The 72,089-nt window shown below is 29.7% G+C and overlaps 1 protein-coding gene and 1 long non-coding RNA gene across 7 annotated transcripts in view; both read left to right on the forward strand.

Moving 5' to 3' along the window:
• Positions 1–23,070: 23,070 nt before the first annotated feature.
• LOC136090666 (uncharacterized) lies at positions 23,071–40,593 on the forward strand. 6 transcript variants are annotated; one of them, XR_010643616.1, is made up of 7 exons: positions 23,071–23,140; positions 30,955–30,978; positions 31,132–31,152; positions 32,516–32,663; positions 34,276–34,360; positions 37,232–37,288; positions 37,371–40,593. It is a non-coding gene; the product is annotated as an uncharacterized LOC136090666 (long non-coding RNA). The 6 variants fall into 6 exon arrangements; XR_010643615.1 differs by having other exon boundaries at positions 32,516–32,624; XR_010643618.1 differs by lacking the exon at positions 23,071–23,140 and adding an exon at positions 24,957–25,003 and having other exon boundaries at positions 32,516–32,624.
• A 12,508-nt stretch (positions 40,594–53,101) lies between these two features.
• The window catches only part of LOC100208356 (mucolipin-3), a 54,678-nt gene continuing 35,690 nt past the window's right edge, over positions 53,102–72,089 (forward strand). The window contains exons 1-5 of the mRNA XM_065818213.1: positions 53,102–54,006; positions 64,977–65,138; positions 65,230–65,383; positions 67,654–67,720; positions 68,985–69,081. Coding sequence (XP_065674285.1) covers positions 53,338–54,006; positions 64,977–65,138; positions 65,230–65,383; positions 67,654–67,720; positions 68,985–69,081 — 1,149 coding nt within the window. The 5' untranslated portion in view covers positions 53,102–53,337. The remainder of the gene's footprint in view (positions 54,007–64,976; positions 65,139–65,229; positions 65,384–67,653; positions 67,721–68,984; positions 69,082–72,089) is intronic.

Raw genomic sequence — 72,089 nt, forward strand, 5'->3', positions numbered from 1 at the left:
AAAATTCGATGTCCTTATCACCTTCAAAAATCGCTGTCCTTATCACCTACAAAAATACGCTGTCATAATCATCTTTAAAAATTAGTTATCCTAATTACCTTCAAAAATTCGCTGTCCTAAACAACTTCGAAAATTCGCTGTCCTTATCACCTTTAAAACTTCGCTACCCTAATCACCTTTAAAAATTCACTGTCCTTATCAACTTCAAAAATTCGCTGTCCTTATCACCTTCAAAAGTCACTCTCCTTATAACCTTCAAAAATTCGCTGTCCTAATGACCTTTAATAATTCGCTGTCCTAATTAACTTTAAAAATTCGCTGCCCTTATCACCTTCAAATATCGCTGTCCTAATCACTTTAAAAAAATCGCTGCCAAAATCACCTTCAAAAACAAATTGTCCTAAACACCTTCAAAAATTCGCTGTCATAATCACCTTCAAAAATTCACTGTCATAAACCCATTCAAAAACTCGCTTTCATTATCAACTTCAAAAAATCGCTGTCATAATCACCTTTAAAAATTCGCTATCATAATTCACCTTCAAAAATTCGCTCTCCTAATCACCTTTTAAAATTCGCTGTCATAATCACATTCAAAAGTTCGCTGTTATAATCACCTTCAAAAATTCAATGTCATAATCAACTTCAAAAATTCGCTGTCCTAATTACCTTCAAAAATTTGCTGTCCTAATCAACTTAAAAATTTCGCTGTCCTTATCACCTTCACAAATTCGCTGTCCCAATCACCTTTAAAAACTCGCTGTCATACTCTTCTCCTAAAATTCACTGTCCTAATTACCTTCAAAAATTCGCTGTCCTCATCACCTTCAATAATTCGTTGTCCTAATCATCTTCAAAAGTTCGCTGTTAAAATCACCTTTAAAAATTCGCTGTCCAATCAACTTCAAAAAATCGCTGTCTTAATCACCTTTAAAAATTCGCTGTCATAATCACCTTCGATAATTCGCTGTCATTATGACCTACAAAATCTCACTGTCATAATCCCTTTCAAAAAATTGCTGTCATAATCAACTTTATTATTTGGCTGTCGTAATCACCGTCAAAAATTTCCTGTCATAATCACCCTCAAAAATTCGCTGTCATAAACACCTTAAAAAACTCGCTGTCATATTCACCTTTTAAAATGCGCTGTACTAATCACCTTCAAAAAGTAGCTGTCATAATCACCATTAAAAGTTCGCTGTCCTAATCACCTTTAAAATTCGCTGTGATAATCACCTTCAAAAATTCAGTGTCCTAAACACTTTTAAAAATTCGCTGTCTAAATCACCATCAAAGATTCGCTGTCAAAATCAACTTCAAAAATTCGCTGTCCTAATCAATTTCCAAAATTCGCAATCAAAATCACCTTTAAAAATTCTCTGTCATGATCCCCTTCAAAAATTTGCTGTCATATTCACCTTTAAAACTTCCCTGTCCTAATCACCTTTAAAAATTCGCTGTCCTAATCACCTACAAAAATTCGCTCTTCTAATCACCTTTAAAAAACTCGCTGTCATACTCACCTCCTAAAATTCACTGTCCTAATCACCTTTAAAAATTCGCTGTCCTTATCACCTTCAATAATTCGCTTTCATAATCATCTTCGAAAGTTCGCTGTTAAAATCACCTTTAAAACTTCGCTGTCCAATCACCTTCAAAAATTCGCTGTCCTAATCAACTTCAAAATTTTGCTGTCCTAATCAACTTCGAAAATTCGCTGTGCTTATCACCTTCAATAATTGCTGTCCTAGTCACCTTTAAAATTCGCTGTCCTAATCACCTTTGAAAATTCGCTGTCCTAATCACCTTCAAAAATTCGCTGTCCTAATCAACTTTAAAAATTCGCTGTCCTTATCAGCTTTATAAATCGCTGTCTTTATCACCTTCAAAAATTCGCTGTCCTAATCACCTTCAAAAATTCGCTGTCCTAATCAACTTCAAAAGTTCGCTGTCCTTATTACCTTCAAAAATTCGCTGTCCTAATCAACTTCAAAAATTCGCTTTTCTAATCAACCTCAAAAAATCGCTATCCTAATCAACTTTATAAATTCGCTGTCCTAATCAACTTAGAAATTCGATGTCCTTATCACCTTCAAAATATCGTTGTCCTAATCACCTTCGAAAATTCGTTGTCAAAAATACCTTTAAAACTTCGCTGTCACAATCACCTTCATAAATTCGCTGTCATAATCACCTGTAAACATTCGCTGTAACAATAACCTTAAAAAATTTGCTATCATTATCACCTTTAAAAATTCACTGTCATAATTCCCTTCAAAAATTCGCTGTCATAATCAACTTCTAAAACTCGCTGTCCTAATCATTTACAAAATTTAGCTGTTCTTATCACCTTTAATAATCGCTGTCCTTATCAACTTCCAAAATTCGATGTCCTAATCACCTTCAAAATTTCGCTGTCCTAATCAACTTCAAAAATTCTCTGTCTTTATCACCTTCAAAAATCGCTGTCCTTATCACCTTCAAAAATTCGCTGTCATATTCATCTGCAAAAATTCGCTGTTCTAATTACCTTCCAAAATTCGCTGTCCTTATCAATTTTAAAAATTCGCTGTCCTTATCACCTCCGAAAATTGCATTCCTTATCACCTTCAAAAATTCGCTGTCATAATCATCTTCAAAAATTCGCTGTCTTAATTACCTTCAAAACATCGATGTCCTAATCAGCTTAAAAACTCGCTGTCTTTATCACCCTCGAAAATTTGCAGTCCTATTCACCTTCTAAACTTCGCATTTTCTAATCAACTTCAAAAATTCGCTGTCCTTATCACCTTCAAAAATTCGCTGTCCTTATCACCTTTAATATTTCGCTGTCATAAATAACTTCAAAAATTCGCTGTCCTAATTACCTTAAAAAATTTACTGTCCTAATCAACTTCAAAATTTCGTTATCCTTATCACCTTCAAAAATTCGCTGTCCTAATCACCTTCAAAAATTCGCTGTCATAATCACATTCAAAAGTTCGCTGTTATAATCACCTTCAAAACTTCGCTGTCCTTATCAACTTCAAAACTTCGCTGTCGTAATAAACTTAAAAAAATTGCTGTCCTAATCAACTTCAAAAATTCATTGTCCATATCACCTTTAAAAATATGCTGTCCTAATCATCTTCAAAAATTCGCTGTCATAATCATCTTCAAAACTTCGCTGTCCTAATCACCTTCAAACATTCGCTGTCCTTATCAACTTTAAAAATTCGCTGTCCTTATCACCTTTAAAAATTCGCTGTCCAATTAACTTAAAAAATTCGCTTTCCTAATCAATTTTGAATTTTTGCTGTCCTAATGAACTTTAAAAATTCGCTGTCCTTATCACCTTCAAAAATCGCTGTCCTTATCACCTTCAAAAATTCGCTATCCTAATCACCTTCAAAAACTCGCTGTCATAATCATCTTAAAAAATTCGCTTTCCTATTCACCTTCTAAAATTTGCTGTTCTAATCAACTTCAAAAATTCGGTGTCTTTATCACCTTCAAAAATTCGCCGTCCTTATCACCTTCAATAATTTGCTGTCATAATTAACTCCAAAAATTCGTTGTCCTAATTACCTTAAAAAATTTACTGTTCTATTTAACTTCAAAATTTCGTTGTCCTTATCACCTTTAAAAATTCGCTATCCTAATCGCCTTCAAAAATTCGCTGTCATAATCACCTTCAAAATTTCGCTGTTATAATCACCTTCAAAACTTCGCTGTCCTTATCAACTTCAAAAATTCGCTGTCCTAATAAACTTAAAAACATTGCTGTCCTAATCAACTTCAAAAATTCGTTGTCCATATCACCTTCAAAAATTTGCTGTCCTAATAACCTTCAAAAATTCGCTGTCATAATCATCTTCAAAAATTCGCTACCCTATTCACCTTCAAACAATCGCTGTCCTAATTTACTTCAAAAATTCGCTGTCCTTATCACCTTTAAAATTTCGCTGTCCAATTAACTTAAAAAATTCGCTGTCCTAATCACTTTTGAAATTTCGCTATTCTAATCAACTTCAAAAATTCGCTGTCCTTATCACCTTTATAAATCGCTGTCCTTATCATCTTCAAAATTCGATATCCTTATCACCTTCAAAAATTCGCTGTCATAATCATCTTTAAAATTTCGCTGTCCTAATTACCTTTAAAAAATTTACTGTCCTAATCAACTTCAAAAATTCGATGTCCTTATCACCTTCAAAACCTTGCAGTCCTATTCACCTTCTAAAATTCGCTGTTCTAATCACTATCAAAAATTCGCTGTCTTAATTAACTTCAAACTTTCGCTGTCATAATCACCTTCAAAAATTCAATGTCATAATCCCCTTCAAAATTTCCCTGTCATAACCAACTTCAAAAATTCGCTGTCCTAATCAAATTCAAAAATTCGCTGTCCTTATCACCTTCAAAAGTTCGCTGTCCTAATCAACTTCAAAAACTTGCTGTCATAATCAACTACAAAAAGTCGCTGTCCTAATCACCTTCAAAAATTCGTTGTCCTAATCACTTTCAAAAATTCGCTGTCATAATTACCTTCAAAAATTTGCTGTTCTAATCACTTTCGAAAATTCGCTGTCCTAATCACTTTCAAAAATTCGCTGACATAATCACCTTTAAAAATTCACTATTATAATCCCCTTCAATATATCGCTGTCATAATCAACTTTACAAACTCAATATTGTAATCACTTTCAAAAAATCGCTGTCCTAATATACTTCAAAAATTCGCTGTCATAATTCTCTTAAAAATTTCGCTGTCAAAACCAACTTCAAAAATTCGCTCTCCTAATCAAATTCGAAAATTTGCTGTCCTTATCACTTTCAAAAGTTCGCTCTCCTAATCACCTTCAAAAACTCGCTGTCATACTCACCTTTAAAAATTCACTGTCCTAATCATCTTCAAAAATTCGCTGTCATGATCACCTTTAAAAATTCACTGTCATAATCCCTTTAAAAAAGACGCTGTCTTAATCAGCTTAAAAAATTCGCTGTCCTATTCAACTTTAAAAATTCGCTGCCCTAATCACATTCGAAAATTCGTTGTAATAATCACCTTCAAAAATTCGCTCTCATAATCACCTCCAAAAAATCGCTCTCATAATCACCTTCAAATATTCGCAATCATAATCACCTTTAAAAATTCGCTGTCATAATCAACTTCAAAAAGTCGCTGTCTTAATCACCTTCAAAAAGTCGCTATCATATTTACCTTTAAAAATTCGCTGTCATAATCACCTTCAATAATTCGCAGTCAGAATCAACATCAAAAATTCGCTGACATAATCACCTTCAAAAATTCGCTGTCCTAATCACCTTCAAAAATTCGCAGTCATAATCAACTTCAAATACTAACTATCCTAATCACCTTTAAAATTTCGCTGTCATAATCAATTTACAAAATTCGCTGTTATAATCACCTTCAAAAATTCGCTGTCATAATCACCTTCAAAAACTCGCTGTTATATTAACCTTCAAAAATTTACTGTCATTATCCCCTTCAAAAATTCGCTGTCCTAATCACCTTTAAAAATTCGCTGTCATATTCACCTTTGATAATTCGCTGTCATTATGACCTACAAAAATTCACTGTAATAATCCCTCTCAAAAATTTGCTGTCATAATCAACTTTGAAAACTGGCTGTCCTAATCACCGTCAAAAATTTGCTGTCATAAACACCTTAAAATACTCGCTGTCATATTCACCTTTAAAAATTCGCTGTCCTAATCACCTTCAAAAAGTAGCTGTCATAATCACCTTCAAAAATTCGCTGTCCTAATCACCTTTAAAATTCGCTGTGATAATCACCTTTTAAAAATCGCTGTCCTTAACACTTTTAAAAATTCGCTGTCTAAATCACCTTCAAAGATTCGCTGTCAAAATCAACTTCATAAATTCGCTGTCCTAATCAGTTTCAAAAATTCGCTATCCTAATCACCTTTAAAAATTCGCTGTCATAATTCCCTTCAAAAATTTGCTGTCATAATCTCCTTTAAAACTTCCCTGTCCTAATCACCTTTAAAAATTCGCTGTCATAATCACCTTCAAAAACTCGCTGTTATAATGACCTTCAAAAATTCGCTGTGATTATCACCTTCCAAAATACGCTGTCCTAAACACTTTTAAAAATTCGCTGTCCTAACAACTTCAAAAATTCGTTGTCCTAATTACCATCAGAAATTATCTGTCATAATCACCTTCAAAAATTCGCTGTCCTAATCACCTTCAAAAATTCGCTGTCATAAACACCTTCAAAAATTTGATGTCATAATCACATTCGAAAATTCACTGTCTTAATTCCCCTCAATATTTCGCTGTCATAATCAACTTCACAAATTCAATGTCGTAATAACCTTCTAAATATCGCTGTCCTAATTACCTTCAATAATTCGCTGTTATAATCACCTTTAAAAATTCGCTGTCGTAATCACCTTCAAAAATTTACTGTCATAATCCCCTTCAAAAATTCGCTGTCATAATCAATCTTAAAAATTCGCCGTCCTAATGAACTTCAAAAAATCGCTGTCAAAATCACCTCCAAAAATTCACTGTCCTAATCACCTTCAAAAAATCGCTGTCATAATCACCTTCAAAAACTCGCTGTCCTTATCACCTTCAAAAGTTCGTTGTCCTAATCACCATCAAAAGATCGCTGTCATATTCACCTTCAAAAGTTTGCTGTTAGAATCACCTTAAAAAAATTCGCTGTCCTAATAAACTTCAAAAATTTGCTGTCCTAATCAACTTCAAAATATTGGTGTCCTAATCAACTTCAAAAATTCGTTGTCTATATCAACTTCAAAAATTCGCTGTCCTAATCACCTTTAAAATATCGCAGTCCTAATCAGTTTCAAAAATTTGCTGGTCTTATCACCTTCAAAACATTGCTATCCTAATCACCATTAAAAATTCACTGTCCTAATCAACTTAAAAAATTCGATGTCCTTATCACCTTCAAAAATCGCTGTCCTTATCACCTACAAAAATACGCTGTCCTAATCACCTTCAAAAAATCGCTGTCATAATCATCTTCAAAAACACGTTGTCCTAATTACCTTTAAAAATTCGCTCTCCTAAACAACTTCAAAAATTCGCTGTCCTTATCACCTTTAAAACTTCGCTATCCTAATCACCTTTAAAAATTCACTGTCCTTATCAACTTCGAAAATTCGCTGTCCTTTTCACCTTCAAAAGCCACTGTCCTTATCATCTTCAAAAATTCGCTGTCCTAATGACCTTTAATAATTCGCTGTCCTAATCAACTTTAAAAATTCGCTGTCCTTATCACCTTCAAATATCGCTGTCCTAATTACTTTAAAAAAATCGTTGTCATAATCACCTTCAAAAACTCAATGTCCTAAACACCTTCAAAAATTCGCTGTCATAATTACTTTCAAAAATTCACTGTCATAAACCCATTCAAAAACTCGCTGTTATTATCAACTTCAAAAAATCGCTGTCATAATCACCTTTAAAAATTCGCTGTCACAATTCACCTTTAAAAATTCGCTCTCCTAATCACCTTTAAAAATTCGCTGTCATAATCACATTCAAAATTTCGCTGTTATAATCACCTTTACAAATTCGCTGTCCTAATCACCTTCAAAAATTCGATGTCATAATCAACTTCAAAAATTCGCTGTCTAAATTACCTTCAAAAATTTGCTTTCCTAATCAACTTAAAAATTTCGCTGTCCTTATCACCTTCACAAATTCGCTGTCCCAATTACCTTCAATAATTCGCCGTCATAATCACCTTCAAAAGTTCGTTGTTATAATCACCTTTAAAAATGCGCTATCCAATCAACTTTAAAAATTAGCTGTCCTAATCAACTTCAAGATTTCGCAGTCCTAATCACTTACATAATTTCGCTGTCATTATCTCCTTTAGAAATCGCTCTCCTTATCACCTTCAAAATTCGCTGTCCTTATCTCCTTCAAAAATTCCCTGTCCTAATCACCTTAAAGAATTCGCTGTCTTAATCACATTGAAAATTTCGCTGTCCTAATCATCATTAAAAATTCGCTGTCCTAATCACCTTTAAAAATTCGCTCTCATAATCACCTTCAAAAGTTCGTTGTCATAATCACCATCAAAAATTCGCTGTCATAATCACCTTAAAAATTCGCTCTATTCGCCTTCAAAAATTCGCTGTAATAATCACCTTCAAAAATTCGCTGTCATAATCATCTTCTAAAAATCGCTGTCCTAATCAACTTCAAAAATTCGCTGTCCTTATCACCTTCAAAAATTGCTGTCCTAATCAAATGCAAAAATTCGCTTTCCTAATCACCTTCAAAAATTCGCTGTCATAATCATCTTCAAAAATTCGCTGTCGTAATCGCATTGAAAAATTCGCTGTCCTGATCAACTTCAAAAATTTGCTGTCATTATCACCTTCAAAAATTTGCTATCCTATTCACCTGCTAAAATTCGCTATCCTAATCGACTTCAAAAAGTCGCTGTACTTATCACCGTCAATAAATCGCTGTCCTAACAAACTTTAAAAATTCATTGTCCTTATCACCTTTAAAAATCGCTGTCGTTATCACCTTCAAATAGTCGCTGTCCTAATCACCTTCAAAAATTCAATGTCATAATTTTCTTCAAAAGTTCGTTGTCATAATCACCTTCAAAAATTTGCTGTCCTATTCACCTTCTAAAACTCGCTGTCCTATTCAACTTTAAAAATTCGATGTCCTAATCATCTTCAAAAGTTCGCTGTTAAAATCACCTTTAAAAATTCGCTGTCCAATCAACTTCAATAATTCGCTGTCCTAATCAACTTCAAAATTTTGCTGTCCTAATCAACTTCGAAAATTCGCTGTTCTTATCACCTTTAAAAATCGCTGTCTTTATCATCTTCAAAAATACGCTGTCCTAATCACCTTCAAAAATTTGCTGTCCTACTCAACTTCAAAAATTCGCTGTTCTTATTACCTTCAAAACCCGCTGTCCTTATCACCTTCAAAAATTCGCTGTCCTAATCACCTTCAATAATTCGCTGTCATAATCACCTTTCAAAAATCGCTGTTATATTCATCTTTAAAAATTCCCTGTCCAATCGACTTTAAAAATTCGCAGTCCTAATCAACTTCAAAATTTCGCTGTCTTAATCAACTTCAAACATTTGCTGTCCTTATCACCTTCAAAAATCGCTATCATTATCACCTTCAAAAATCGCTGTCCTTATCACCTTCAAAACTTCGCTGTCCTAATCACCTTTAAAAATTCGCTTTCCTAATCACCATTAAAAATTCGCTGTCCTAATCAACTTCAAAAAATCGCTTTTGTAATCAACTTCAAAAACTCGCTATCCTAATCAACTTTATAAATTCGCTGTCCTAATCAACTTAAAAATTCGTTGTCCTAATCACCTTCAAAATATCACTGTCCTAATCACCTTTAAAAATTCGTTGTCCTAATTACCTTTAAAACTTCGCTGTCATAATCACCTTTATAAATTCGCTGTCATAATCACCTGTAAACATTCGCTGTCACAATAACCTTTAAAAATTTGCTGTCATTATCACCTTCAAAACTTCACTGTCATAATTCCCTTCAAAAATTCGCTGTCATAATCAACTTCTAAAGTTCGCTGTCATAATCATTTACAAAATTCAGCTGTCCTTATCACCTTTAAAAATCGCTGTCTTTATCAACTTTCAAAATTCGCTGTCCTAATCTCCTTCAAAAATTCGCTGTCCTAATCAACTTCAAAAATTCGCCGTCTTTATCACCTTCAATATTTTGTTGTCCTAATCACCTTCAAAAATTTGCTGTCATATTCATCTGCAAAAATTCGCTGTTCTAATTACCTTCCAAAATTCGCTGTCCTAATCAATTTTAAAAATTCGCTGTCCTTATCACCTCCAAAATACGCATTCCTTATCACCTTCAAAAATTCGCTGTCCTAATCACCTTCAAAAATTCGTTCTCCTAATTAACTTTAAAAAAATGCGCTGTCCTTATCACCTTTAAAAATTTTCTTTCCCCTTCACCTTTTAAAATTCGTTGTCCTAATCAACTTCAAAATTTCGCTGTCTTTATCACCTTCAAAAATTCGCTGTCCTAATCACCTTCAACATTTGCTGTCCTAATCACCTTTACAAATTTCGCTGTCCTAATCAAATTTAAAAATTCACTGTCCTTTGTACCTTCAAAAATCGCTGTCCTTAACACCTTCAAAAATCGCTGTCCCTATCACCTTCAAAATTTGCTGTCCTAAACTTCTATAAAAAATCGCTGTCCTAATCAACTTCAAAAATTCGCTGTCCTTATCACCTTCAAAAATCGCTGTCCTTATCACCTTCAAAATTTGCTGTTCTAAACTTCTATAAAAAATCGCTGTCCTAATCAACTTCAAAAATTCGCTGTCCTAATCACCTTCAAAAATTTGCTGTCATAATCACCTTCAAAAATTCACTGTCCTTATCACCTTTAAAAATTCGCTGTCCAATCAACTTCAAAAATTCGCTGTCCTAATCAATTCTAAAAGTTTGCTGTCCTAATCAACTTCAAAAATTCGCAGTCCTTATCAACTTCAAAAATCGCTGTCCTTATCACCTTCAAAAATTCGCTGTCCTAATTACCCTCAAAATTTTGCTGTCATAATCATCTTCAAAAATTCGCTGTCCTAATCACCTTCAAAAATTCGTTCTCCTAATTAACTTCAAAAATTCGCTGTCCTTATCACCTTTAAAAATTTGCTTTCCTCTTCACCTTCTAAAATTCGTTGTCCTAATCAACTTCAAAAATTCGCTGTCCTAATCACCTTCAAAAATTCGCTGTCATAATCAACTTTAAAAATTTGCTGTCCTAATTACCTTCAAAAGTTTGCAGTCCTAATCAACTTCAAAATTTTGCTGTCCTTATCTATTTCAAAAATTCGCTGTCCTAATCACCTTCAATAATTCGCTGTCATAATCACCTTTAAAAGTTTGTTGTTATAATCACCTTTAAAATTTCGTTGTTCAATCAACTTCAAAAATTTGCTGTCCTAATTAACTTCAAATTTTTGCTGTCTTAATCAATTTCAAAAATTCGCTGTCCTTATCACCTTTAAAAATCGCTATCCTTATCACCTTAAAAAATCGCTGTCATTATCACCCTTAAAAATTCGCTGTCCTAATCACCTTTAAAAATTTGCTCTCCTAATCACTTTTAAAAATCTGCTGTCCTAATTACCTTCAAAAATTCGCTGTCCTTATCACCTTTAAAAATCGCTTTCCTTATCAACTTTCAAAATTCGCTGTCCTAATCACCTTCAAAAATTCGCTGTCCTAATCAACTTCAAAAATTCGCCGTCTTTATTACCTTCAAAATTCGCTGTCCTAATCACCATAAAAAATTTGCTGTCATATTCATCTGCAAAAATTCGCTGTTCTAATTACCTTCCAAAATTCGCTGTCCTAATCAATTTTAAAAATTCGCTGTCCTTATCACCTCCAAAAATCGCATTCCTTATCACCTTCAAAAATTCGCTGTCCTAATCACCTTCAAAATTTCGCTGTCCTAGTCAACTTTAAAAATTCGCTGTCCTTATCACCTTTAAAAATCGCTGTCCTTATTACCTTCAAAATTTGCTGTCCTAATCACCTTTAAAATTTCGCTGTCCTAATCAACTTTAAAAATTCGCTGTCCTTATTACCTTCAAAAATCGCTGTCCTTATCACCTTTAAAATTTGCTGTCCTAAACTTCTATAAAAAATCGCTGTTCTAATCAACTTCAAAAATTCGCTGTCCTTATCACCTTTAAAAATCGCTGTCCCTATCACCTTTTAAAAATTCGTTGTCCTAATTACCTTCAAAAATTCGCTGTCATAATCATCTTCAAAAATTCGCTGTCCTAATCACTTTTAAAAATTTGCTGTCCTAATCAATTTTAAAAATTCGCTGTCCCTATCACCTTCAAAAGTCGCTGTCCTAATCAATTCTAAAAGTTTGCTGTCCTAATCAACTTCAAAAATTCGCAGTCCTCATCACCCTTAAAAATCGCTGTCCTTATCACCTTCAAAAATTCGCTGTCCTAATTACCCTCAAAATTTCGCTGTCATAATCATCTTCAAAAATTCGTTGTCCTAATCACCTTCAAAAATTCGTTCTCCTAATTAACTTCAAAAATTCGCTGTCCTTATCACCTTTAAAAATTTTCTTTCCTCTTCACCTTCTAAAATTCGTTGTCCTAATCAACTTCAAAATTTCGCTGTCTTTATCACCTTCAAAAATTCGCTGTCCTAATCACCTTCAAAAATTCGCTGTCATAATCAACTTTAAAAATTTGCTGTCCTAATTACCTTCAAAAATTTGCTGTCCTAATCAACTTCAAAATTTTGCTGTCCTTATCATTTTCAAAAATTCGCTGTCCTAATCACCTTCAATAATTCGCTGTCATAATCACCTTTAAAAGTTTGTTGTTATAATCACCTTTAAAATTTCGCTGTTCAATCAACTTCAAAAATTTGCTGTCCTAATTAACTTCAAAATTTTGCTGTCTTAATCAATTTCAAAAATTCGCTGTCCTTATCACCTTTAAAAATCGCTATCCTTATCACCTTCAAAAATCGCTGTCTTTATCATTCTTAAAAATTCGCTGTCCTAATCACCTTCAAAAATTTGCTCTCCTAATCACTTTTAAAAATCTGCTGTTCTAATCACCTTTAATAATTCGCTGTCCTTATCACCTTCAAAAATTCGCTGTTGTAATCATCTTGAAAAATTCGCTGTCCTAATCAACTTCCAAAATTCGTTGTCCTAATTACCTTCAAAATATCGCTGTCATAATCACCTTCAAAAATTCGCTTTCATAATCTCCTTCAAAAATTTGCTGTCCTTATCACCTTCAAAATTTCTCTGTCATAATCACCTTCAAAAGTTCGCTGTTATAATCACCTTCGAAAATTCGCTGTCATAATCACCTTCAAAAATTCGCTGTCCTAATCAACTTTAAATATTCGCCGTCCTTATCACGTTCAATAATTCGCTGTCATTATCACCTTTAAAAATTCGCTGTCATAATCACCTTCAAAAATTCGCTGTCATAATCATCTTTAAAATTTCGCTGTCCTAATCACCTTCAAAATTTCGCCGTCCTAATCACCTTCAAAAATTCGCTTTCCTAATCATTTTCAAAAAGATATTTGAGCATAATTAAAGCGATTTTAAGAAGTTGATATTATTGACAAAGTTTAAGGAACACAAGAATGGATAAGTAATTTTTAATTGTTCCAAAAGGAAATAAGTCAGTAAGATTATGCCTTGATGCTTGAACCAAAAACACAGCAACTAAGCGCAAAAGATTCCCAATTGCTACATTGAATTCGGTAATAGATAAAGTAGGTTAACTCTTATGGTTTAAAATTTTGCCAAACAAAAAGAAAAGGAACCTATACTCAAAATAAGTTGGATGTCGAATCAAGAAAAATTAAAACACTTTCTTGTTTCGACATCCGAATCAAAAAAAACTACGCAAAAGATTAGTGTATGGGATCAACAAATCAATCAACAAATTTTTAATAAATTTTGGAGCAAAGCAATGGTAAGAGTTAAACTTATCTGTGAAAATATTATAATACGCGTATCAAGATTTGTTAAGAAATTTAAATCTGAAATTAAATTTAAAAAAGTGTATTTTTGCTCAAGAAAAGTTAATTGTTTTTTTTTTTATTGAATTATCTAAAAATGGTATTAATCACCATCTGATCAAAGTTGAAGCAATCAAAAATGCAAGATCACTAACAACGATGTGAGCTTCGAAGTTTTCTTGGTTTATGAACATATTTTTTAAAAATTCAAAATTTTAGTGGGAAAAAGAACATTATGACGCTTTCAACAAAGAAGTACAGTTAATTACTAATGCTAGTAATCATTCTATAGTCGGAATACTTTGCATAAAGAAGAAAAATGGATTAAACCAATTAGCTACATAAGCAGATCATTAACCGCAGGTCAATTTAAAATTGAGCTTTACAGAAAAGGAAGCTCTTACTTTTTTGAAATTATAGATTGCACCCATGCTCTAACTGGCAAACCACCAGTCACGTTGTTATTTAATAGAAATATCAAAAATAAGTTTTCGTCAACAATAGTTGAAAAATCACCGTATGATAAAGATGTGAGAGAAAGATAAAAAGTATTACAAAGTAAAAAAATATTTTGATATGAAACATTATGCAAAGAAGAAAAATTACATTAAGGTAGGAGATTAGGTGCTTGTAAAATGTTATAAACCAGAAGCAAAATTTAATCATTGTAGTAGATCAAGAACGAAACGAGTTGGCACGTAATATACAGTTAATAAAAAAAATTATATATTCAGAAGCTGAAAATATACAACATGAAATACCAACAAATGATAACGAAAGAACAATCGTTGATAAAAAGTCGTATCCCAAGCGAATTAATTATACCAATAAAGTTTTACAATTAATTATCCAGATTTATTATTCAAGTGATAACAGAAGCCCAAACAAGGAACTCTGTTAAGAGTTGGTAACAGCGAAGTACGTAATATAATGGCATTCGATTTATAAGAGAGCGTTCATGTGGAACGCATAATTCGTAAATTAGAAAGACAGGTTTAGAGTTCATTATGATTGATTATGTTGATATTTGTTGGAATGTATATATATATATATATATATATATATATATATATATATATATATATATATATATATATATATATATATATATATATATATATATATATATATATATATATATATATATATATATATATATATATATATATATATATATATATATATATATATATATATAGTAATAATAAATCTCAAAATAAATAAGATTTGTTAGCCGCAGTCTCCTTAATGTCTCTAAATATTTCTAAAATATTCGAAGGTGTGGAGAGATTTCTTGCATATGTTAACTTCAACAAAAACACAAGAGAAAACATTACAAACTTAATTCTTGAAACACGACAAAAGTCTAATATTCTTAAAGTGATTGCTCTGCACTACATTAAGATAATGGAGCCAACATTAATGTATTATAAAATAATAGCGCTCAAGCTCAAATACTGAAAATTAATCCAGAGCAATAAATTCTCCTTGTGCAAGTAATAATTTTACCAACTGCATGGAAGATGCGACTGTAAAGCTATAGATGCTAATCAAACCAAGTAGGCTTTGGAGACTAAGCTAATCATTTGGTTGCACTATATACAGTTGTTTTGTTTAAAAATATAGTACATACTATCCTCTGCCATAATTAGAATTTTGTTTTTTAAAACTGCACAATACAAAAACAATAACTTGAATAAATAACTAAACGTCACAAATGAAACCACAAGCGGTACAAACAATAACGCACAGTGGGCCGGATATTAGAAATATGGTGGAGAAAATTATTTTGATCTTTTTTTTTTTTACTAAAACCCTTTATATGTCCAAAGAATCACTTTGTATTAAGATATATTTACTTTTATCATAAATTTTAGTTAAATGGTTGTTAATTCTAAAAATTATTTAACAAACTTGATAAAACTTGAAAAACGCGGATTTGCAATTTTTTAGTTTCAAATCCTATAACTTCCTAATATTGTGGAACTGAATAACAAACTCTTCTGGTGGAATAAACTAAAAAACAATTGATGCAACAAACTTTAAAAATAAAAATGCGCACTTCAGAAAAAATGAAAATTTATCACTAGATTTGAAACTCTATTATCGATATTGTATAATTTTTTTTTTAATATTTTGAAATTAGATTTGAAATATATAGATAAATTTATAGAAATATATAGAGAATATAAATGAATATATAGACTTGAAACTCTATTATTGATATTATTATTTGCCCACGACGTTTTGAATAAGTCTGTATATTATTTATCATCTTTGTATATAAAAATGTATTTTTTTATTTTTTAATCTATTAGCTGCACATTCTGGATGAATAATATTACAACGTTTTTATTATTATAAAGTCTACTGAGTTCTAAAGGTACTATGCAAATAATCAACAAGCACTCTTCATTCGTCACTATTTTCATTTTAACTTACCTGTTTGTAAACACTATATCCTGTAGCACCATTAAAACCAGCCGTGCATCTAAACGTCAGTTTAGTTAATTCCTTAGCATTATGTTTTGTATACCACATAGCTTTTTAAGAGTGTGTTTTAGAAAATCTTTTAGCGTATTTGTAATGAGTAGCCATTCATTTGAATGTTCTTGGAATAGCATTTAGCTTTTAAAGATACTATACTATTATACAAAGGATATACGTGGCAGCCGTTTTTTCAGCACCATTTCTTAGAAGCTGGTATGTTGATTTTGATATATCACCATTAATTATGAATGCTAAAGCTTCATCGAATGAATATATCTAAGCATGTTGAATGGGTATTTATTTTAAATAATAGAAATTTTTGTGCCAGTTTTGTACTTAAACTCACTTCTTAGTTTCAATTTTGTTGCATGTTGCATGTTGCATGTTGAAGTAATTTATGGCTAAATAAAATATTAAAAACATTGTTAAGCTTATTCTTTTTGTTTTGTTACAAGCTTTTTCGAAAGAGCGACATGGTTTCCCAACTTCATTAATTCATGATGTAGCATTTAATGAACTGTAAGTGTATTGAAAATCTTGAGCTAGCCAGTTTTTATTACTTCTCTCAAAATGAGTATTATTACTTTTTGCAGCTATCAACTTTTTACATTGTATTTTATAAAGTTTTTCACTCACAATCCTCTAGTTTAAAATCTCCAGAAACTAGAACAGTTAGATTCAATGAAAAGAATGGTATATCATAAAAACTAGTTTATTTTGTTATATAAGTCCGTAAATGCCACTAATTCTTATATTATTACTATATAAAAAAACAAAAAAATGTTAGGTTAACAGTGCAATTTGTAATGAATAAAATAACAAACAAAATAACATGTATTTTTGTTTACGAGAAATAAAAGTTGATTTCAAGCAAATAACATAAACTACAAGTCATTATTTTAAAATGTTAAAGAAACCCAAAATGGGAAGTTAGGGGCAATATATATAGTTCAAATAGGTTGTACACATATTACAATTACAAGTTCAAGCATTCAATATAGGTTCTCGTAGGTTCCCTAAATTATGTGCCTTTTTTAGTACAAAATAAAAGTATTAAATGTTAAAAATTTACCACGTTATTTTAAAGCCAGATTACAAGTGTATTATTAAGGCTGATCTTTACTTTATATTTTTTTTCAAAAAGCTTTACTGTTAAATATTTTAAATATATAAACTAATCCCGTAAGCTCATAAAATTTTAAAACTTACTATTTACTATAGCTATGCATAAAAAATAAAAGTTTCACGCTTTTTTTTTTAAAAAAAAAATTTTCATTATACATGAAACCGCAATTGATTTTTGTGGTTTTAAAAGATACTATTATACTCAAAACGATTTTTTAAATTTTAAACGAGAGTATTACAAATATGTTTTGTTATATGGTTTTGAATATAATAAATATTTATTTTTTAGGTTTTGTCCACCACCTGGCCCACTGTGCAACGTCGTGTTCCGATTGAAAAAGTGTTACAAAAAAAATTTTGAGTGGAATTTTATGTGACATAATCTAATAAAGCGGTTCTCTTGCTTAAAAAATATTATTAAGAGTTTTATGCTAATTTGATATTTTGACTTAGGAGGGGTTTTTTATACAAATACTGTGCGTTGCTTTGTTTATAAAAGGAAACGATCCGTTTTCAAATTTGCCATTATAAAACCTTTTGATGTTATTTCAGGTGGTATGGAAAATAAATAAATTAATGTTAATAAATTTGTTTCTAGTTTTTTTTTTTAGTTATTTAAAAATTAACTGAATTTGAATTCAATATATAATTTCACATGAAGTGAGTGCGGTATTTTTTTCAAAACTTGAAAGGTTGAAAACTACCATATTAAAATCACAGCAAGCAAACAACTTCAGGGTTTTCAGAACTTTATTGAAAACAATAAACGGCTGTAAATATGATAAAAAAGCGACAAGCAAAGTTTGATAAACTTTTCAAATGTTTAGATGAATGGTGAAAGGAATTCGAGGCTTTCAATGTTCTTAAATCAAATAGCGATTTAAACGTTTATAAAATTTCCCGAAATAATATCAGTTTGCACAAAACTTTTCAAATTTTTTAAACCTTTTCAGTAAGAGTAAAATATATTCTATACCTCAAAATCCCCGTCATCAAAATAAATCCCCGTTCATCAAAATAAAGTTTATTTCGTTTTGCATTGCGGCTCCAACACTTCTAACTAAACCACTTATCATTACTGGATTTATGGTGCCCAATATACATTGTTATTAACTTTACATTACTATATAAATATGGTATAAAGAAACATGAATGAATAACTGATTTTTTCACGGTTCAGCAAAGTAATGATTTTAGCAATAAGAAGCGGTATTGCCCATAAATTGACACTAAATTTTACTAAGAAATAAAAAAAAGATCAATAGTTTGCGTAGAAAAATGAAAATAATCTCCTATTTCTTTTTTTTTTGTTTTAATTTATTTAGGTGCCCCAAGAAGACCTTACGATCTTGTCCCAGAGCACCGCGGAAGTGCATTTAACCAGGAAATTTACGCCTCCTTCCTTTTCGTGACGCGATAATGTCCAGAGCTCGTTTCAAACCTGGATCTCCTGCTTATAAAGCAAGCGTTCTAGCCACTGCGCCACGGCCGCAAAGCCGTTTATGTATTTTATTTTTTTAAATTTAGTAATGCGTAATTTACTGACAAACCCTAAGGGGTTGTTCATAAATTACGTCTTGCAATTTTTGACAGTTGTTTTAATCCTTATACTGCGGAGAGCCACAATCATGGCTTCTAGAATATTATATTCAATTTCAAAGTTGTTTAATTCCTCTGCGTAAAAATTTTTGTTGTTTAATAACTATTATATTATTATTAATTTTTATTAAACAATTTAATAGTTATATGACTGATAATTATTTTTTTAATTGATTATATAGCCGTAGGCTGCAAATACCACTATATAATTGACTGATATAGCCGTAAAGGCAGCAGAGTTTGTATTAATTAACGAATTTAAGTTGAAATAACCGCAGCGGAGTGTACATACACATAACTGATAGTTTATGTTTAGCTAAGCACTTTTATAATCAAAAAAAATTTAGAACTAAAAAACATGTTGCGTCTCAAAATTGAAAACCAACAACTACCTCCTGTAACAAATCATTACAAAATCACTAACCTCTTCCCCCTCCCATCCCCTCCTCCTCATCGCCTGACGTTAATTGTGAATGACCCCAAAGCAGTTCATATTTTATTTTCAGCAAATAAATAGAGTTAACATTTTTCAATCAGTAGTTAGTAAAATATAATCATGATAGTGCAACAATTTGAGAATAAAAGTAATGAGCTAAGCTGATCGCAACTAGTTTAAATAACTATTTTAATGAGGTTAGTAATTGTTTTAAATCAGAACTGTACTTATCGGGGTCTGAATAAAACTCTTTTGAGCTACTTTTGAACGTTTCAAGTGTTGTTTTTTCCTGGACCATTTCCTACTATATCTCAGCTGGGTATTGTAAAACTATTTCAGAACTTCGGTTAAGTTCAAAAGCAATTTAAAATTCTTTAAATTTTTGTGTACGCTTATGTTTAAATTCTAAGCTAACTCTTTAAGTTTTATATCATTGTTTACAATATAATGTTTACAATATAATGAGACAGGAAATTATTTGTTTTTACTGTATATACTCGCAAATATGCATGTGTTTGCATATATTTTTTAATGCGTATAAGTCAAAAATAGTCTTTAACGTCAATATTTGGTCCAAATTTCTTAAGTATAAGCTGAGCTAAGATAATAATGTATTTAAAAGTTCTCAAAGACGTCAATATCTTATCGGTAGTGATCTGCAAGTCTAAAATTTAAACGGGTTAAGTTTCTTTACTTATACTAAATTACAAGTTAGTTAAAGGAAATGCATAGTATGTACATTTACCAACTATAAAGGCAAATAAATAGGTCTATCTATAACGTTTGAATTATAGTGGCAGAAGTGTTAGTGACTTTTTTTGTGCCAAAACAAGTGCTAAATTTTGCAAAACTTGCAGTAGGACTTACATAAGATAATAAACTTAAAGATATATTGAATCACGAATAAAGTAAATATTTTGTTACTTTTTTGCCCAACAATGATTAAATGATTACAATGATAACATTGCAAAATACAAAAATTTTTTTTTAGTTTGAATTTTTAAAAATGGTTTTTAAGCATCATATAAATGGGGTACAACAAATAATATGCTTCAAGCTATTGCAATAATACTAAAGTGATAGACATAATTTAAAGCAAGGAGGACACTTAACGCGAGTATGGATGTCGTGTTGGGACCTTTTTGTACCTTCAGTCAAAAAAAAAGTCAGCTTTAAAAAAATCAACTTTCATCAAAATAATTTAGGCGTTAAAGCTATATTTAATTTACAGCTCATTTTTCAGGGTTTCAGGATACAAGTTTGAAACAATTTTTTAGCCTAAAATTTATTTTTAGGTTTAATAGTTGTTTAGTAATTATTGCCATTGGTTACGTCAAGTAATCCTTAATCTAAATAAGTTCTAACAACATTAATTAAATAGAAGAAATTACCAAATACTGTAATAGTATTTTGAAACGAAATACTTAAATATTATCAACAACTTTTAAAGGTTTTATAAACAATTTGAATAGTATTTTTAAACTGTTTTTAATTCAAACTTTAAACAACACATATGAAGTAATGCTGCTGAGAATTTAAAAGACGGGGTTTTTTTAACCTATAAATAGTGGATTTAAATAGCCTAAAGAATACCAAAAATATTATTTGATGTATACTTAACTATATATTTAAAATATGTTTTACTGTATCTTTAATTATATGCTTTAAAATAAAATTTTATTTCTTTTTAAAAATTCAAAATTAGCTTGTTGAAGGTTTTCAAAGGCAAAATCTAAATTTGCAATTATGATGCAAAAACATAAATTGGTGACTACGACAATCAAGAAAATGAAGAACAGCATTTTTTACTTAAATAGGTAAACAGACAGTATATCTTTTTTTTATAAAACTTACATATTTACAAATTTATATATAAATATATATATATATATATATATATATATATATATATATATATATATATATATATATATATATATATATATATATATATATATATATTAGCTTTTGCAACATGAACACACAACCTGTTTATTATAATCAAGTTCCTCAAATGGTTAATGATTTACCTAACAGCTTTGTTACTGATAATATCCAGTTTTTACCTGAAGATATGCAAATTGAGCCTCCAAAAAAAGTAACTTTGCGTACCAAGCCAGAATTTAAAGAAGTGTTTTATCCATATAATTTTAATAATGAAAAAGGTTTTGATTTAGCTTATACAGAGCCATTTCGTGTTTTATCTGATGCTGGTGTTCAGAAATTTCGATCAATAGTTGACAGAGAAGCCAAATTTCGCATACAAAGTACACCGAGAACTCCATCACTACTTCGTGGTTTGGGATATCTAAGTAATGCAGTAAAACAGTATTCAGAATCCTCAGACATAATTGATTTGTGTTCAAAACTAGCTGGGCAGCAACTAGGAGTTCACCCTATTTCTATGAATATGGGACATACAAACATTTCTTTAACAGGAAAAAAACTTGTTGATTCTTGGCATGTAGATAGTGTTGATTATGTTCTTATTGTCATTCTAAGTGATATGAGTGGTATGGTTGGGGGTGAACTGCAAGTTTTGAAAGTACCTGATGCAACCGAAATGGTTGCCAATAATTCACAGACAGTTGAGATTCCAGAAGATCTTGTTGTAACAATAGGAAATCTTCAACCTGGACACGGAATCTTTTTACATGGTTCAAAAATACTTCATCGAGTCAAAGGAGTTATTGAAGCTCGTGATCCTCGCATTTCTATGGTAACATCATTTTGTAATTTAAACGTTTTTCAACCGGACCCTACTCGATATTCTACATATCTTATGTATGATCATGAAAATATTGCTTCGTTGGAGTTTGCTCGTCATAAAGCATGGCGAATCGAAGGAAAAATGAAATACATCATTGAAAAATGCAATTTTGACACAGATACTGAACACCTGATTTCTATTTTTGCTGATGCTGCAGAAGAGATTAATAAAACTCTAAAACTTATAGCGAGAGAAGAAGAAGACAACGTACATTATTTTAACTCCGATCCTGTAAAAAAAACAAAAATAGCAAGCTTTTAATAATAAAGTCTAATTAAAATTTTTATTAAAAACTTTTTTAATTATTAAGTTAATTAAAATAAAAAATGAATAAAAAATGTTTCTAAATGTTTTAAATTGTGAATAAATTTTTTAATCTAATAAAAAAAACTCTTATTTCACGGATTCTTGTTCATTTATTGAGATAAATTAATCAAAAATATTATTATTAGATATGAAGCAAATTAATAGAAAAAATATATACTACAAGATCAAGTGGTATCCCGGGTAACCAGAACAACTGGATCCAAGCCGGTGTTCTTCGGGGTTATCATGCATTTATTGCTTAAAAGCAGTTTTAACGGCATCATTTAAAAAAAAATTCTTAAAAAAATATAATTAAAAAACCTCATTTGAGCTATGACATATTTTAATAAAAAGATAAAAAATGTATCGATAGCAGTTTTAAGACATTCATTAACGAAAGATTTTGCACAAAAAAAAAGTTGATTAGATAAGTTTTGAACAGCAATTCGAACTAGTGATTGACCGAAATTCGGTTTTGGCTTTGGTTAAATTTCAATTTAAACCGACACCGATACCAACACCGATACCGAAATTTCTGTCTTGTTATTTTTTAGAAATTCAGTAAGGAAAAAAATTTCAGTAAAAAACGAAAGTTTTAATTTTTAGGATTTTAACATTTTAAAATGAAATTTAAAGTCGTTTACAAAACACTTAACTTTTAGTTCGTAAATAGAGCGTATTCATGTGCTTCTAAAAGTTAAAATCGAACTTGCAAATAATCATTGCAGTGTTCATAATATTATAAATCTTGCTTTGAAATAATGTTTTGTTTTAAAAAAAAAATTTGGTTCAAATAGTTTAAATTAAAAGTGAGCAAGAAAAATAGTTCGTGGAAGTAAGCTTTTAGTTATTTTCAACAGATTTTTAAATATTTTTATTTTTTTATTGTTTATTAATGACTATTAATTTATTATTATTGTATAAGATAAAACAGTGTCGTGCCTAGTGGGTTAAATGCCCCCGAAAAAAACCTGTCATTAAGTTTTCAAACAGGCCCCCTAAAACCTCTGCCCCTCGTTATCTAGAGACCCCTTGCACTCTAAAACTGATTTTTTTTTTTCCTGATATGATTTTTGAGTTAAGTATATCAATTTTACCACAAAAATCGAAATATTTTACATTTCAAGTAATGTTGAACATGTAAAAAATTAAATAAAAACGAAATTTAATTTTTAAATGGTTTATGTTAGTCCATTGACATCATATATTAAAATAAGAAGAAAAAATATGAAAATTTTGTTTTTTATGTTTGCTTTTTCTCAAAGTATTTTTCAATAAAACCCCTTAAAATGCGAAACATTTTCTTTAACACTAACTTTTACACAAGCAGAAAATCACTAGGCCGCATTAAGTCGCACATATGAGACCGGGTGAAAAAAAATAATTGCTATATAATATATAATAAAATATAACAATATATAATAAAATAATATAAAAAAAACCAATTGCCTTTACTCAGCGTTTTTGTAGTAATTGTTTAGCTTTACGTGAATAAAATATTTAGCAAACTTGCTCAAATTTTTATTCACGAAAAGCTATAAAAACACTGAGTTGTTCAGCTTTACGTGATTAAAGTTTGAAAAAACCTGCTAAAGTTTTTAATAACGTAAAGCTGACCAATTACTGAGTAAAAGTAATTGCTTTTTTTTACTCAACCGGTGCACCGGCTGACACCGCGGTGTTATGAAATAAATTAAACCCTATAATAAATTAACTCCCGTAGCTAGTGATTGACCGAAACCGAAATTTGAACCGAAATCGTAAATACCGAAATTTCGGTTCAGTGAAGCCGTAGCCGAAACCAAAACCGAAATTTCGGCCGAAATTTGAAAAATAATGCTTAAAATCCCTGAGCCTTTTATGATCTTTGAATTAAAGCAAAAAAAAACTATTTTACATATATCTAAGCAATCACTATGAAACATAGTTTGATAAAAACTATAATATGTCAAGACATTTCAATAATTAAAGGTAATAATTGAAGTATTTTCTCTGCGGAATACTTCTTTTTCATGTTTTCTGGCCAAAGTCTGTTTCTTTCATTTGAAAGAATGTCTTGATTATTGAAAATTGCTTTTTCAGTTAGAAGATTGTTTAGAGTAAACGACTTCTTAAATGTGATGAAATGTGATGTGATAAAAGTTCGCTAAGTGATTGAAGTTTTGGATTGTGCGATCCCCGAGATATTTTCAAATTGCAGATATTGCAAGTTCCGTATTTGAAATCACTAGCAGTCACGGTAAAATGATTCCATAAACCAGTTTTTTATCGATTATTTTCCATTTGTAAAATTTAGCACTGAGAAACTTTTGATGAAACTATTGGTTTGGGTTGCTTTACTTAAATGTTAATTCATTTTAAGAATGATTTGAGAATAGTAACTTAAAACTATTATGTAACGTGATTTCAATTAAAATTTCTACAATTGTTATAATTAAAAATTAATTTACTAACAAACAATTACAATTAGGAAACCGTCATGATCCCACTCTGAATTAAAACTTAAAAAAAAACCTTATAAAAGTTTCGGTTCATTTCGGTTGCGGTTTAAACCGAAATTTCGGCCCAAACAGGAAAAGTAAAAAAATTGTTGAAGCAGAAATTTCGGTTTCGGTTTCGCCCGAAACTTCGGTCGAAATTTCGGCCGAAGCCGAAAGTTTCCGTTCACTACCTGTAGCATAAAAAATTATCCTGGATGGTAATATAATTTTTAAAAGTTAACATCTTAGATAAGCTTTTATAAAATTTAATTAAGTTGAAACATTTGGTATAGTATGTAAACTTATCCTCTTTCTTATAATAAATTACAATATTTCTAGGGGTTATATATACCCTCGTTATTCAAGTAATATAAAAAACCGTTAAAAAAACAAACAAATAATAAAACTTCAATGTAATGTGTTCTTGCGTCTTAAAAAAGAAAAATAAGGTATACCTTATTTATATATACGGTTTTTTATATTACTTGAATAACGAGGGTATATATAACCCCTAGAAATATTGTAATTTATTATAAGAAAGAGGATAAGTTTACATACTATACCTGGGAGGTAATCTATTTCGAAAATTGAAATAAATTTGACCCCTTGAAATAAATTAACCCCTGTCGGCGAAACAAATTAACCTATAATATTTTAACTCCCTTGGAATAGCTTATACGAATTACGGAAAAAGTATTTCAACTTGATGTTTTCAAAATGTGTTTGTTTTTAATTATTTAATCTGTTAATTAGTATTGATAAGGATATAATAACAGTAGCACTATATATATATATATATATAGACACACACACATACACACACACACATATATATATATAATAATTTTAAATGTATTTTATAAAATAGAATACATTTATATCACTATATGATATATAATTATAGAAATATATCACTATATATTATATAGTGATATATATATATATATATATATATATATATATATATATATATATATATATATATATATATATATATATATATATATATATATATATATATATATATTACTTCTGCGACATACAATTACGATGAGAAAGTATTGTCTGAGTTTCAGAGAATTATCTCTACTTCTAACAGCAAGAAGTGTATTATTAAAGAATAAAGAAAAGATATTCACTATGTGAGTCCAGATTATAATGATGCGTAGCAGAGAAACATATGCAATAAAGGTGATGTCCATCTTATGATGTCCACTAATTGGAAAGAATTGAAAAGGGAACAATCAAATAGATGTGCGGTGCAACTCTAAAAGCAAGAAAAGAAGTGATCTTATATAGAGATTAGGAATAGTGAGTGTATCTGATAGGTGCATAAGGGAAGATTAAGGTGGTTTAAAGGCGCAGATGATATGTATTAGCGACCAGAATTGAGAGTTTCAGGAGAAAAAGTTACAGATGACATGAAAAAGCAACAGTTAAACAAAGAAAATGCTTATGATCTTATACATTAGAGAAACAGCATTGCACTGTTGTTACAGGATATTTTGATTTTTGCAATGTCACATTTTAAGATACATTTTTTTTATTTTAAGAGGTTAGAGGTTTATATATTGATTAGATGTTTATATATGAATCATCCCAAAATCATTTATTTATTTTCCTGTATACTGAAATTTCGTTCAAATAATATAAGTTTAGGAATTATAGTTGATTATATGCTCTGTTACTTACGGGACGCAAAAAAACATTGCATTAAACCTGTCGTTTTCAGTTGAATATTTTAAGCAAAATATTTAACCTACATAAACTGGCTACTCAAATTGAATTAAGTAGTTATTATTCTGCGGAAAATTATTCGAAAGATTTTTTTAGCTTGTTATAGACTCAAATGATAAATAACAATAACTGAATTATTTCTTTTTAACTTTTTATTACCTAAAACAATAAGAAGAAAATTAACAAAACAACAATAATAATAATGATCAATTTCATCACATTCTCCCTGACATCTTAAAGTTTTAAGCAGTCCATTGTTCAAAGATCCAACCGATTTAGAGCCGTGAGCTTTCAAGTTGATTGTCTTATGAAAATATTATTTCCAACCTTATTGAACATGGCAGGTCGAGATTCAATGGATGTGTAAGACGATCCAATGACACAGTCTCATCTGGTTTTTGTAACTAGTTTGCAGTCTCATCTGGTTCTTGTAACAGATATGCAGTAGATTTTTCCAATGAGCTTAGATTCGGTGTTTAACTGTAAGTTAACTGTAGGTGAGTCTTAAGTTAGTGGTGCGAGGTGATGAATAGAAACTGTAGATTCACGACCGTTGGCATGCTTAATAAGCGCATATTGTGGGTTTGCTTCCATTAGGAATACCTCATCTACATGAGGAGTTTCATTAGAAGTGGTCTTGATTTTTTCACATTTTTTGATGTTGTAAGTTAAATTCTTTGCTTTAGCAGCTAAAAGGAAGCATTTTAAGGTTGTAGTCATGTTTCTTTTGCGTTTTTCCACAGATTGTCAAATTATCAAGACAAGCAAAAGTATCTTTCAATATCTCATCAGCAATAAAATTGTCCTTTTTTTTTTTTAAATTGAGTTACTCTGTTTGTCACACCAAAAGGCATAAGCGTGAACTGACGTAAACCTCTGTCAGCTTCAAATGCAGACAGGCAATCTTGTTTAATTGGAATCTGGTGATAGGCTGATATCAAATTAATGGTGCTAAAATATCAATACTGCAAAATTTTGTTTACAAGTTCAACTACTCGTGGTAGAGGGTAGCCATTAAGAAATGTTATACAATTGATAGTTGGACTATAGTTTATGACTAGGCGCTTTTTTGATCTCTTCTTTTTTGCTACAACGACTTGTGATCTCCATGGTGATATTGAAGGTTCAATAATTCCTACTTTGTAAAGGCGTTGTACTTCAGAGCTAATAAATTTTCTGTCTTTAGCACTGTAGAGGCAAGATTTTGAGGCTATTGGTTTACAGTCAGATGCCAGGTTTTCGACTGTAAATCAATACCCTCAAAGAAACTCAAAAGAACACAAATTGTCCATAATATGTAGTCTTACATTGGGATAGTTTAAGTCATGAATTTTTATGTCAACTAAACAAATCTCAACAATAGGGATTGACAAAGTTGATGCCATTTGAACTGAGCTGAGCTGTGAGTTGATAATACTTTGAGAGAGAGTTGGCTGGTTAGTTTAGGGTGAATAAAGCTATCAGAGCTTCCATTATCAATAAGTGCTTTTATTGAATGTTTATTGATTGTGATATTAAAATTAGACTTTTGAAAAGTTGGATTTATACTACTAGTAGTTGCTAATGTTGGTTTTAAGATACATGCAGATATTGAGTTAGTGTTATTTTGCTTTAAAGACATTACACTAGCTTTGTCAAACATAACCTCTAATGTTATGCCTCTATTTTTGTATATATATATATATATATATATATATATATATATATATATATATATATATATATATATATATATATATATATATATATATATATATATATATATATATGGGAACACGGAATTTTAGCACAATTTTCAGTTCCGTGTTTTACGGAACTGAAAATTGTGCTAAAATTCTGTGCCACATTTTTTGAACCTTTTTTTATAGGTAGCATCAGGCGAGCGTTTTTTTATGGTATTCCTTTTTAGAAACATAACTAAAAACATAACTAAACTTAGATTATTTTCGAATAAAAGAATAGTTTAACTTGTTTTATACGTAACATTTATGTTGGTAATTTTTGTATTGACTTTATTGGTAAAAAAAAAATATTGCTTGTTGTTCTCACATTAAATTAATGTTGAAGGAATGCTCAGATAGTTTGCAAACCTACCCAGATAATTTTTTACATATATTTTTTATCTACCTACCAAATTTCATCAAAAATTATTATTGAGCAGATATAAAAGTGAGCTGTTTTGGTACCTTATTTCTGTTTTTCTGATTTCCGTAGTGGGTGGTATGAGGGGGTACAAACAAGTTGAATGTTATTAGGTTAATTTAGTAATTATTTATGTTATATGTTTAATTATATATACATATACATATATATATATATACATGTATTTATACATATATATATATATATATATATATATATATATATATATATATATATATATATATATATATATTAGGGTGTCCCAAAAAACAACATTTTTGAAAAATATATGCAGAGACCCCATTAATGTGTTCTATCTAATACAAAAACACTAGATTTAAAATTTTTTTGAACAAAAAATATTTTAAGGGGTCCCTCAAGACCCTCAAATATTTAATGGGTCCCTAATATTTTCAAAAAAAATTTTTTTTTAAATATGTCAACCTGGTACTCAAATGAAGCAAAATTATATAAAAATTTCAAAAATAATATAGATTTCAAATATAGAATTGTTATTTTTCGTTTTATTATATGAAAAATTACGTTTTTTTTAACAAAAAACAAAAAATTGCATTTTTAATGTATTTTTTGACAATTTTGATAAATAAGTTAAAATTTTTACAAATAAAATATTATTTTTGAAATATTTATATAATTTTTCTTCATTTGAGTACCAGGTAGACATACTTTAAAAAAACTTTTTTTTCAAAATATTAGGGACTCCTAAATATTTTTTATTCAAAAAATTTTAAATCTAATGTTTTTGTATTAGATAAAATACATTAAGGGGGTCTCTGCATATATTTTTCAAAAATGTTGTTTTTTGGGACACCTTTATATATATATATATATATATATATATATATATATATATATATATATATATATATATATATATATATATATATATATCAGTGTAATGTTGATATTATTTAGTATGCAATAATACTCTTAAGTTTTAGGAGCATTATTGCATTAATAATAATTACAGCATAATTATATTTAGAAAAAAAAAAACCCTAAAATTAATAAATTTACAAAAAGACCAGATTTCTATTTTATTTTTTGTTTTTATTTTATGTAAACTGAACCTTATATATTCACTTATAAGTATCTCCTATAACAATCTTAAACTTATTTAAGTGTAACAGAGAAAAAGCTTTTAAATATTCTTTAATAACTTTCACACTGTTTTCCCACATTATTTTTTCACCTCTTTAATGTAATCTTTAGTTTGATCTGCACGATCTCAGGTAAATTTAAAAGTTATCATTTTTCAAAGCAATAGCAGATTGCTTTGCTTTTTTTTTCTTTTATCGTACTGTCTACAGCTGCTACGACCGGCGTCCTATGATTCAACCGATTCGTAAATTTCAATTTAGAACCGAATATGAGAAATTTATTACACAACCGAAAATATTCACGAAAAAATTTGAACCGAAATAATTTCAGTCGAATTTTCGATCTAAAGTCATAATTGTGTTTAGAACCGAAAAAATTTCGATCAAATTATCAATCGAAAGTCGTGAAATAAAGTTTTTGAATTAAAGTAAAATAAAAAATGAAAGATTTTTGTAATTCAATCTAAATTAATTCGGTTGTAAAATTCGGTTCTAAAACATTCGACGCAAGAAAGGCTTTTGTAATTCGATCCTACAATGAAAGTATACTTTTCGGTTCTAAATTTTTCGGTTTCGGTTATATTTTCGAGGATAAATATTTTCGGCTCTATCATGTGACATGCTACCACCAGTAAGTAAATTAATTAGAACTTTTCAAAATCTTTATAGTCTACATTCCAAATAAATGTTTGATAATTTGATTATTTCATTTTTTTAACTTTAGTTTTATTTGCCACCTTCTTGTAAGTTTTGAATTGGTCTTTAATTAAATAATATTTGAAAGAATTTTTTTTTTTTAGTTTATAAGCTATGACAATCAAAATGGTTGATAACACTAGTTAAATGTGTTTTTCTTTAATTGGTTTTTTTATTTCAAATATATAACTTGCTATAATTGTTTTAAATTAATTTCCTTACTTTAAATGTTTCTTGGCTATTGTTTTATTTGAAGGTGATTCAATATCAAAGTTTCTTCAAGAGAGTAAATTGCAATATATAAAATTTTAAATTATATATTTTGTTTGAAGGATATTAGCCAGTCATAATTGTTATTATTAATATTGAAATTGAATTTGATTGATTTTCAAGTAACATTAAAAATCAATAGTCTATTTAAGAAAATTTGCATTAATTTACAATTTAACACATTTATTTAACTCATTATTTAGATGAACGTTCCAATCTAAAATTAAGTAAGTCTTTTTGTAAATTTATTTTATTTTGTAAAGTCTTTTTAGTTTGTAAATTTTTATGAACAATCGCCTGCACCTATTTATTTATTTTTTTATGGTTTAAATTTTAATCATTAATTGTAGTTGATTTTTGTTTACTTTTTCTTTTTGTAGACCAGTTTGAAAATACCCTTAGTAAGTCAAGTTAAATGTTATACAGTTTAATAATTAATTTAGTTTATGTTGACCATTTACAACATTATCTCTTTGTTTGTTGTGTAATAAGTAAATGTTAGCGTTATATATATATACATATATATATATATATATATATATATATATATATATATATATATATATATATATATATATATATTAAAAATTTGCTTATCTATGAAGATTACAAAATCTATAGGTCCCAGCACCCTGGATCCACCACTAGTCAATCATACAAAAATTGGATCCATTGTGGGGATGAAGACAAGCCTTACTAAAAATGGGCTCGTTTGCATCCTCACAGGGGTGCTGGAAAAGCAAGAAGGAATTGAAGAGGAGGACGTAATGGGTGTAATCACCTAGTCGAAACACCACCAGGAAGTAATGCTGGTGGATTTTGCAGTTTTTATAATTCCTAAAGGCATTGCGGATCCCCCAGCATTTGTATATATTGAAATTTATATTTATTTATGTTTATTTTTATTTAACTTATGTTTATTTGTGTTTTTTTTTTATATAATTGTGTTTTCTTAAGAAAACACAATTATTTCTTTAGTTGAGTTTTAAACTTAAACTATTTATTTTTTTATTTGTAAATGTTAAAATATATTTAATTTTGTTATTAATATTTTTTTATTTAATCATGTTATTTATATTTTTCATTTGTATATATTGAAATATATTTAATTGTGTTGTTTATTTTGTTTTTATTTAAAATGTCAGTTAAAATATGTTTATTAGTAAGTGCAATATTTTGCCCTAAAATAGTCTAAACATAAAGATTTTTTGTATGGATAACATAAATTAAAAATTATTTATTAAGATATTTAGAATAGAAGATATTTGACAATAATTAATACAATTAGATAAAGACTGCAACTAAAATTTTTTTTTGCAGTAAGTTTTTTATTGCAGTAAGTATTTTTGTATTTATATTAGTTTGAATATTTCCACTAGTTCATCTTATTTTAAAAGTGAAAGTTACCATTTATTTTAGTGTGACTTGTTTATAGTTTCTAAAATTTTATTGATTTTATTAAAATTGAAAACATAACTGATGATTACTATATTTCTAACTATAGGTATTTTAAAAGCAATTTTTTCTTTTTATGTAAACATTTGCAATATATCTTTTGAATTTTCTTTATATTATCACGTGTTTTAAATTGTCAGTATACATTTGCATTTGTGTGTGTGTGTGTGTATTAATAGTGTTTTTTATTTATGCAATAACAATAAAATATTTATTATTATTAAAAATATTTTTAGTAATATAAGTATTATATTGTTTATAAGTTAATTAATATTATTAATTGGTAGTTATACAAGACTTTCTTTATAGTTTTTTTAGACGGCAATGGGCCCAAAAAGCAATCTTTTTTTTGTTCGTGGTGCAGTTAAAGAGTATTTAAATACACACTTCTTATTACCTGGTGAAACATGCAGTTGCTGTAAGAATGGGCATGCACTTTTTTTATTTATTAAAAGTGGTAACTCATTTTAAAATAATTATAATTGTTATTGTAAAGGTTTATTTATTGTCTTTCCTTTTTTTTTCTTTAATGTTGGGATTTGGGGGACACACCCCCTCCCACAAGTCAATATTCAATTTTTTTAATGTTTTTTATACTGTATACTAGTTTCACTTATTTTATTAAATATAGAAACATGAGAGTTAAACATTTTTAAAATTAGGGTGTGTTAAACCATCACCAACTTATCCACCACCAACTTTAATATACACCAATCATTGTTGTTGGTCTGGAATAAAATTATAGCAACTTTTTGTATAAAAAAATAAAAAAAAACACTCTTTATTGAAAGAATTATGCATTTTTTTAAGATGTAGGTGGTGGTTCAGTACCCCCTCTAGCTCCTAGAAAATGCTTGATAGGTGGAGACAGTTATAAATTTGTAGACTACAGTTACACCTATCTTTTGATACCAAGTAATAAGTATTTAAATAAGAATTGACAAAGTTATAGCAATTTAAGTGAAGAAAAATTAAATTTTGACCACAGTTTTCTCAACAAATCCATATATCAAATATTTGCTACTAAAAACCTCATACCTTTTTGTAGAATTATTTAATTTTAATAATTTTTTCACCTTTAAAATACAGCATAAAAGCCCTTTCCAATAATACATAACAACCTAGTCTTTGATCAATTTAAAATTTTCAATCCACATACCTATACATAACTTTATGTCCTGCAATTTCTTTAAAAATTAATCAAAAGAAACAGCGAACAGATGTCTGCAAAATATAAGTCTTCAAGGTGATTTTACTTTTTTTTTACCTACTTTTTTTAAATAAAATGACGCCTTAAATTGCTGTCTTCATATTGTTTTGTTTATTTTATGGTAAAAATAGTACTGATATTTTGATATTTATTTACCAGTACTAAAGATTAAGATGCAAACTAAAAGTAACCCACCGGTGTGCTCCTAGAAAATGCCTGATAGGTGGAGACAGTTATAAATTTGTAGACTACTGTTACACCTATCTTTTGATACCAAGTAATAAGTATTTAAATAAGAATTAACAAAGTTATAGCAATTTAAGTGAAGAAAAATTAAATTTTGAACACAGTTTTCTCAACAAATCCATATATCAAAAATTTGCTACAAAAAACCTCATAACTTTGAAAGTTGAACATTGAAAATTATTTTTTCTAAAATTTAAGTATAAAACACTCTGTTTTTGAAAAAATATATATTCTCTTAAATATTGAGCACTCTACAACGATCAAGAGTTTAGTATTTTTAATACTAAATCATACAACAACATTATATATATATATATATATATATATATATATATATATATATATATATATATATATATATATATATATATATATATATATATATATATATATATATATATATATACACATACATACACTATAAATACACTTTTCGATATAATTATCTATATAAAAAATAAATGAATTATAAATATTTTTTTGGTTTATTATTTCATATATATTTAAACTAAATATAAACCAAATTGTTAAAAAAATCTAAGAAATAATATATTAATGTAATAATAATTAAATTGATAACTTATAACTTAATCTATTTCAAACTCTTTATTAGGTACGCGTGAATCCGGATTTTACAAAGCCGTTTTTTTGGCCAAATTCTGTGACACGCTTTTTCAAGTTAGTTGAAAAGTTGCATGGTATGAACTTGTTTTGCTCTGTTATTTTTTAGAAATATGTATAAACATAGATATTTTTTGAATACTAGAATTATGAAACTTTAATTTTACATGGATTTCTTTGAGTTAAAATTTTATTTATTATGAATTTTTTGTTGTTAAAAGTTTGCTTGCTTCTAATATGTTCTCTCGACTTTAAAAACCTTTTTTTTTACTACCTGCCAAATTTCCTTGAAAAAAAAGCATACTCAGACACTTTAAAACTCTACTCCAATTAGGTAAAATTGTGTTGCTGTTTGGACATCAAGTATATATCGAAGGAATGCTGGTTCTTTTTTCTAATATATTTTCTCACCTTTAATAACCTTTTTTCTTACAACCTGCCAAATTTCATTCAAAAAAAAGCATACTCAGACACCTTAACATTATACTCTAATTAGATAACTTTTTAAGCTTCAATAATGCGATACACTTGCAGTGAGGAGGATTTTAATGTCATTATATTTACCATTATTTAAATATATTATATTTTATTTATAAAAATTAAACTTTTTTCTGCTATCATGGTGCCAAAAACAAAGTTTGAGTTTTATAGTGAATGCAAAAAGTATTTAACTGCTAATTTTGAATTGCCGCAAATAGGCATTGACTCTAATACAGAGTGTAATACGGTTTGTATAAATGGGCATATTTTTTTATTATTTACAAAAAATAGTGATTCGTTTCTCAAAACATCTCAACAAGTCACTAGACATTTTAAGATAGAAACATGTAAAAATCAGGTTAGAAGTCTCATGAATAAATCATTGAATTGGTCTAGAAATTATAGCAGGACTGAGGACAGTAAGCGTTTTTATGAATTTTGCAATAAACCTCTTTTAAGCCATATATCAAGTTTGCCTAATATTGTATTATCATCAGGCTTCTCAGATGTTTCATATACCAATATGAATGTTTTATCTCCTTTAAATAGTTGAACATCAACATCTGCAGGTTATAGCGAATGAGACATAACTAAATATATATTTAGAGAGAAATTAGGCCCTATAAAACAAAAAAAGCTAACTTTTACAAATAATGTTGGAACAAGTTAACACTTTTAAAAGCTGAATTAAACAGCATGCCAAACCAATTACGTGTTCTAAGACAAAATGTTAAACAAAAAGAAAAAATAATTAAAGCTTTAAGGGGCAGAAATACCAGATCTGAAAAAATACACACAAAAAAATAAAATAACAGTTAGCAGATTCGTCACTTTAAAGCTAAAAAAAAGCATTGAAATTAAATGAAAAGCATAAGTTAAGGCAACTCAAAACTAAGCATAATGCTGCTGTTTTTTACAAGTAACAGGGTAATTGCTAGTTTGGAGAATGATTTGCTCCAGATTAAGGAAGAAAGAAATGTAATTATGCCAGAAGATGGAAAAACATATTTATTACAAATAAGAATAATAATTTATAAAATGCTGTTGTGTAATATAACCAACAAGTAACATTCCATATCTTATGAGTGAAATAAGGTATTATATTGGTGTTATTTTTAATAATATTCCTCATCGAAGTACTGTTGAGCAAAGAGCTTGTGAACTTGGCAGTATTCCAGATTTGCAAGCAGCAGAGTGGGCTATGCATAATAATAATCCTACTCTTGGGTTTGATGCTACAACACAAGAAAGTGTCCACATTAATAGCATTAACTTAACATCTTAAGATAAATGTCTTGTGTTTGCTCTAGATCAGTTAACAGGAGGAACAGCATTTGATTATGAAAGTCATATAGGCACTTCAATTGATTATATGGCATTTGTTTATTCAAATTTTTACCAAAGTAGCTTTAATGAATGTCATAACTTAATTATTGAAAATATATCTAACACAATGGCAGACAGAGTTGCAGTCAACCATCTTACTATAAGCAAAGTTTGTGCAACCTGGGGCAAGAATTTGAATGAGCTGAACTGCCATTTGCACCCTCTTGACACAATTGCAGTTTCATGTCACTTGAGTGTGCAGTTTCATGTCGCTTGAATGTTCTTTTGAGTGTGAGAGTTGTTAGTTATTTGGAAATGATTGAATTGCAGTTAAAATTGTTTTAGCCATGAACAAAATGAGGTTTATAGATGTCAAAGGTGATCCAAAAGAATTTGTAAATTTTTTAAATGAAAACGATCTACTACGAAGTATTAATCCTAGATATCATGGAAATCGGCTTCATATACTTTTTCATAATTGTTTTTTATCAAGCATTTTTATCAAGCATTACAGTGAGTTTAAACATTTCCTCGCTGTTGGAACAGTAAAATTTAAAATTTTGCAATTCTAAGAAAGGCATTTTGTAATAAAACTGCAATAAAAGAAATGTGCGCGCTTGCATTGTTTGGAAAACTCCCTCCTGAGCCTTAAATGGAAAAGCTTTATGTTTTAGGTGAGGATGCAACTTTTGATCATGTTTCTGGTAGTCAGTTAGTGAAAAAAAGTTTTGCTAATAATTACAAATAGTAAATCTAATACAGCTGCTCAGTTTTGCAGAAGAACAGATTTTTTTGGGAATACTCTTGCCCCTAACATTTTAAAATCAATATATGCTCCATTGCTAACCACTCGTATAAGCTTCATTGATAACCAGCTTTAATAAACGACTTCTGCTTGTCTTGATGCTGTGCAAGTTGTCTTGAAGCGACAATATAAAAGGTATTTCTCACTTTCTATTACACTAAAGACACTCTAGACACTAAAGGAGGTAAGAGGCGCAAAAAGGAGGAACTTGGCAGATATATCTTAATGATGTCGTAAATTTGTTTTTTTAAATGGTTTTTTACTAAATGAACACTATTTTTTATAATTTTTATTAAACTAATTTCATATTAAAAATTTTTTAAATTAAATTTACCAGCTTCATCCACGTCATCATTGCCATCTTGCACCCAGAGTGAAAACCAAGACCTCCTTGGTAAGTTTTTTACTGTGTTTTAATTTTTGTCTTTCATTTTAATTTTTCAAACACTCATTTAATATTTTTGTTTTAAATATAGACTTGTCTAGGAGTGATTTCTTGGTTTGGCGCCAAAGCCAACCTGGGCCAAAATTAAAAAGGGCCTTCCGCATATGGGCCTGATGATGGAAGAGGGATGGCAGAGGATTCAGAAATGTAGTTATTAACATCTATAAATATACTAATTAATAAGTTTATATAGATTCACTTAGCTGAATCTATATACACTTCTTGATAGGTGTATGTATAGTGTGTATGTATATTAGGGATATGACTTTTTTGCAACCTACTAGGCCTGTATCGTAATTCAATGAACTTTTATGTAAAAAGAACGAATAGATGTTTCATTTTGACATATTTTGAAAAAAGGTCACCCCAAAACCAAAAAATCGAATTTTCAATAGGTACACTTTTGTACAGTAAATGAATATTAAAGGCTGAAGATGTTGTAAGAGTCATACTCCTGTTGTTATTTTATTTATTTATGCAACATGTACTGTGATATAACAAAAAACATTATGTGATATATATTTATACAAGTATTACAAAATTAACAGTATCAAAGCGTCTAATACAACAATATACATAACTGTCTGTGTCTATAGGCCTACTGTGTTTAGTACATGGGTCACATGATGCTCACGTCTCATAAAGAGTCTAGCGCTTATTACTTAGAATGAATCGAAGTTGCAGTTTGTCTTTCTTTCTGCAGGAAGCATACAGGTCTTGCATCACCTTGATTGCACGTTCAGCTATCTGATTACTTCGTGGTATGTCGATGACGGATGGCTCTTTCTTCCAGTGATTTTTGAATGACTGCAATGCCTTTTTGTAAGGCTTCAATACATCAGATAAATTCTTGAAGTCATTGTCATTGTACTTTTGACTACTAAACCAATGTTCTGCCCACTCATATGAAATGAACCTGCAAACCTTCTCCAAATTCTTTCTCGCTTCAGGCATAAGAATGAACGCCAGAATGGCGAGAATGGCTCTTGAGTTCCATCTGGCATTGCTCATATTAGGAATGTTCTGAAAGTGAATCAGAGGGAAGTTTCTTTGTTCTTCATAGAACCTAAACACTCTTGTTAAATGGTACAAAAACTTCATATCGTCTCTCCACCCTGATTTATCAAGAATTTCTACAGTTCCATTCACAAACTTATCCTTCAGTTCATCATACTTATTCAACAGTTCAGACACAAATGGGTGTTCAATGTTTGGAGATTTGGTATCACCCCCAAGTTCTTCGTCCATCACCAGACGGAGAATCCTGTCTAGTACGTGATGCTGACAACCGATAAATTGTGGTATTGTGACACCCTTTAATTTAAACATACGTTGCAACTTCACAACAACTCCATTTCTCTTCCCAGTATTGACGTTTGTTGTATCAGTAATGATCATCTTAATTGAATTCCACAAATTGTATTCATCAATAAGTTTGGCAATTTTTTCAGCAACAGTTTCAGCTTTGCCATCTTTTAAACGCAGTGCATCAAGTTTCACGTCAGTTCTTTCATTCTGAAGTACAACTACCTGATATTCCTTATCATCTATTCGTTTGCCGTCAAAGTGTAAGGACCACTGTTCCATTTTAAGTTGTTGTATCATTTCTTTTTTTAATTTACCTGCCTCTTTGAATATGGACTTGTAAATTGCTGATTGACTTGGAGTTGGAATATCAATACCTTGTTGTGATAATACATTGCATATTTTAGCAGCTTTCTTTGTGGAAACTCCACTTGATGTAACCATACTTACAGCAAATTTACTTTTGTAGTGCTTTCTAGTTTTTTTCTGAGTGTCCTCATCATCGTCTTTATCACCGTCGTCGTCTTCATCATCTTCACTCTTACTTTTGCAGTTTTCAGATTCAGTACCACTGTCTGTGGTAGACAGGACTTGTGATGTGGAAGGTATTGCTGTTCCAGACTGGACTTTCCTTCTCTTGGAAGGGTGAATGGTTTCTTTACTTGCCACTTGTCCTGTTGAGTACCCCACCTGTCCTTTACTTTCTTTTTGTAGGTGGTATAGACGTTTATCTTCCGAGGATAACCACTGGCCATTCACTTTCGTGATGTCAAATAATGCATTGAGAACATCATATTTTCCACGCTTGACACATTCATCATAGACCTTCAGCACCTTCATAAGCTTTGCTCTTATCACTTGATCAGACACACGTGGAAAATTCAGTTTATTGTCCCACAATTTTGTAATTTCCTTAGAAATTTGGTCTATTCGTTCTTTTCTTCCTTTAACATATGCTCCGAGAAACTGGTATCTTCCTACGATCTGCAATTGAAGTGGTATTCTGGATTTTTCATCGAGTGAATGTTCTTCTACAGCCACGCTTCCTCTTCTTCTGTGTGACTCTTGAAATCTCACCAAATTTTTAGTCCAAGTCTTCTTGTTCTTTGTTACTGTGGTATGACTTTTCTTGTGAGACATCATATAATATTGTTACGACTTTACGGATAGCTGAACGTAAATATCCGTTTAATAAAGTCGTTTAATTAATAAAATACTTTAACTGTATAGTAATCCAATTATAGTTCGATAATCCAGTCAATGTTGATAACAGTTCGATAATCCAGTCCGTATCCTAACGATAATGCTACAACTACTTATACTTCGTACACTTACAGCGTCTTTAGTTCGCTACAGTAGTTCCTTATTAGCTCAGTTACACGCAGAGTACTTCATAGAACTATTCACATTATCAACACTGAGCTCTGACAGCAGCTCGCTTATATAATTATTTAGAGCTTCCAGAATGTTCTACTAAGTTCTATAATCTTCTACAGTCTGTTACAGTCGTCTATATCACCGTGGTAACACAATGACGTCATCACATAACAATTCCAAGTATTTGCCGGCACACGGCCGTTTCGTTGCCATGGTAACGTGTGGCGTTATATTTATAAATTCATAACAAAATAATGAAATAAATAGAATTAAGCTGAGAATTAAGCTTAAGATTAAACATCGGTCAAAAATGAATGTATAAAAATGGTAAATCAAATTTTTATTTTGGGGGTGACCTTTTTTTGTTGCAGAAAGCTATTTGGGCCTTTTTTCATGATTTTAGGTAAAAGTTCATCGATTTATGATACAGGAAACATTTTATTTGAAAAAAAATTAAAAAGTCATATCCCTAATGTATATATTTATTAAGTTGATACTTGTATATAATCCTTTTGTATATTAATTTTTGTATTTAGTTGAGTTTGATTTTTTTATGAAAAATTTGTGTTTTATATAAATACTATTTATTATTACAAAAAAATAATATTTAAATTTTAACCCACCCTACCCAAGGTGTGACAGGTGTATAGCATCCGAATAATACCCTCTTGCACCCTTTTCACGCATTTTTTCATCCCTAAAACCTTTCTTTCTTTTGATACTAAATTGCATGCATTTTTATATGAAGATACAAAGTAATAATCTTGATATTGGGTCAGAGGGTGCGCCCGAAGCCCAAAGGACTTCTAGCCTATCAAACTAAAGTATCCAAATAGTATATGATGGTACCCTGTTAGAATATATTAAAAAATACAAATAAAAATTATGAATTTTAATTAAATAATAATATTTTCTTTTAAAAAAGCTACATTTTTCAATATAATAAAAAGTTTTGTAGACGCCCCTCTAGCGCCCTTTGTACACCCTTTGTATATATATATATATATTGCCCTTTGTTAGACCTATCTTTTGATACCAAGTTGTACGTATTTCGATAAGAATTGACCAGGTTATGACGTTTTAAGTTAAAAAAACCTAGAATTTGATCACAGTTTCTTCAAGAAGTCCATATATCAAAAATTCGGTACTCAAAATGCCATAACTTTTTGTAGAATTGTTCAATTTTGATAATTTCTAAACAATGCAAGCGCGCACATTTCTTTTATTGCAGTTTTATTACAAAATGCCTCTCTTAGAATTGCAAAATTTATATTACCATTACACAAAATATTTTTGACCGATACTAACAAAACGAGATTTTAATTTTAGTTTTCATGTTCAAGATTTATTGGATGAAATGTTTCATCAAAGTCCACAAATGCTTATAAAAGATAGATTAAAACAACTTGGTGGTGATGTTGTATTTAATTTTTATCTGAATTAGGTTATTGATATATTTTTTTAAATTTATGTTTATATATATATATATATATATATATATATATATATATTCTTTGGAGTTATACATATTAAAATTACATATTATTATTTTGTATTTGTTGAATAGAGAATATATGGGTACTATAGTACATATTAGATTCTATATAAAATGAGAATACAAAAGGCTGATAATAACCAGAAATAATTTATAATAGTATAAAATAGTTAAGGTTGTAGGTACATAAAACTGTATACACATGTAGTACTATAGTTCAAGTTCAAAGTAAAGACACTAAAATCCGAATAAATTTGTTCTATAAGGATGATCCCAACAGAATTCTGTTATCACTTTTTCTGAATCAAACCACTCCTCATTTCGCATATCCATGAGTGTTTTGACAGTCAACATTGCAATGTCCCTGCCTTCAAAAGCAGACATACTTGTCTGCTGAAGGGTTTTAGATAAGTTATCAGTAATCATAAAAATACGTAATCAAAAAAACGTATCAGTAATCATAAAAAAATAAATCATATAAATATTATTTAATATTTTGATTATATAAATAGATATATACATAATCTATCAAAATATATATATATTTAATATAGATAGCTTGGCCTTTGGCTACCATTATATAGTCTAAATGCTAGGCATGATAGCATATAGTAGTTACCTTTTTTTAATAGTGACATTCAAAAAATAAAACTTAGTCAATATATAATATAATAAATACCTCTATTATATAATTAGAATATATATATAAAGAATAAAATCATTATTAGAAATTTTTTGCTTTAATTTTTATATATATAGGAATTTTATATTACCTTAGAACAATTAATTAAAATTTGATTATTCAATTCAGCAAAACAATCTTGATTTATAAATAATAATTTCCATTATTAAGAAATTTCTTATTTTTAGCCAATTTTGGAAGGACTCAAAAAATAGAACAACATAATCTTTTGAAATATAAATTACTTCCGGGTATATTAACATATGTATCAATTTTGGAATATATCGTTTTTTATTTTATTTTAGGTGCCCTAAGAAGTCCCAACGGTCTTGTCACAGAGCACCGCGAAAGTGCATTTAACCAGGAAGTTCACGCCTCCTTCCTTACCGTGTAGCGAAAATATGTCTAAAGTTCATTTCGAACCTGGGTCTCCTGCTTATAAAGCAAGCGCTCTAACCACTGCGTCACGGCCGCACAAATATAGTTATAGTTATGTTGCCAAAACAAGAGACCGAATGGAATGGAATTAACCTCGTCCAATATATCAATCATAATCTCTAAAATAATAATGTAAAGCGTTTCAAAACCTTTTGTTTAAAAACTTCTCGTTTTTCTTCAAATTTGAAACAGCGCAATTTTTAAATAGATTATTTCCGTATTCGAAAATAAACGTATTTCGAATCGAATAGTTTTTACTTTTGTGTGCATGTGTGGTTTTTTCAGATAATCTGCTTTTTGGCGCTATTAAAACAATGTTACTTATCGGTAAATATCTTGTTAATCAATTGTTAAAAAATTTAAAACAATTGGTTAAATTTTTTCTTGGCCAAGACAAAAGACCAAAGAAAAGTTAATACAAATATATATATATATATTTTTTTAAATAGATATATTTTAAACAATTTTTTTTAACAGTTTAAAAAAAAAAAATTTTTTTCAGTGGCAATAATTTTTTAAAGGCACAGCTAAAAAGGGCGCCATCATTTTTTTCTCGGGGGGCTCTAGCCCACCCGGACCCCCCGGTTCCGAGGCCCTTGGCAAGGGGTAAACAGATTCTATCTGTTAACCAGCCTCGCACCCCTTCTTCATCTATTAGGCTGGCGCAGATGTATTTTTAATACATTGTTTCCAGTTTAGGATATCGAATGCTTGATCTTCTTGACTCAATGCGTGGGTTTTGCTTGTGTCTCTGTTTTATGACTAGGCAACTCATTCTATTATCTCCTAATGAGGGTAAAGCTCTAAAACTTAGTTTTATGGTCCTGAGGCCGGCTGATAGTCAGGTTTCCCGAACTCTGTGGTAGCTCTCAGAGAGGCTGATTCCACCAACAGCTGAAAAATATCAAAGTATTAACAGTGCCATGTTGCGCATGGATGGTGTCCCTGTTTGTACTTTTGGTGTGCATTGCGAAGGCCACATTTGGAGCCCTTTGTTACGGCTTAGGGTTTATTAGTAGTAATGAGGCAATTGCTTGGGCTATTAAACGGTGTTCTGAGTACTATCTATGCTTTGAGTCAAGCTCTTCAATCTAATTTAAAAATAAATAAAGTACCAAAAACTATAAAACACAAAAAACCATCATCATCACCAAGTTCTCTAAACCTATCATTCACTAATATTCGTGGTCTTCGAAGTAACTTCTCTTCTGTTGAGTCTTTTCTCTTGCAAAGTTCACCAGACCTACTTGCTCTTTGTGAGACTAATTTGAGTTCGGCTGTCTCATCTTGTGATCTTAGTGTTGATGGTTATCTGCCTCTAATTCGTAAAGACTCCAATAGTCACATGCTTGGCCTGGGCATTTACATTCGTAAGAATTCACCCATTTGTCGTGAAACTAAGTTTGAATCCACAGACTATTCTTTCATGTGGTTTCGTTTAGCACCACTTCACTCAATTGCCTTTCTCTTTGTTCTATATTGCTCTCCTTCATCTCAAGACTGCACTCTTTTTGACATTATTTCTGATCATATTGACCAAGCCCTCTCTCTTTATCCATCAGCTAATATAGTTGTTGTCGGTGACTTTAATGCTCCCCACTCTGAATGGCTTGGCTCTAGTGTCAGTGACTCAGCAGGCATTAAAGCCCACAACCTTTGCCTTTCTCAATCCCTAACTCAAATAGTCAACTTTCCAACTCGCTTTCCTGACAACCCGAATCATCTACCTTCTCTACTCGACTTATGTCTTGTTTCTGATCCTAGTCAGTGTTCAGTTTCTCCACATTCATCTTTAGGTTCTTCTGATCACAATTTGAACTCTCTAAAACTAATACCTCATTCTTCTGCATCACCTGAATCCCCCTATTATCGAACCTCTTACAACTACAGTAAAGCTGACTGGGATTCTTTCCGTGATTTTCTTCGTGATGGCCCTTGGGTAGAAATCTTTTGTCTTCCTGTCAACAAATGTGCTTCTTACATAACTTCGTGGATTCAGGCTGGCATGGAATCTTTTATTCCCTCTCGACAATTCCAGGTCAAGCCTCACTCTCCTCCATGGTTTTCCTCACACTGTGCTGCTGAGATTGCGAATCGAAACCGTTACTTCCATATTTATCAGCAAAACAATTTACCAGAAAACAGACGTCTGTTTATTACTGCTAGAAACAATTGTAAAAAGGTTTTGTCTAACGCCAAAACCCGCTATTCTCAGATCATGAAATCTCGTATCTCAGCTCAAAAATTAGGCTCTCGTGACTTCTGGAGAATCTTTAATATCAATAATAAGGGCAAATCTATAATTCCATCTCTTTTGTATGGTTCAGACTTTGTCACCTCACCTAAAGACAAAGCTGAATTGTTTGCTAAACCTTGTTTGCACCTAAAGACAAAGCTGAATTGTTTGCTAAAAACTTTTCATCGATATCATCTCTTGATTCTAATTGCGTTCTACCTGATATTGCTAACAAACAGGTTGATCCATTGCTTGACATTCATATCACTCCAGCATCTGTATCTAAAGTGATTTCCTGCCTAGACTATGGATTATATGGATTATATGGATAGTATGGATTTCGATCTTCTCGTTCTACAGCTGATTTGCTAACAGTAATAACTGACAGATTTTATCGTGCACTAGATGAAGGTGGAGAGGTTAAGGCCATTGCTCTTGACATTTCAAAAGCTTTTGATCAAGTTTGGCATGCTGGTCTTCTCCATAAGCTTTCTTCTTATGGTGTATCTGGCAACATCTTTAAGATCATTGAATCCTTCCTTTCCAATCGCAGCATAAAAGTTGTCCTCCATGGACAACACTCTTCTTCTTATTCTGTAACTTCAGGAGTTCCTCAAGGTTCTATCCTTGGCACTATACTCTTTTTAATTTACATTAACGATCTTCCAGATATTCTCACATCTAAGGTGGTATTGTTTGCTGATGATACTACCATTTATTCTTGTCGTGATAAGAAACCAACACCTTCTGATTGCTTGGAGGGGGCATTTGAGCTTGAAAAGGATCTCACTTCTGCTACAGCATGGGGCTCACAGTGGCTGGTGAACTTTAATTCAGATAAAACTCAATTTTTTTCAGCCAATCGTTATCGCAATAATTTAGATCTTCCTATATTTATGAACGATGATATACTCGATGAGTCACCTACTCTTCATCTTCTAGGATTAACTCTTACTTCCAATATTTCTTGGAAACCATATATCAAATCAGTTGCAAAATTAGCATCTGCTAAGGTTGCATCTCTTTATCGAGCTCGTCACTTTCTTACTTCGGATTCTATTCTCTATCTCTATAAATCCCAAATCCGGCCTTGTATGGAATACTGTTGCCATATCTGGGGCGGATCTTCTAATGATTCTCTTTCTCTTTTAGACAAGGTGCAAAAACGCATTGTAAACATAGTTGGACCTGCTCTTGCAGCCAACCTCCAACCATTATCACGTGAAGTAATGTTGCTTCTCTTTCTCTTTTCTATAAATACTATAACGGGCACTGCTCTAAAGAGCTAGCGTCTCTTGTGCCATCTACTAAAATTCATTCTCGTGTTACTCGTCATTCAATTAAGTGTCATCCTTTTTCTGTGACTGTTCCTAAGTGCTCCAAAAACGCTTATTCGTCTAGTTTTTTTCCTCGAACATCAGTTCTTTGGAATTCGCTTCCTTCATCTTGCTTTTCTGATTCATATAATTTGCAGTCTTTTAAGTCGTCCGTCAATCGTTATCTTGCTCTACAATCTTCATCTTTTCTCTCCAAGTAACTTCCAACTTTAATTAGTGGCTGGTTGCAGCCTTGTTGGAAGCGAAGATGTTAAAAAATATATATATATATATATTTATATATATATATATATATATATATATATATATATATATATATATATATATATATATATATATATATTTATATATATATATATATATATATATATATTTATATATATATATAAATATATATATATATATAAATATATATATATATATATATATTAACTAGAAAAAAATTCAGAAATGGCGAAAGCTACACATCGTCATGTAAATTATTAAATTATCAATCAAATTTACAGTGATGATGGTTGTTTTGCTTGTGGGAAGGAAATACATTTCCCCTGCCCGGTGAAGGTGATTTTCAAGTTATAGTCGGATTTTTTTACGAGATTATTCGGGTATTTGACACAATTTAGCCGGTTAAATTTTCGTTTTGAAGACCTTTTTTTTTTTTTAAGAAGCCTGTCGGTACTTTTTGGGGATTCAACTCCCCCCTCCCCCTCATTTTTTTCGTATAATTGCCTCTGCTTTAATTAATCAAGAGCCTATAGGTAGAGGTAATTTAAATCGGAGTAAACATATAATGGAACATTATACAGGAACAAATTAATGGTAAAAACTTTTGAACAATTTGTGAAACAACCTACTGAAACAAATTATTTAAACATAATACTTGCACGGCCGCCTCCAATAGCTTCTGCCTCCCAGCTGGCTGCGGCCGCCAAATTGGAGGCGGAAATATTTGCCTCCCGCCGATGGATGTAATGAAAAATTGTTGCACGTTTGTCTTTAAGTTAACGAGCAATTAAAATATTAACTAAGAACCAATCTAAAATATTTGACATCAAAGTTTTGTTTTATTTAACTTATTGATTATTTTAAAAAAATTTTGACAAAAAAATTATAATTTTGTCAGAGCGGTTGTTTTTTTAGGACTTTCGGATAAATTTTTAACTTTTAAACGTTTTAAACTTTTATTCGCTTAAAACTTTAAAACGTGTAAAAGTAGATAAGTCTATATTTTCAAACGTATGGAAAACTTTAAATAACAAATAATAGTAATAGAATATTTTATTAGTATTAGAATAATAGAGATATAAGATATATAGATAAAGAGAAATAAGTAATAGAAAATTTTAAAGTATAGAGTAAAATATAAATAATATTTATAAAAGTATATAAATTAAATAAATTAAAGTTTATAAATTTCATTTCCTTTTTTTTTTTTTTTTTTTTTTTGTTGTAATGGCGGCCGCAGCCAGTTAGGAGGAAGAATCTATTGGAGGTGGCCTCCAAATGATTCTGCCTCCACAATTTTTTCTGGAGGCAACCACCTATGGCTTCCGCCTTCCTAATGGCTTTGGCCTTCAAAACATTTTGCCTCCAAAAATAACTCTGGTTGCGGCTGCCAATGGAAGGGCAGACGCTACTGTAGGCGGAAGAAAGAACATTTTGCCGCTAGAAAATGAATGGGAGGCCGCCGCTAGCAACTTCCGCCTCCCTAAAAAGTTGGCTTTTCGGCAGAAAGTTACTTTGCCGCCGGGTGGCATTATCAACTCTGTTTAGAAGACATTCAAAAGGTGTTTAGATCGCATTTTTTTAAATAAATACCTGTTGTGGTTAGAATTACTACTATAGTGAACAACCTCAAAAACAGATTGCTATAGTTAAAATAAGCAGTCAAATCAACTTCTACAATGAGCACATACAAAATAAAACTAAAAAAGATCAGAATTATTAGACGCATTAACAAAAGTATTAGAAACGGTCGTCAAATATCTTAGTTTTATGAAACAAGTTTTAATTTTGAAACTTTTTTAAGCGGCCGTTGCGCATTGGTTAAAGTTCTGACTCTAACTCAAGAGGTTCATAGTTCGATATTGGTTCTAGCCCAATAATCGACATTGGTAAGTAAAGAGGCAGGTTAAATGATTTTTCACGGTGCTTAGTAATAAGCCCGTTAGTTTTTCTTGAAACACCTTTGTAACTGAAAAAAACAAACAAAACAAACAAAAGTGAAAACGGTTTAAAAATCCAAAAATTTAATTACATTTTACTTTTTTAATTACAATTTACGAAATCTTGATTACACCATGGTTTTCTCAATTACTAATCTCGCACTCTCAACAAAACCTTTCGTTTCTTAATTACAACTTTCTTTTCTCAACTCTTTCTTAAAAATATGAAGATCGAGAGAAACCTTTTGACTGATTAGTGAGCAGAAAGCAAAAAGTAAAGTAACAAACTTACAGAAACATTCCACTAAATGTTTACTTGTAATAACTATTTATTGCTGAAATTTAACAAAATAACAATTAAAATAACTTAAATCATCATTAAGTTATTATTTAAATTGAGTTTCTTATCAAGTAATAATAGCTAATCAAGTAATATTTACTTATTTAGTATTTTGTATTCTAGTATTGGTAGAAAAAATTAAATTGATGCAACCTTAAAGCAACCTTGATGAAATTGATGCAACCTTAGAGCAAGCTGGATAAAATTGATGTAACCTTAGCGCAACGAGATTTGTTAAAATAAGTTACTATTATTAAATATGAGTTTTAAAAAGTGCTTTATTATAAATATAGTTTTAAACCAATATAGATATGTTTATGTTATATCTTCATAACAAATTTATTTCATAAGACAAGGGAGTGCGCATTTTTTTCCTTCAGTTTAAATTGACATTTTTGTAATTCGATTGCGCAACTACTTTCCCTACATGAAAAAGAGGCTAGTAAGGATATAATTAATGTATAAAATACGAAGGAGTTTAAAACCACTAAGGTCACTTTTTTTTCAGAGGTATACTCAGAATAATATTTTTTCATGTTTCAAACTTCTTTACTAATATTTAGAAGAGAGTGGGACGAATGGGACGCGGAAGGAATGGGATATCCCCAAAACTCAAATAAGGTCACTAACCATTCTTATCTAATGCAAAAAAAAATTTTTTCCCCTTTATGTAGCAGACATTGCTTTGTCTCCCTGTGTGTTGTAAAAACCACATTTTTAAAAAGTACCCATCAAAACTGATTTTCTGAGGAGTGAAGTGGGACAATTTAAAAATAACTAATCACTCACTCATTCCCCATAACCATTGTGAAATTATATTGTGGAAACATCTAGATAATTTTAAAAAAAAGATTTCTTGGTTTACAAAATTGTTAGTTTTTAAATAATAACTTTTGTTAATAATTTGTTGATTACTCACTTGTCCCACTTTACCTCACACCTGTCAAACTCTGCCGCAATGGCGCGGTTTCTCTAAAATCAAAAAAATGTGTACTTTATAATAAACTGCTGTCGATCGTAAGGGATGGAATCAGTGCCCAAAATGATGCTTTATTTGGTAAAGTTCAGAAAATACATTATAAAAAAAATGTTAAAAATATTCTAAAAATATTTTTTAATGTCCCACTTTTTCCTACTCTCCACTAAACTTTGATTAAATTTTTCTAATATATAAGTTAGAATATTTATTATCTTTTTCAAAATTTTAGTATATAAAAAGATTATTTTTCGATTGGTTGTTTTTTTTTATTCTTCAAGCAAGCTTCTGTAGCTATCGTATCATACTTCTATTATTTTTAATGTATGAGTGCTTTTTTGGATAGCAACAAGTATTAAAATCTACGTTAGTTTTTTAAATCTGGTATTCTTAGAAGTTTAGTATCAATATTAGTTGTAATTTCTGGATTTATCGACTTTTTATATGTAAATTTACTAGGCAATTTCTCTTGCGGTGTTTTAAGGTGGTAGACCACTAATAAAAATCGAAAAAAATCATTTTTTCAATTTTAAAATTTTTAAGTAATATAATTATCGTAGATTACGAATTTCATATTAGTTTTGTATAAAAATAAAGCTAACCCTATTAAAAATCAGTTTTTAATAATGCGGTTTAGGCATTTTCCTAAATTTGTCCATAGCAACAGATTGCTTATTCTGTTGCTATGTAGCTAAAAAGGAAGTTATCCCACAAAATACCATAAAAATTAATACAAAAAAACTTCATTTGTGGTGACTGCTACTCTAAAACTACTTTTTGTTTATTATTAAATGCTTTTGTTGCAGTGTTTTACATGGTTTTCAACGGATTTCTTCAGTAAATGTCTAATTACTTTACAACGACCACAACTTTCTTAGGCTAATTTTCTGTCTTCTATACTTTGGTTAAATAATAACTAAAATAATGGGAAATAAAGATAAAAGAAATAAAATAAGGTATAGCAAGAAACGTAGACTCTTCAGAGGAAACCAACATAAATCATCAAACGTTGTAGCTAAAGAAAATCTATCTAATTTAGAAGAATTACAATTCAAATGTAGCTCTGCAAAAAAATGAAGATATTGTCATCCTGTTGCAGTAGTAAATCTTCCATCGATATTGTAAATAATGATTTTGTAAATAAAAATAATTTTTCTGCTAATGATGATCAGTCCAATGACTGCTATATTTTTATGAACACTAACATTTTAGAAGAAACAATTACTGCCATAAGCTGCTGTCCAAAATGTTCCGCAAATGTTAATTTTAACCATGATGCTAAACTTAAAAAAGGTTTATCACACTGTATATTTTTTTCATGCGCATTTTGCCAATGGGAGCATAAGTTTTATCCTATTAAAACTATAAAACGAGTCTTTAAATGCTTTAGTTTGGAAACGTTGTTCAAAAGATGTTTTTGTTGGAATTGATGTATTATATTTAGGTTGCTGTTTTGCAATCAATAATTTTAATGATCAACTTAATGGTATCAATAGAGTTTTTGAAAAACTTTATTTAAAACCAGGGCATTATTCTTCAAGTTTTTTGGCATCGTCTGATTTGAAATGAGTTAGAAATATGGAAAAAAAAATGTAATGAAAAGGGAAAATGCAGGCGAAAGCAGTTACGAAGTATTCGTAAGGGACAAAGATGAGGAAAAAGAAAGTTTATGTTATGGTGAAGGAGAATTTTAGTCTTTTTATTTATTTACTATAAACTTTTTATTTATTTACTATAAACAAATATTTAGTTAAGTTTATAATTTTTATAATCGCAAATCAAAAGAAAAACTTTTTTTTTCTAACTGAAATACTACTTTGATAATAATATTGTTTAATAATATTATCACTTTTTTTAAACATATTTTATTTTAATTTTGCGTTAGTTTTTTTCCACAATACGTTTATAATAAGATAATAATTTTCAATAGATTTTTTTTTGTGTTTTTATTTTTTATTTGAAGTGTTTAATGTTTTTTTTTTTGTTTAAATGTGTTTTTCTCAGTTCTTTAAAATTCACGACTTTGCGGTAATTATCTCTTGATTCTCTTAACCGATTTTCATAAAATTTTTAGGAGTTGTTCCTTTAGTTATTATGGATGTCCTCTTCCACTTTTATTGCATTATGATAACTCGATAAAAAGATATTAAAGTCCAAGTATGGTCAAAAATGCCCCTTTTTTGTTTTCGAAGTGTTTTTTTCATTTAAAAAAAAACTGTTTAATGTTTTTCTTTTGTCTTTTTTGGTACAGGATCTTTTTCATTATATTAAAAGCAAGTCTGAAAAATTTCAAGTTGATACCATACATAGTTTTTGAGATATTCACCGCAACGAAATAACCCTATTTTGGGGTTTTCGGGACCAAATTTCTCAAGCCATTTATTAATCAAAAAAAAAAAAAAAAAATTGTCATTATAATGTAAATTTTAATCAACTTATATAAAAATAATTTCTAAAATGTAATTTTTAAAAGATTTTTTTTTATTAGTGGTCTACCATCTTAAATGAAAATACGCTAGGAACTTAATTTCTTGTTTATAAAGATGTTTTTATAAAATGTAATTATGATTGGTCCGTTTTTATTTCTTTGATGTTTAAAATTTTTCCTTTTTATGTTTTATTTGACATAATCGCATAAAAATTTGACAAGACCCTAAATTTTGCGCTAGGATAATGCAGTTCATTTAAATTTTAGTGAGCATATTAAAGTCAAACAAAAATTATTCAAAGTTTACATTGATGTATCAAAATTCTTTTATCCTACACTTCTAACGATAATCCAATAAATATGATTTATTTTGGAAAGAGGGTTGAATTACTAATTACAACTTTCACCTAGATTCTTAGCTCGCTAAAGCACACCCAGCAAACATTTTTTTAGTGGATATACAGTGGATCTATACAGGCATTTTGTAGCAGTTTATTGGAGTTTTGCTCATCGGTTACTTAGTGGACCATAAAAGATGTCAGCCCGATAAATTTCTGACATGTTAATAGTGACTAGTTATTTGCTAGTCGCTTTTGGCGGCTGCCACTAATGGTCCACTAATGATTCGATGAGTAAAACTACAGTAATCCGCTTAAAATGCCCATATAGGTCCACTGAAATTTCGCTATATAATGTTTGCTGGGCATGGTCATTGAACAAACTCAACTGGGCAAACTTTGCCCTATGATCAAACTGCACTGGGTCAATAGTTATGTTTTTAGAATACTTTTTACAAAATCTTAAAAAGTAAAAAAACACTATAAATAAAAATAAATAAAATTAGGATTGAATGTTATCTATAAAAATAAAATATTTTCAAAAATACATTCACTCATTTATGCAAGATGTCTTTCAAACATAATATAGTATGATTTTTTATTGACTTTGAGCGCAATTTACTGAAATAAAATGCCTTTCGACTTGACGATTCGTGCTTTAAATCGGAAAGGAGTTGAACAAGACAATAATTTTGAGCCTAACCAAATCTAGGAAAGCTGTTGTTTAAGTCGTAGACAAATAAACCATCATGCTGGTTCGTCACCAGCAAAGGATAATGAAAAATAAAAACGGCCGTAGTAAACAAACATATAATTAAATTAAAATTATACTTGTACCCATTTTATTTGGTATATTTATTTTGTTTCATTTTAGCTTTATAATGGATTCCAAATGTAATGATTTTAGCAGTGCTGATGATGAACAAATAAATAATGAAAATATTTCTTATAAAAATGGTGAAGATAAATCTATCGAAAAAATTCCAAAGGATTTATCATTGATACAAAATAATGTAAAGTTATTGAATTTTAGTTCAGAAATTACTTCAGACAGACATCACGAAAACGAAATTTTTGATAATTTTTCTGACAACATTAATGAAGGTATAACTCCAACAGATAAAAAAAAGTTACCTAATGTTAAACTTAAGGCGGGAAAAAGTACTGTCATTACATCTCCTGAATCTAAGTTTTCTAAGTTAATTGAAAAAGTAATTTCAATGAAAAATACTTCAATTCAAAATAAAAAACCAATGCAATCATATTCAATCAACTCTACTACATCTGAAGAAGAAACTAAGAGTAATAAATCTGATGGTACCCAATCACTGGCAGATGATGTTCATTCATTATCTTATATTACTAAATGGTGGCAAAAATATTCAGAAATTCGTAAATTTAAAAGAACTAAAGCTTCAAAAATTGAGGAAAATAAGATGCGATATAAATTACAGTATCATTTTATGTCTCCATTTGAAAAATATAAACTTGGAAGAAAGCCATGGAAATTAGGAATTCAAGTTTTGAAAATTATTATGGTAACTGCACAGGTAACTGTATATATATTTTTAAAGAATACTTTTTCTAACAATAGCATTCAGAAACTTTTAGTTATTATTTTAGTTTTTTAAAAGTAAAGATCAACAAACTCCTTTGTTGTTTTTTACTTTTAAAAAAGTAAAGAACAACAAAAAAAAACAACCTGGCCAGGATAATAAATGTTTTTTTTATATACACAAAAACAAACTAATCTAATTCTTATACCAAGTTTACAAGTAATAAAAAAATTTATTTGAAATTTTTTTTACAAAAATAAACAGTTTTAAACATAAACCAGTTGAAAGTGTTGTGTGAGAAGACTGACATAATGCACAAGCATTATGGCACAAACAATTTTGCCACACAGGTTTGACTAAAAACAGAATGTCAGGTATATCCTCGTTATCAATGTTAAAGCACATGCTTTATACAAGTCTAGTACGAATGCTGCATCTGTCGAATGTGCAGTACTAATGTTCATATTGTTGATAACAGCTTCTGACTTAAATTAGGTTGCGCTTTTAAGCCTTGATCAAGTCCATAGGCAGATTGACGTAAGCATAGTTTACAGCATCAATCATTGAGTCAATTTCTTTTTTTGCATTATTGTCATTCTCTGCATCAGTAGCAACATTACCATCACAGTCTCCAATTTGTGGTCACTTTCTTTCTAGTCTACTAGGAAGAAAGTTACCACTAATTTCTTCCTAGTTTGACAACACACTTGTTTTGATGTTGCTCCAAAAATGTTTGCTTTAGCGTGAACGGTACGCTCCATTTGGTCTCTGTTGTACTCTAAACAAGTTTCTTTCTTTTATTGTTTTCAGTATTTCCTGGATGATGCAATTAAGATAATTTAATGAAAACCCACCAACCTACATATTGGTTTCAGTAATTATCTTATTGCTTCCTGAATAATGGTTGATCCATTTCTTGACATTCATATCACTCCAGCTTCTCTATCTAAAGTGATTTCTTGCTTAGACTCTTTTACAGCTTGTGGTCCAGACAATATACTTGTTATAGTCTTGCAGAAGTATTCTCTGGAGCTGTTGTCTTTACTTTCAAAACTATTTAGCAACTGCCTATCAGAGTCTTGTTTTCCAGCCTGCTGGAAAGCAGCATATGTTGTCCCTATTTTCAAAAACTCTGAAGAGCAATCTGACTTGTGTAACTACTGTCCTAATAGTCTTCTTCTTATCATAAGTAAGGTTTTTGAGTCTTTAATTAACAAACACTTACCTTCTCATCTTGAATCTAATAACTTACTTTCTGATCATCAATATGGATTTTAATCTTCTTGTTCTACAGCAAATTTGTTAACAGTAATAAACAATAGGTTTTATTGTGCATTAGATAGATGTGGAGAGGTTAAGGCTATTGCTCTTGACATTTCTAAAGCTTTTGATAAAATTCGACATACTGGTCTTCTCCATAAGCTTTCTTACCATGTATCAGGTAACATCTTTAAAATTATTGAATCCTTCCTTACCAATCGTAGTATTAAAGTTGTCATTAATACTACGATTAATACTAAGTTTACATTAACGATCTTCCAGATATTCTCACATTTAAGATGGCAATGATTGCTGATGATGCTACCATATATTCTTGTCTTGATGAGAAGCCAAAACTCTCTGTTTGCTTGGAAGAGACGTTTGAGTTTGAAGAGGACCTCACTTTAGCTATAGCATGAGACTTACAGTGGCTAATGAACTTTAACTCTTACTTAAGTCTTACTTCCAATCTCTCTTAGAAACCATATATCAAGTCAATTGATTTGATATATGCCCTTTTTCTCTTAGACAAGGTGCAAAAACGCATTGTGAACATAATTTGGGCCTGCTCATGCGGCCAACCTCCAACCATTGTCACATCGTTGTAATATTGCTTCACTTTCTCTTTTCTATAAAGACTATAATGGGCATTGCTCTAAAGAGCTACCTTAGAAAAAGTTCTACAGAATTTCTATAAACTTTTGAGACATATGGCCTATAGAATTTCTATAGAATCTCTATTAATTTTTATAGAAATTGATATAAAACTTTTTTTTCTATAGAAAAAAAAGTAGGAAGTAGTTCTATAGGATTTTCTATAGAAATTAACAAAGATTTTATAGAAGTTTTATAGAATTCTATAGAATTTCTATAGGCCATATGTTTCAAAAGTTTATAGAAATTCTGTAGAACTTTTTTTCCTGTATAGCATTTGGGATTGGGACTGTGCCATCTGCTAAAATTCATTTTTGTTTTACTTGTCATTCTATTAAGTCTTGTCTGTTTACTGTGGTCTTTCCTAAGTGCTCTAAAAATTCTTATTTATCCAGTTTTTTTCCTTGAACATTGTTAGTTAAGTGTTAGAGAGGGTGAATGTTTAGAAAAAAAATTATTTGTTTGGGGGTAGCAGTTAATTGAAATCGAGGAGATTTTTCCCGAAATCTGAGATTTTCTGCCCTCCACCCTTCCTTCCTCCTTACAATTTGGTAGGGAGGAGTAAAGAATTTTTTTAATAACTACTTCCTTTTACATAATATGCAAAAGGAAGTAGTTAGTAAGATTATTTATGGAGAAGACCAGTATGTCGTATTTTAACAAAAGTTCTAAAAACCAAAAACTAACAGAAATTAACAAAAATTCCCTGCCTTGCGGCTCTTGATTAAGTAAAAGCTAAAGATAATATCTCAATAAAAATACTCATTTTGGGAAGATGTTAACTGCATTCAGCTATTGTCTTGTAGGAGACCTCCTAGGCAATGATTTTAGAGGTAAGCAAAAATAATTTTTCTAACTAGCCTCAAACCCCTACTTTATCTATTAAGCTGGGGTAGATGTAAACCTGTGTTACATTGTTTCCTGCCTAGTATCATGAATGCTGGATTTTCTTGACTGTACTCATAGGTTTTTGCTTGTGTGTCCTTGATAGTGGCTATGCAACTCTTCCTGTTATCTCCTAATGAGGGTACAGCTCTAAAACTCAGTTTAATGGTTCTGAGGCCGCACACCCTGTAAATATTGGACGTTAATACTTTTGAAGAGCATCGAAAAAACCCTTTTGGGGTCTTGTTATATACACATAGGTGACTTACCTGGCAAATTTGCAAAATCTTTTACTGACGCCCAAGTGAGAAAAAGCAATTTTAAGTTTTTAGTAAAAATATCCAAAAAAGAACCAAAAATTGTCAAAAATCATTTTTGCTTATTGGCATTAATTTTCTTCAAAAGTGAAATGTTCTTGTGCAATGATACCAAAATATTACAAAACACAATTAATTAGAACAGCCTTACTTTTATCTTACAGCAATTTCATTGAAATATTTTTTTACCCATATTATTATGAATAAAATGACTAGCACAAATAATGTGATATATTTTTAATTCCTGCTTTGTAAAAGTTTAGTTTAAAATATTTTGAAATTTCCTAAAATGGGGATAACCTCACGTTTAAAAATAATCCCCTCTACCACCCTTACACAAAAAAACAATACCTGAAAATTAGGGTTGGTAACTTATTAATGGTGGAACTAAATTTAGTTACTGCTAATTTTTTTGTACTTTGCTTATTGTCTGAAAAATTTTTGTTCCTGTTTAGTTTCTTTTTGTAATTTTGTTATTTTAATTGCTCTTAATCAGTATTTGAGTGTAAAAGCAAGGAATTCAACCTCTTAAATTAAATTTCACCATTTTCTATAAAATATATTTTAATGTGGAAATTATTGGCTAAAAGTGCTAAAAGTAAATGTATTTGTCAAATTACATTTGCTAAATTATAAATTATAAGAAATGTGTAGCTGAACTTTGAAAAATATTTAGTAATTTAGTTTTCGAAAAATTCTTTTTAGGTTCCAAAGAATATAAAAAGTAGAAAGTAAACAACTCTGAGGATAATATAAATATCAAGTTTTTTGTTTACAGTGGTGAAAAACGTTTTTGTTACAAATCAAAATGCCAAACAAAGCCAGAACTCATGAAGATTGCAAAAAAACTGTTTGCTTTTTGTGCATGAGAAAATGTGACAGAGAATTAACTGACTTTATGATTGCACGAGTGCTGAAACTTGTAAAAAGTGATTTGAAATTTGAGGATGAAAGAGTCCCAAGAGGAATTTGCAACACTTGCCGTATTCTTCTGCAAAAAAGAGACAATGGTGATTTGAACAGTCCACTACCACTACTACAATTTTGACTCCATTGTTATAAAGCCTCTTACAAGAACAGCAAATAGGTGTGAACGCCTCATTTGCCAAATCAGTTGGCTCAATTTAAATCAACAGCATCCAATTTTCGTTTAATCTTCATCAAAATAACAAACTATGGAACAAACTATTGCAACACCAGGGACATCAAGTGCAAATCAACAACCTCCATCTGCAGAAAAAAGGTGCACACAATGTTTGTCAGTCATAGCTCGAGGTCACAGACATTTTTGCACACCTGGAACAAGACACAGAAATTTACAGTCATTGATGCAAGATGACATTAATGGGGCAGAGCAAATTGCAGTATCTGTCATTGCCAACAAAGAAGCTTCTCCTTATGAAACAGTTAGACTCAGTCAAGGAACTGGTGAAAAATTGTTTCCAGTTAGACCAGGTAACATTTGAATAAAGAAGTTCATCTCTTAGACACATGATTTTGACCCCTTGCATATTAAATTTGCTGCTGTATACTATAATATATTATACATATGCACTAAAACTTCTTGAAATGACAATATGCAAAATGGCAATGTTAATAGCATACATATCAAATTGGTCTACTGGAAACTGTAGATTTGATGCATTTTTTTCTTTACATATCAAAAATATGCATTGATTTGTATTATATGTTTCCTCTGGTTTTTAGTATTTTTTGTCCGCTATGTAAGGTAAACATATTAAAAAATTATACCGTTCAAATTAATTTTGCATTGCTGTTTTTTTTTTATACCACATTACTTGTTACAATACAATGAAATACTATAAAATAACGTAGTTTTGATTTAGAGCAATAAAAATTGTGGCCAAAATAGGTGTATAATAGTTCTATTATTGTAACTTCTTTGAATTTTTTTTAACCAATAGAGAACCATCCTATGCAATGGTCTGAATTTTATATCAATAAGTTAGAAAAAATAGATTTTGTTGTGAAATTATTTTGAAAGAGATGAACTTGTTTGTTCTTTTTTTATTCAGGCCCTTCCATTGCTCACAAAGTAAACAGCGCGCCTCTTATAACACAAAGTTTAGTAAATGTTTAACTAAACACTGGACTTTCAAATACAGGAATGAGACTTCTAGCATCAACGCTAAATCCACTGGGATTATCGACTAGTTGAGCCATATTTTGAGCAAAAATTTGCTGCTGCTGGACAAACTCTTGCAAATTTCTTCACCTTGTCAGAGTTAAATTTTACCATGGAAAAGGGAAAAGAAGAAAAACAATCAATGGTTCACTGCAAAAACCTGCAAGACCTAACAATCATGTTTTGCATTCAAGAGATTACTCCCCTCAGCATTTAGTCAAGCTGGAAATAGATGGTGGTGGTTCATTTCTGAAAATTAGTCTTGGCATTATAAGCACAAAAGAAGTTGATGAGTCAAAAAGTCCTCAACAAAAAAGTTCACGCCTACTCACAAACTCAATTGATCGTGATACAGATGTAAAGCGTCAACTCATTGTTACAATTGTGGAAGATGTGCCTGAAACATATGCGACTGTCAAGGTGATGTTGGACCAAATCCATGTTAAAGATGTCTCTTTTGTCATCTCTTGTGATCTCAAAATTGCTAACATCTTATGTGGAATTCAGTCTCATTCAAGTAAACACCCCTGCTGTTGGTGTAACATCGATTCAGACAACCTCTCAGAATGTGGAGTTTCCAGAAGTTTTGGTTCAATACAAGAGAGCTACAGAGCATTTGTGTCTGCTGGCTCCAAATTCAAAATGGCTAAAGATTTTGACAACACAATTCATCCTCCTTTGATCAACATAGAGGACTTAAGACTTATTTTGGACATTATTCCACCAATGGAACTACATTTGCCACTAGGAATTGTCAATCATCTTTTCAAAAATCTTTCAGAACTTTGGCCAGGAGCAAATCAATGGCCTGCTCTGTTGCACATTCAACTTCAGCCATATTACCATGTTTGCTGGAAATGAATGTCACAAACTTTTGCAAAATGTTGACATTCTTATAAAACTGGCTGAAAAAGCTTTTACTTATGAAGCTCAGAGTTTCATTGAAACATTTCGCAATTTTAGAGATGTTGTTTCTTCCTGCTTTGGAAAGTCACTTGAGGGTGACTTCAAAGAAAAAATTGAAAAGTTCAAAGATTCTTTTCTCTCTCTGCCAGTTACAGTGACTTCAAAGGCACATGCAGTTTTTATCACATTTCCAAGTTCATTGATCAACATGGGTCTGCACTTGGATTGTTCAGTGAACAAGCAACTGAAGCAATGCATTTAAAGTTTAAGACTCACTGACAAAGATTCACATCCTGAGTTTGGAACCCAGCTTCTACACTGTGTTGTGGAATTTAACAGCAAACATGCTTAAAAGTTAGAAGAAATATTTTCAGAAAAATGTTTAAAAGAATTTTTAGAGAATTTTGTTTCCAAGTGTTAAAAACATTCTCAACTCTTATAGAAGCAATATTTGAAATTATCGGCACAAAATTGTAAAACTATTTTAATTAATTGTGTTTGTAATATTTTGGTATCAAGTATCACAAGAAAATTTCACTTTTGAAGAAAATTAATGCCAGTAAACAAAAATGATTCTTGACATTTTTGGTTCTTTTTTGGATATTTTTACTAAAAACTTCAAATTGCTTTTTCTCCCTTGGACGTCGGTAAAAGATTTTGAAAATTTGCCAGGTAAGTCACCTATGTGTATATAACAAGACCCCAAAAGGGTTTTTTCGGTGCTCTCCAAAAGTATTAATGTCCAATATTTACAGGGTAACCTTACAACCTTACGACGCTGGTTGGGACCTTACAACCAGGCGCCGGTTGGGACCTTACAACCTTACAACCGGTTGACCTTACAACTTTACAACCGGTTGACCTTACAACCTTACAACCGGTTACAACCTTACAACGGTTACAACCTCACAACCTTACAACCAGTTGACCTTACAACCGGTTGACCAAACCTTACAACTGGTTACAGCCTTACAACCTTACAAATGGTTGGAACCTTACAACCCGGCGCCGGTTGGGACCTTACAAACCTTACGGCGCCAGCTGGTTGTAAGGTTTCCCAAACTTTGTGGTAGCTCTCAGAAAGGCTGATTACATCAACAACTGACTGATTCCACGAAAGGTGAACCAAATTCACATTTTTTATAATGCACAGAAAATGAAATATAGTATTTTATTTTTTGTACAAAACATACTAAATTGTCATAAAGTGTAGGTGCTAACGTATTATGATTTCCCTGATATTTTTTTTAATACAGAAGACAAGGCAAGTGTGGGAAAATTTAAGTTTTACTTAAATGAACACTAATCTTTTCGACTTGTGTTAATAAAAGTGCTAGATATGTTGAGTGATTATTTTCTCAAGAAATATTTACCAACTCACATGTGATAGCATTTAAGTAAAATAAGACGGCGGTCTGCTGTTTCAACTTTAAAAATATTAACGTGAAGTCAATAAGTGGTAACACACGTAACGAAAACGCAAATTTTTTAATGCTGCACAACAAGCATATTGTTTTTAATATCATGACTTAATATTATAAACAAGTTTAACTAGATGCTTATTTATACTTGATATTATGTGGCTTTGATTTTAATTGCCTTTTAAATTTATGATAATATAATTGGGTAACCCACATAACGATAATAACTACCATGTATCTATGAATATGGATATCTATAAATAAATATGTATAAATAGTATGTACAAATACTATGAATCTATTTATAGGATTCCTTAAATTGGCACATTTAAATGCAACTTCACATGATTTTCAAATTTTCTTAGCATTTGAATTAAATGAGTATGTAGGCATTGTGTTCATAAATACATTCCTTAATTACACATGCATTTATTTACTTTCTAGTTGCATTTGCAAATATTTTAACTGACGTAGGTTCACATATTTACAATCATTCAACTTACAGTTGGAAGCAAGTCTCAATGCAGTTCAGTTTCTTATTTTGTCAAGTTAATTTTTTTCTTTTTCAATTTTGATGGAAGCAGTGAAACTATGGGTCTTGACTTCTGCAGAAAGAATTAAAAAGTTTAGAATGAAAAAGAAAAAGGAAGATCCAAAATTTCAAGTTCGCGAAAATTAAAGAATTGCACAAGTTCATGTTGCGAAATTTGCTAAAATGACAAAGAACAATTAACTGAAAATAGGCGTAAAGTAGCTGCAAGGGTGGCGAAATGTAAAGCTAAGAAAAAGAAAACTATGAAATCTACGGTAACGTCAACTAGAGAACTTTTGGGTGAGTCAAACACGACAATTACGTCATATTCATTTTGTTGTCTGCAAACGCTTGGGAAAGCTGTAAAATGTTGTTTCAAAGCTTTACCACTGTCTCCCAATAAAAGGTTTGCAGTAATTAACAAGGTTGCTGAAAATATTGGCCTTAAAATTGATGCAGCATGTTCGTTTAAAAAACGCAATGTGGAAGGTTTGGAAGACGATTTTGAAAAACTAGTAAAAGACTTTTACTTTTAACCAGACATTGTTTACACTATGGCAAGCATGTCAGATACAATGGCTGTTTGGAAAAATGGAAGAAAGGAAACTTTGAGGAAGTATTACTTGACTATGTTTCTCCGTGAAGCATATACGTTATTTCTTGAGAATAATGAAACAATTAAATTTTTTTTTCCAAATTTTGTGCTCTCCGTCCACCTAATGTACTGCTTTTAAAAAATACACCAGCTGATCAGTGTAAATGTGTGATGCATGAAAATTTAATACTACGTTTGAGCGGATTGGGCATTGTGTATAAAAATAATTGGTGGGATAATATTTTGTGTTCTTCTAGTGCATTAGATATGTCCAAGACCTGTTGCAAAAACGAGTGTAAATTATGTAAAAATGGCTTTAATATTAAATCTAACAAGAATGGAATGGAAAAATGGAAGACATTGTAATTTGGTACGAATGGATTAATGAGTACGTCAAACGTGACAACATTGCTGAATCAAAGTCGCGACTGCGCAAGATTCAGCAGCAGGGTACTGCTGGAGAACTTATTGGTGTCATTCAAGAGGGTTTTGAAAAGGTTGTAAAGCATGTGCGGGTGAAAAGAATCCAAGCTAAAGAATTTTCTAAAGACAAAACAAAGTGTACCTCCAGAATCCTGCAAATAGATTTTGCAATGTCATATTCATGCGAATATCAATCTAAAATCCAGTCAGCTATGTGGAGCAGATCTAGCGTTACTCTTTTTACAGCAGCTACGTTTGCAAGGGGTACACAACAAGGTTTTATTATTTGCTCCGATACTCTGAAGAAAAACAAGGATACTATTTTTGCATTTTTTTTTCAAAGTATACGAATATATTATGAAATTGCCTGATTCAAATTATTACGATGAAGAAATCATTTGGTTGGATGGACCATCATCTGAATTTAAAAATAAATACATGTTGCATTTGTTGCAACTTCTGGTCTGTCGATATCACAAAAATTTTCAGTGGAAGTATTTTGCCACTTCCCATGGAAAGGGGATAATTGACGCAATTGGTGGGAAAACAAAATATCTTGTACGTCAAAAAATTATGTCAAAGGGAGCTAACACCATTGTTCAATCATTTAAAGATTTTGCTGAATTGACAACCATGTTAATGCCTAAAATAATTTTTCATGTTCAGCAAGAAGAGATTGATAAGCTAACCAGTAAATTCATCCCATGGAGTAATGTAAAAGATGTTGAAGGCATAAAAACAAGTCATTGTGTCACAGCAAATCAACGCGTCGAAATCATGCTGCAGGAAACAGCTTTGGACAAAATAAAGTGCACCATTTTATTTTCAGATTACTTACGCAAATAGATGAAAATGGTCACAGTTTAATTTTGACACTTTCCGTGGGTGATTGGTGAATCGTTTATTACAATGCATCAGAATTTCCTGGACAAGTAAAAGAAGTTTTGCAAATCAAGTTTTAGTATCCACAGTTGAAAAACATTTGTTTGGGAATTCATGGGTTTGGCTAACTAAACCTGATGTGATGCTTTACGATAAAAGTTAAGTTCTTAGAAAAATTGATGTGTGCAAATAACGCACTTAAGAATTTTTGATTTATAATTTGAGATAAGAAATGTTCAATTTTTTAGAAAAATTTTTGAATATTTTTTGTTGTACGGTTTAAATAATATTTTGCGATAAATTGCAATTTCACAAAGCATTATGCTGAAGTATGAACCACCGGTTTATGAGTTTGACTATTGTTCAAAAGTAACTCACGTAACGATGGAATCAGTCAGCTGCAAAATATCAGAGTATTATCAGTGCCATGTTGCGCATGGATGATGTCCCTTTTAATGCTTTTGGTGCGCATTGTTTAGGCTTTATTTTTCACAAGTGCTACACGTTAAAACTCTTGATTTATAGCATTAGTTTGAATGCACAACAACATTTTAGCTATGAGCTGCTTGTGCTGTTCTTAATTATTTTTTTTTGTTATAGTTATTTCTTTGTTTGGATAAAATCCATTATTTATTATTTATTTTAATAACATTATTTCAGATAAAAGATTTTATCTGAAATGTTATAAAAATAAAAACTTTTTTAAAATCAATTCTTTAAATAAGCATTAGTTGACCTCAAGGCAAGCAGTTTTTGGCATCAAAATGATGCCAAATACTGTCATCATCAAAGTGTCTTGTTTATTTTGCAAAACATTACATTAAAAATTATACAAGGCAAGGATAGTTAATAACATATAATATGCCTTACACTATAGCAAATTTAATGTATTTATATTTTTATTAATACTTTTATTAATATTGTTATATTTTTTAAAATATAGGTTATTTTGTTTGGTACAGATCGTTTTGCTTCTGTTGCATTTATGAAAAATACACAAAATGCATTTAAAAATCTTTTTATTAAATCATATGATGGTACTACACCATTCTCTATCTTCTCTAAACAAGACCTTATTGATGCAATGGTATTTACTAATGAAACAGTAAGGTTTTTTCTTATTTAGCCTAATACAAATTTGAAAATAAAAACAAATAGTTTAAAATTTTTGTGTTTTTTTTTTTCTTTTCTGCTAGTATTACAATTTGATGGAAATATCAATTGGTAAGTTTCGATATGCAGGTTTTGTAGAGAATAATCCTTTACCTATATTAATATGTTTGAAGCAGTATCAGTATGCTAATGGTAATATGAGTCGTGGAATAGATCAAGATGCAGCAACAATAGAAGGTGTCAAGTTTTATATATATAAATTCTTGTATAATTTTGTAAAAAGAAAACTTAATAAAATATCAAAAAAGATTTAAATCTCAGTGGTGTTAAAAAAGATTTGATAATTCATTTGATAAATAAAAAATAAATTTATTTTAAAATTATTTTAGTTAAAACTAAATGTCTATCACTAAACTATCACTAATTAAAATCTTGGTTGTCATTATGATGCTAAGTCTATTAGTATCAGAATCAATAATAATTATATGTAAATAAAAGTAATTAATTATTAATAATAATTTATTAGTGTAAACTATTTAATCGTAACTGTAAAATAATGATGTTAAACCTTATGCTATCAATTTTTTTTAGTTTTCAGTATTTAGACAGTTGTTTACAAATATGACCTATAAAGTAAAATAAAAACTAACCTCGTAGCCAAATTTTTATAGGTTTCCTAAGAAGAACTACACTTTATCCCTGCAGACCTTAAAACAGAAGAATGAAAGTAAAATTCTGTGTCATGCCCAGTGTATGAAAAAATTCATATTGTGCAGAATAAATTTCAGAGCTAAAACTTGAGACTCATCATAAAATTTTGTTTTTATGTTTGAATTTAAAGAAAAAATTGTATCAAAATATTTAAAGTTGTATCTTTACTGTTTTTTATTAATAACTTTGAAATGCTATGAAATTAAACCAGTTCCATGAATTAAAAAAAATCTGTCCTGATCTAGATATGTTATGTAATTTGTTAGTTATTAAAAAAAATAAAAGAAGAAAAAAAAAGAAAAAGAAAAAAAGTATGAAGAGTTGTTATGTGTTGTTTTGCTTTAAACTGAAAATATTTCTAAATTTTGTGAAAATATATTCATTCATTTAGAAACAAAATGATTTCAAAAAATATCCCAAAGAAGCACACATAAAAGTTCAATTGTTTCATAAAATATAGATTTTCCAATTTCCTGGCAAAAGTTCCACTGTGATCCGTCAATTAGTGGTGATAACACTAAGAATGGGCTGATGGCAGATCATTTTTCATAGTCCAAAGGAAAGAGAATCGATCTGTTATGTAATTTAGACAACATTTAACAGAAAGGAACTAACTATAAAAATCTCTAATTGATATAATCATATATAAAAAAAATTACAACTGAAGTTGCGATTTTTTTTAATATATCATTATATCAATTAGAGATTTTTGCAATGCAAAAGTCTTTTTTTACTGGAAATTTTACTATGCAAAAGTCTTTTTTTACCGGAAATTATGAGATGCATTCTTACTTCACAATAAGTTTTTTTATGTTTATCAAAAAGGAACCAACTGCAATATATATATAATAATATAACATACGCATTTATATTGCAGAAAAGGATATGATTTAGAATTAGACATTTAAGTAAAGAAGCATACTTAAAATGGTGGTGGCGGAGAGAACTATTATAAATCTGATTATGAAACACTGTACACAATCTAATATGTATTTACTAATAAATTAAAATCTAATACATTTTAATATATTTATAATACATTAATTGTATTTATTGATTTACATCTATCATTTTAAGATATCTTTATCAGTGAGAACAATTATCAGTGAGAAAAAAAAAATGATATATTCAATAATGATTTCTTTAATATGTAAAATGATTAGGATTTATATGTTTGTATATTTGTATGCAATATTTGTATGAATTATTTATATGTAATATTTGCATGCAATATTTGCATGCAATATTTGTATGCAATATTGAAATAAGAATATTAGTCTTTTGATTTCAAATTAGATATCCTTACCACAAAATGTATTATTCATACCACTTGCCAAAATTATGCTAATTGACCTCAAAGCAACCGAGCTAGCTAATACCTTGCTGGTCACAGGGATCATGCCACTGGTTTTTATCTGTGATAGGGGTGTGTGGTGTGGTATACAAATTTTTTTTTAAATATTTTATATTTTAATTATATTTTATAGTCTATTAAAAATTTGGGGGGTAGGAACATGACACTCAGGATATAACTCTACCCAGCCACTATTCCTGTGTCAGTGTGTACAAACAAAATTTGACCTTGCAGTCATATTCATTCAACCCAAAACAGTATTACTCTCAAATTTTCTCAAGGTTTCATAAACAATCAATGATATTCACAATCACTTAGTCTGTGAATTTCAAAGGGCATTTTAGTGTTAATTTAACTTGATCTACTTTACTCAAATATAGTTGTCAATAACTAACATATAATTTTTTTTTAAATAAAATATAAAGAATGTTTGTTATTTTAGATTGCGTAGAGATGTTTTCAAAATCTATTTTAAGTTTTAAATTACATCAGAATGGTTTCTTTGACAGGTAAAGCTATACAATCTTTATAATGTTATTGTGTGGTAATGTTCTTTGTTTATTTATATGTTTTTGGTTACAAATTTACTTTCGGAGTTGCAAGCCACAAGTTAAATATACAAAAATGAGCATATATCAAATTATAAAAAAAGTTATGAAAGTACTTTTTCAAAATCTATTATGGTCACAAGTAGGCATTTTGAAACCAGACCAGTAATATAAAGAGACTTGTTCTCCTTTATTTGAAAGAAATGGAAGAAGTAGAATAAAGCAAACATAAAACAAAACTGACAATTTTTTTCATAATTAAATTTCTTGTCACTTACAGAAAGATCTTGTTAGAAAATGTACATACCATATTGATTCGATAGAGAAAGTACTAAATTCGATAGAGAAAGTACTAAAATCTCATGAATGTGAAAATATAAATAAAATATCATGAATTGTCTGAAAAATATGAAATTATATAAAATTTGAAACCATGAAAACTTGTGCTTGAGTAAAGATAGCCTGTTGCAAACAGGACTTTTCACAATTCTGTTTTTGTTTAGGTGTCCAATTAAATTTTTTTTAGGCAATTTTTGTTTAGGCAATTAAAAATTGAAAAAAAATAAGTTTAATAGTTTAACTTCATTGTGCAAAAAAAGTAAAAATATTTATAGTTTTCAGCTCTCAGAATTAAAGTCATCATTAAGCATTCCGACTGCTGACCTAAAAGTGTCTGAGGTCTGCGATTTTTTGCTGGTCTTGTTTCTATATATTGTTTTGGTGAAACCTTTGTGTTTAAAATTTGGCGCTGACCAAAAATAGTTTCAGGTTGGCTATAAATTGCCAACTTTTTTTTTTAATTCTAAGAGCTGGTGGTTTTTGAGCTACTATCAATTTTTGTGTAATTAAATTATTTTTTCGCTGTAATAGACCAATTAATTCAAGTCATAATTTATTGAACTAATAATTAGTAAATAATAATAAAAGAAAAATCCATGTGGTCTTTTTTACAAAAGCTTTATTTGAGTTGCTCATGATTGTTAAATGTCTTGCATCACATAAAAGTGAATTTTTTGTTGAAGCAGGAGCAAGATGTGTTTATTTTAGAGTTATTGTTTGTTTCTATTTTAAAAGTTAAATATTTTTGTTTATATAGGCAAAGCAAACACATAAAGTCATCTATAAGAAAATTACATAATGCTGTTACTATTTACATTATTTTATTTTCATATTTTTTTTAATTTTTTAAACTATTTGCAAAAAACTTCAAATTGTTATATTTTAGTGTGGTTTCCATTCATTTAAAGTTTAACTTGAGTGTTATCTTTTGGAATGGTTTGAAGCTGCGTCATGTTCCTGAATGTTTTGAAATGCAAAATAATGTAATATTTTAATATATAATAATATAATAAAATATTTGAGATATTTCATATTTTATTATATTTACACAATGCTATATATATATATATATATATATATATATATATATATATATATATATATATATATATATATATATATATATATATATATATATATATATATATATATATATATATATATATATATATATATATATATATATATATATAGGGTTCCACATAAAATCATCCAGATTATGTCACCCTTATGTCTCAGAATTGTTTTATTTTCACATCATTTGCAGTCCACATTAAATAAATAGGAACTATGAAAATTTTAGCTAAAAATGTGCATGGGTTGTTATTATCAGTTAAATAATGCTGATTCAGGGTTTTTGTGGTAATCTGAAGAGATAGCAAAGCAGTTTTGACATATAGTTTATTGATGTTTTGGAGGATTTCCCTAAAATTAAAAAAAAGAATCAAAATTGATTTTTACTTGAGGAATTCAAAAGTACTGCTCTAAGGAATGATAGAATTGAGAAATGCCTTGTTTATCAAAATTATTGACTTGTAAATTATTGTTTTATGGAGCTAAAATTATGGTTGTAACTAGGCCCGGCGGACAGCGAGTACAATGGGTAATTTTAACCCAGGCACCAAGGCTTCGAAAGGCACCAAATTTTCATTAAATACAATTTTTTTTCTCCTGAGAATATGAATCTATATAAATTTATAAAAATATTTATATTAAATTTGATTTGACTTACTTAATGTAATGTAGAATAAGTATGTATTAACTTATAATGAAAACTATAACAACTCAAAAAAACTTTTTTTAAATTTACTTTAATTTTTTTATTGTATATTAGTGTTTAATTTTGAAAATCTTTTAATTAAAACATATACCCCAAAAATTAGTTAAAACTTAATACCCAAAAAGGGCATATGTGTCTCAGTCGCCAAGATATTAGGGGTGCCTAAAGATTAAAGATAAAAAAAATCATAATGCGATTTTAATAACAAAAAAGTAAAAAACTCTATTTTTATTGATGAGGTATAAAATTACTGATTAAAATTTACTGATTAAAATTACTATGAGGTATAAATTTACTTTTTTTATACTTTCTAAGAATTATAGTTTTAAATAAAAATGTCTTTATTAAGTTATTTAAGAAATAGATTATTTAAAACTATAATAAAACAATCAGGTCACAAAGAATCGCTGTTGAAGAAATCAAAAATTTATTTAAAACCAACTTAAAAAACGTTAGTGCGTTTACGCTTTCTCATTAAACTTAGCATATAATTAATTAAAAGTACCAAGAATTTTGGTACTTTTTTAAAAACTGTGTTGCGAGTCGCTGGAATAAATTAGCAAATGATGTAATAGATGTACCTACAGTGAACTCTTTTAAAAGTATTTTTAAGGTGCTAATTCAGCTGCAGCAATGTCAACCGTCAGCATATAAAAACATAGTGTTGCTTTCCTTCATCATTATTAAATTTTTTATGTATAAGTTTCATTGATTATTTTATTAAATAAATAAGTATTCTGAACTTGTATAATTGTACACGCTTTAATTTTTAAAATGCGCATGCTTATAGAGGTATCTAATTGCTACTATGTTCCTGGTCTCATGAAAGCTCTCATCTGCCCTCATCATGTATTTGCATTTTTCCGCTAACCAATCGTTAACATGGTTTAAAAGTATTGTTTTTGAAAAGTACCATTTTCAAGATAAATTATTTGAAACTTTCTTTCAAAAAATATGTATTACAAAATTTAAAATTTATTTTATTAAGGCGCCATAATATTTTTTTCACCCACCTTTGAAATGTCTAGCGCTGGGCCTGGTTGTAACCCAAAATTTCTAGGAAAAATGTTGATTTTTTATCATTAATTTATATTAAGTTTCTTGAAAAAAATTTAATTTATGTAAAATTTGATTCATGAGTTGTCTCTATCTAAAATTTTATCAAAGTAAGCACTCAAAAATAGCACCTTTTCAGAATTTTGAAAAAACTTAAATTTTGTAACAATCTAGATTAAATGGTTTTTAAACAAATTTTTAAATTAAAACTTTAATATAAGTCGTGATACATAATAACATAAAAGACTTTTATAAAATATTTACAATTCAGCGTACTAACAATTTAAATCTAGGTTTCTGAAGGAAGATCACAAGGATTTTATCATCAGAACTCTAAAAAGCAAACATATTTATTTATAATATATAGATATATTGAAGATTCAACATAATGCAAAGATACAACATACTAACATTTTAATATATGGTATGCTGAAGATTTAACAAATATACTTTACATACGCTTTTATTAGAACTTTAGAATGTTGTCCATAGAGAGAATTTTTTTAATTTAGTTTTAAAAACTGGAAGAGTAAAAGAAGGATCAATATTTTGTATTTTTATTTCAAAGATGACGTGCTTTTTTTTTATTTAACAATCTCATATAATTAACAATAAACAAAAAATTAAACAACAAACAAAATGAAACAACAAGGAAAAATATCAAAAAGTTCCATGGAACAACAAACAAAAATATCAAAAACAAAATGAAACAACAAGCGAAAAAATCAACAGTTATCAAAAAGTGATAAAATACTTCAAATTAGTGGACCTGTCTTTTCTGGATTGTTTTGATTATTATAAGTATTTTAAAATTTAAATATTATTAAAAGGTTCTGTCAGTATGTTATCTATTAACAATATTTAATCTATTAATATTAATTGGTAAAAAAATATTAAATAAAACTAAACGCAATATCAAAATGCTTTTTAAAACTATATATATTTTCATGATATTTGTGCTTTCCATGTTACTTGTTAGCTTTTCAAAACAAGAAATCTTTAAATCTTTATCTATTTAGTAATGTGTAATTACTTACTGTTTTTTTTTTTAGAAAAAAATCTGTTTTTAGTTTCAAGAAAACTGAAAAAAAATCAGTTAACCGGTTACGGTTTCCACCTGTTGCCAAGCCCTAATTGCCACAATGCTGGGTTTTC

Source organism: Hydra vulgaris, chromosome 14 (assembly GCF_038396675.1).
Source record: "Hydra vulgaris chromosome 14, alternate assembly HydraT2T_AEP".
Taxonomy (NCBI): Eukaryota; Metazoa; Cnidaria; class Hydrozoa; order Anthoathecata; family Hydridae; genus Hydra; species Hydra vulgaris.